This window comes from Zea mays, chromosome 6, assembly GCF_902167145.1.
Source record: "Zea mays cultivar B73 chromosome 6, Zm-B73-REFERENCE-NAM-5.0, whole genome shotgun sequence".
Taxonomy (NCBI): domain Eukaryota; kingdom Viridiplantae; phylum Streptophyta; class Magnoliopsida; order Poales; family Poaceae; genus Zea; species Zea mays.
In genome coordinates, this window is record NC_050101.1 from 69,068,687 (window position 1) to 69,140,775 (window position 72,089).

Below are 72,089 nucleotides of genomic sequence, written 5' to 3' on the forward strand. Positions count from 1 at the left end.
TGTGTAGCTGATGACTAGCAAAATACCGAGAGAGACGAAGTATGCCACCGATATAGAATGCTATTGCCACAGTATGTTGGCAAAACTCGTGAGGACGCATAGGACGAGCATGCATCATGTTTGTCACCTATACATCCAAAATGCTTCTCTCATCTTTATTCTAGTAACCAATGATTGTAAATAATGTGGTGTAATGTTGTATTATGGACTTCGATGAAATAGCTGTCCTCTGTTCTTTAGGTAATCTATTTAGGTGTTATACGTGTTTGCTCTTGTACTTGATGTGCCGATAGAGTATTGGTGACTTGTTTGCCTAAACCCAAAATTAGGCCATGTTCTTATTTGGTGAACCTAGACCCAAGTTTGAATTTACCATTATCCCTTCATGACTAAACTCATGTAAATGAATGCTTAGATAATTTCTTTGTTGGACATAAAATGTACCCAAGCTTAAACCAAGGATCTCAAGCCATGTCTCCTTCTAGAACCATTCTCTTGTTCAGTTGATGCAGGTTGAGGTCTCTATTGTATTTGGCCTTTCCTTGTGAATTATCTTGTTACTTTAGCAATCTGACCCAGGCAAGACATGTCCGATCATTTTCTTGAATTTGATGCCTTTGGTTTTCCCATATCTATCGAAGGCGTATCGATTTAATCTTATGTTTGTTTCCCCTGTATCTAATCAGATACTGATCTTTGACCTCATAATCTCTGTGATGGGCATAGAAATATGTTTAGGCTGAATTAACAGTCTCCCATCATACTCCTTTCATCAAGTTTAGGTTATGGCCATGTCTTGATCATTTCATCGGGCCATGGTCTATTTGGCTCTCTACTTGTAACCGTTCTTACAGGTGGAGTATCTCTTTGTATATTGTCACCCTTGCTCAATCCAGTTGTGTGGTGCGAGATTTCTTATTGGTTACGTCTGGTAATGGTGTTATGACTAAAATTGGTGGCACCATGCTGAAACCGAGGGCCTCCTATGGGTGCACACACATGGTTACGCTACTTGGCACGCGCTAGTATCATAGTTAGTAGTCATAATCCATTATAAGACTATATCGATGTGTTGTCTCTGCACAAATTGTTCTTACCATGTGAGATTCATTATTGGTGCCAGTTTGATAATGGTGTCTCGATTAAAGACTTATGGTACCGCCGCGAAACTGAGAGCCCCTTGTGAATGTACACGCAAGGTTATGTTGCTTGGCGCGTGCTGGTATCAAGGTCTCTAGCCATGATCCATTATGGAACTACACTGATGTGTTATCTTCCATTGACCTTCCCTTGAAACAATTTCGGTGTTGTTTGTCAAGTGATCAAGCAACATCTATCATTTCTGTTGGATCAAAAGGGCATACCCCTTTCATGTGTGGTCTCTTTTCCTTGACTTTGATGGTGACTTCACACATACATGTTCCCTTTATGTCCTTTGTGTAAAGGTGAAGGCTTGAAGCTTTTTAGTGTCGAGAGACAACTGATTAGGTCTCAAATTGGAGATCTGTTTTCCCTGTTGCTGAGATGCAGGAGTTTGTTCATTCGCTCTCTTATATAATCCATGATCTTCTGTTAGCAAATGTGAACTCTCAACCCTTGGCTTACCGATGGTACTGAGAGGACCTGCTCAATGTTAGGGGTAGTTCAACAAGTTGGTTTTACTAACTTGTAACTGCTTTGTGAACATAGATTGAGTTTAGAGATCATTTTGTCGAGTTGTCTAAACTCACTTTGGTTCACCTCATCCTAAAGAAAGTACTTACAGGAATCAAGGTTAAGTCGACTGATAACCACCTAATTCTCGCTCTAGTCATGCCTCGATCGCCTCACGTATGGTTTTCCAATGTATGTGATCAAGTCGAGCCATGATTAGTACTGGATAGAATGGACTTGTTGCAAGGTCCGCATCTACAGATCCCTTCCCTGGTGATTTTTCGAGTCTCTATCACTTTTCAGGGACTTGGATTTTCTGGCTAGCCACGGGTCAACTGTGATGTTATTCTTCATCCACACTCGTCTCATGTGCTACGAACTTACCGTAACCACTTGTTGGTAAACCTCTTTCTGTGTGTTTTACCCAAGAGGTTGCATCTGGTTTTGTTTGGTTAAAATCGCGTATTTACCGCTCGCTCAATAGACTCAGATAGTGCAGTGTTATCAGAAAAAGCAAATTGTATACATGGAACCTTATGTGTTCTTCTGGCAGACATTGTATAAATTAGCCTAAGGCGATACATGTTATGTCCACTAGAGAAACAACATTCTGAGGCACTCGCCTTCGCTCCGGACTATCTTAGGGTTATCGCTGATATGGACATGGGATTACCTGCTTCTCCACTCTTAAAAGTATTTCGCTCCGAATCTCGGGACAAGATTCTTTTAAGGGGGCAGGGCTGTAACACCCCTGATGTTTATATTCCGCTCGACAACGAGTATAAATTTAAGCACATAATATCAGTGGATAAAACATATGCTAAAATTTAATCATCTTCATCTATCACGATTTTAATATCGCATATGTTTCGTCTGTCGCGAGTTCGACATCGTTTTTATCTATCCGGGCTCTGTGACGGAACCTCCCAAGTAATTAGGCCCACCTACAGTTGTCCTTGTCCAACAGACCTCAGACAACCTTGTAGGTGCTCCTGAACCACTTGACAAGTTCGGTATCTTCTTTCTTACCTTTCCAGGAACGTTTCACCCATCTTGCAGACATTACAGAACATCAGAGATATAGAAATGCGGAAGCGATTACATAACTTACATTTATTTAGAAAGTAAGACCAAGTTACTTATTACAGACCAGAGTTATCCTAGGAGTGCAGAGTAATATTATTACAATACCAAGGGAGGCAAAAACTCCTCCCGATAGTTCTTTCATAAAAGTTCTATATGGAGGACCAAGTCCTCCCGCAGCTTCACTCTTGTTTTTCTTCCTTGGGAACCACCTTGGAGCAGAAGCAACAAAAATTTGTCGCTTCCTCACCTAAAAACAACGGAGGGATAAACCCTAAGTATGTAATTACTCAGCAAGTCTTACCCGACTAAAGAAAAGACTCTCAAGGGTATGCTGGTTAAGGGAGTCAAGGTAAGGTTTTTCAATGATCAAAGACTCTGTTTTGCAGAAATGCTTACTAAAGTGGATCCTTAAAAATCCAGTTTTATTTGTCAAGTTGAGTAAAATTACCTGTAACTAGAGTTCTTTCTACCCTAGTTCAATCACTTGTCCTGCACTAGCCAATTTCTTAACAAAACCATCATCTTTAGTGGATTGCTACGTATAGGTCAGTGACCAAGTCTTCATAACCGCGAAGGTACGGCGATCCGAATCGATTATACTCAGCTGAGGATCTCCAATCACACGACATATGTAGCACTTAACCCTTGCATATGTCAACCCGCCACCGGGGTTCTTAAGACCAGATCAGGTTCACGCAAACCGAGAGCACAGATACACCACCGTCCAGCCTCTTGCCACGAAGGGTACACGCTACTCCCGCCACCGCTCCACGCCCATTTCGTGTTATCTTATTCTGGCCTTAGTCTGCCCGAGGCAAGGCTTACCCATGATGAGGCATGTGACCAGTTAAAGGGTCCTCGGTCATCAAGCCTACATCGACACGGTCCTTAATCGACTCAGACGGAGACACTACACCGAGACTCCTTTCTCGTGCAAGTCACCCGCCTAGTCTCAGCTTAATTATTTCAAACCCAAAGTTTGGTACCTGGCAGAGGTACATCTTTTCCGATGTTGAATCCATCAAGGCCTTTGACAGATCCACCATCAAGTTTTATTTTCGAAAACATCCCACCCACCTTTGCCACATCATATTTTGTAAAAACAAAACATTTTGTTTTCTAAAGCAAGGCTAAACATCAAATTCTTTTGTAAAACGGGTGATCAAGGAAGGTAATCGAATTCAAGGAAGGTAATGCAGGAATTGTTTTATCAATCAACTCCTATCACCTAATGCATCAAGCAAGTGAAAAAGATTTTAAAAACATCAGGGAAGGTGGCAAATGCACCGGGGCTTGCCTTCGTTAGTAGGTGAGTCAGGCTCGGTCCCGCAGATATCGAAGTAGAAACAATTTCCGGCCTGAGATTCCGAAGGTGGTGGTGTCTTCTCTTTGGTCACTTCAATCTCTTCTTCGTTTTCTAAATATAACCATATAGGTATATATATAAGAATGAATGCCATGTAATGCTCATGAGAGTGCAAAGATAATAAAGATTTATTATCTAAGTCTTGAATACAACTTTCCTTCACGGAACTCCGAGAACTTAGGGTTTCCGGAGTGAGTAAAGGAGTTCAAAGGGCAGGGGGTTTTAGGTTCTAAGTATCAAACAAGGTCCAATTCAACCCAAACTCTACCCAAGGCTTCTAAATAAAGTGTAGAGCTTATGTAAAAAGTTTGAGAAATTTTGGGATTATTATCTATTTTCTAAAAATCCAGAACTACTACTTTAAACTAATTTAAATTCCTTAAAATTCCTTATTTAACCTAAAAATCATGAAACTATTTTTATTAAATCCTAGGGAAAATAAGAATTCTAGAAAAATTGGTTTCACAATTTTAGGATTTTTCTACAATTTTTAACAAATTTCCAAAGCTCTACTGAAAAAGAAAAAGAGAAAGATTGAAATAGTGATGGGCTGGTTTCAGCCCAGCGGCCCAGTCCAGAGGGGAAAAGCGTGCGCGCCCGCGCCCGCGGGGCAGATTTGCGTAGAGGCCCTCAATGTTTTGGATAACTTGAAGTGGGTTCTGTTACTGTTTTCTTAAGTCGGTGACAGTTTGCAGTATGGTCCCTGGGTTTCTATTTCTTTACAGGGGGAAGTCCACGACGGCGTGGAGCACGGCCGCGCTCCGGCGAGCATGTAGACCGGCCGGAGGAGGCCAAGATGGGTGCTCAGCCTCGACCTAAACCAAATTCACTACCTGGAGAACGTTTCCCCTAACTTAATTGCACGAATGACCAACTAATGAGCTTTGGCCACGGTGACCGAGAGCATGGCGGACGGATGAAGGTGTTCCCGGCGATTTAAGGCTACTCCGTGCAAATTGAGGGTTTGGTAAGCATCACAGAGCCATGAGAGTACTCAAACGAGGAAGCAGGGGACAGGGGCTGACCTGTGGAGGGCTGACCACGGTGAACTTAGTTTCACGGTGTTCTTTGGCTGATTTGGGGGAAGTTTGAAATTGGTGAGCTTTGGAGGACGATTGAGGGTGGGAGTGGGGGCTCTGGTTTCACGATGAGGTAGCGCAGCTGCCCGCGCCATCAATTTATAGAGGGCATCGACGGTGGCCAGGAATTTGGAGAAGGACGCGCGACGGTCGGAGGTAGAAGAAGGCACTAGCGCACGTGAATTCGTGGCTAATGTCGTGGCAACCTCACCGGCGACGATGGGACGGTCCCAGAGAGTCACGGCGACGTGGTGTAAAGGCGGAGCCACGAGGTGGGCAACGACGAAGGCTTGACGACGGTGAGCAGCTTTATCCACGGGCGGTGAGCAAGGGGAGGGGTATCGCGGCTGGCCGGGGTGGAGTCCAGCTCACCGGCGGCGAAGATTCTTTTACCCCGCAGCGCTATCCAACACCTAGGCACTAATCTCGACGCCGGCGACACAAATCACGACGGAGAGAGCCGTCGGCGGTGAGGGACTGCCGCGCTGGCGGTCTGATCCTTTACAGTTACTGTACCATGGCGATTTCAGTCAGATGAACCTGATAGAGCAACTTGAAGCCAGATTTTCTCTCAATTCCATGTGGTACCAAGCCCAAACACCTATAACAAAGTTATTCCCCTTTAATAACTCTACAACTTTGTTATAGCAACCCTAGGTAGATTCTCACTGGATCTTAATCGAAATGGCTCTCAAACTTGGATCAAAGTCACTGTCCATCTGAAGTTCAGACTGTATCAGCCTGACAGCCTGACTTCAGGCTTAATTATCTCCAATATTTTTTTAACAACTATGCTCACACTCTTAAGCAAAGTTGTTCTCCTATGATTGGGCTACAATTTTGATGTGGTGACCTAGGGCAAAAACCCTAGAATTTGAAAGATACAAAGCCCTAAAGTTGAGCCAAAACTCTGAAATTCAGACTTAGGCTATTTAGGACTTAAGAGGTAATTTTTGCAAATAAGCCCAAAACTTAGGGTTTGGCTTGTAAATCTTCCCAAATGTGAACCATGTGACTTTATATGTCTTGACATTGTAGTTTTTACACTTTGGTCCAAATGTGCATAGTTTTTGCACATAGGCCCCTGGGATTTGGATTTAGGGTTTTCCAGGGTTCCAATTAGGGTTTGTGGTATCGCAGGGGTATAAAAGTGATTTAAGTTCATTCTTGGGAATATTTTATGACTATTCCCCTAAGGTTTTTAGGTTTTCTCAATTTGGGTTATGTCTTACCCCTCTAATCCCTATTTAGGGTTAAGTTCCCTATCCATGGTTCTATTTGCAAAACACTAAAACAATACAACTTGTTTGAAATTTTTTTACCTAGTGAATGCACTCTAGGTGTGTCAATCATATGCAATGCCAATGTTTATGATGTCATTCTCAAGTTTTAGTTACAGTAACACCAGGGGTGTTACATCCTTCCCCCCATAAAAGAATCTCGTCCCGAGATTAAAAGTCCTAGGGTAAGTAATGGAAAAGGAAACGCGACATACTTTTATTTCCTTATTTCTGGTACAAGGCAGGGGTGGTTTGAAACTCACTCCTTTATTACAACAGCTACACTTGCTTTACAAATTACAAGAGGCTAAAAAGCCTGGGAAATTCTTATCTAAAAAGTCTTGAGTCTCCCATGTAGCCTCATCTTTAGAATGTTGGTTCCATTGTATCTTATAAAACTTGAGAGTTTTTCTTCGGGTAATCATGTCCTTTTGATCCAAGACTTGAATAGGGTGCTCAGAATATGTCAAGTCTGGTTCAAGGACAACATCTGCCACTTCAATGGTTCGATCGGGAACCCGAAGACACTTCAATTGTGACACGTGGAACACATTATGCACAGCAGACAAGGTTTCGGGTAGTTGGAGTCGGTATGCCACTGGTCCACATTGCTCAAGTATAGGGAATGGACCAATATACCGGGGTGCAAGCTTTCCTTTAACCCCGAAACGTGATACCCCTTTCATTGGCGAAACTTCCAGGTAGAAATAGTCCCCCACAAGGAAGTATAAGGGCATTCGTCGTTTGTCTGCATAACTCTTTTGACGAGCTTGAGCGTTCTTCAAATTATGAATTATCCTTTGAACTCTTTCTTCAGTTTCTTTCACCATATCCGGCCTGAAGAAGTACCTTTCACCAGGTTCAGACCAATTTAGCGGAGTACGACATCGTTGTCCATATAAAGCTTCAAAGGGTGCCATCTTGATGCTTTCTTGATAGCTGTTATTATATGAAAATTCCGCTAACGGCAAACATTCATCCCATTTTTGTGGAAATTCCAGAACACACGCTCGTAGCATATCTTCCAGTATCTAATTTACCCTCTCAGTCTGCCCACTGGTTTGAGGATGGTAGGCCGAACTATGGAGCAATTTGGTACCCAGGGATTTATGAAGTTCCTCCCAGAATTTGGATACGAATTGAGGTCCACGATCCGACACTATAGTCTTCGGAACACCATGCAAACTGAGAATACGGGCAATGTACAATTCCGCATAGGTAAGTACCGGGTAATATGTCTTGACCAGCAGAAAGTGAGCAATTTTCGTAAGCCGATCAACAATAACCCAGATGGAATCATACCCTTTTGTGGTTCTGGGTAATCCCACAATGAAGTCCATACTAATGTCTTCCCATTTCCATGTTGGGATTGGCAAAGATTGTAATGGACCAGTAGTCTTCATGTGTATGGCCTTGACACGTCTGCAAGTGTCACACTTAGCCACATAGCGTGCAATCTCAATTTTCATCTTCGTCCACCAGTAGTGCTGCTTTAGATCATGATACATCTTAGTGCTTCCCGGATGAATGGAATAGCGACTAAGATGTGCTTCATCTAAGATTTGCTGGCAGAGTTCTTCATTCTTTGGCACCACTATGCGGTTATTGAACCATACCACACCTTGATCGTCTTCCTTGAAACATTTGGCTGTTCCAGCCCTTATCTTCTCACGTACGTGCTTCATACCCTCATCATCTTTTTGTGCGTCAATTATTCTTTGTAAGATGATTGACTCCAGCTTCAAATGATTTGAAGTCCCATGTTGAATCATTGCCAGGTTCAATTTCTCCATCTCCTGGCATAATGTAATGTCAGAAGTCTTCACTGTTATACAATGGTAGGAAACCTTGCGACTGAGCGCATCTGCCACTACATTTGCTTTTCCTGGGTGATAATGGATTTCTAATTAATAATCCTTGATTAGCTCGAGCCATCGCCTCTGTCTCATATTCAATTCTGACTGGGTGAAGATGTATTTCAAGCTTTTATGGTTTGTATAAATATGACAGACATTACCCAGCAAATAATGACGCCAGATCTTTAGGGCATGAACCACCGCAGCTAACTCCAGATCATGAGTAGGATAATGTTCCTCATGTCGGCGTAACTGCCTTGAAGCATATGCAATTACTCGACCTTCTTGCATTAACAAACAGCCGAGTCCACTGCCTGATGCATCACAATATACATCAAAGAGCTTGGTGATGTCCGGTTGAGCCAATACCGGAGCAGTGGTTAATAATGTCTTCAATTGTTCAAAAGCTTCATCACACTTTGAAGACCAATTGAATTTAATATCATTCTTCAATAAACTTGTGATTGGCTTCACAAGCTTTGAAAAATCTGGTATGAATCGGCGGTAATATCCAGCCAGCCCAAGGAAACTTCGGACCTGATGAACAGTGGTCGGGGGTTTCCACTCCAAAATGTCCTTGACTTTGCTGAGATCTACCGCTATCCCCCTGGCAGACAGTACATGTCCCCGAAACTGAATCTCCTCCAGCCAAAACGCGCATTTGCTGAATTTGGCATATAACTGGTGTTCTCTCAAGCGCGTTAACACGATCCGTAAATGTTGGGCGTGCTCCTCTTCATTCTTGGAATATATTAAAATATCGTCAATGAAGACCACCACAAACTTGTCCAACTCGGGCATGAATATCGAGTTCATCAAATACGTGAAGTGGGCAGGAGCATTTGTCAATTCGAAAGACATTACTAGGTATTCAAATAATCTATACCACGTGAATGCGGTCTTTGGTATATCCTCGGGCCGAATACGGATTTGGTGATAGCCCGATCTGAGATCAATCTTGGAAAATACCCTTGCTCCAGTCAGTTGATCAAATAGAATGTCAATCCTTGGAACAGGGTACTTGTGTTTGATGGTGACCTCATTCAGGGGTCGATAATCCACACACATCCGTAAAGTTTGATCCTTCTTTTTGACGAATATGGCTGGACAACCCCATGGCGATGAGCTTGGCCGGATAAATCCTTTCTCAAGTAGGTCTTGTAATTGAATCTTCAGTTCTGCCAACTCATTAGGAGGCATTCGGTACGATCTTCTTGATACTGGAGCCGTACCGGGCTTCAACTCAATTACAAACTCTACCTCCCTTTCTGGTGGCAGTCCGGGCAAATCCTCGGGAAAGACATCGGGAAACTCGCATACCACCGGGATATCCTTGATTTCAGGTATAATGGCTTCATAAGCTCTGCCAGTAGTTTTGGTTGGAATGGGGATAGGCAAAAGAATTTCTTCCTGGTTATGACTCAACCTGATAATTCTCTGATCAGTGTTGAGAATTGCTTTGTGTCTGGCTAACCAATTCATGCCCAAAATGACATCTATATCTTGGCCTTTCAGAACGATCATATTAGTAGGAAAGTCCCGTCCGGCCAAGGTTACAGGCACTTGATAGGCCACTTCTCTAGTAAATATTTGTCCCCCTGGTGAGTGAATTTTAAACCCCTGTTTTGATTCATGGCATGAGATGCAATGTTGCTCCATAAATTTCTTGTTGATGAATGTATGCGAAGCACCAGAATCAAAGAGAATAACTGCGGGATGATTGGCCACAAGAAACGTACCCATCATTACCGGCTCACCGTCCGGTGTAGTGGCCACTTGCGTATAATATATGCGTCCCGTCTTCTTTGTATTTTTGCCCATAGTATTTCCCTTGGCTTGAGATGAATTCCCAGATCCTTGCTGATTATTTGACTGGTTCTGCTTTGGATAAGGGCAATCCTTGATAAAATGCCCAGACTTCCCACAATTGAAACATCCAGTAGATGAGCTGGGAAGGGCAGGGAATCGAGTGCCTGGGGCACCCGGCTGACTTGATGCAGTAGGGGCATTATTGGGACGAATAAAGACTGGCTGCTTAAAAGGGAAGGAGGGTGGATGAGCGAAAGAACGATTCTGGTTGGAAGGCCGGATGACGAACCGTTGCCTCTTCACCGGGCCCTGACTAGGCCTGTCACCTCCAAAACCCTTGGATTTTTCAGCGCCTGCATACTTTGCTTCTACTGCCAGTGTTGTACTGACAGCTCTTCCATAAGTAAGATCTATGCAGGTTGCCATCTTTCTTTGTAGTCGATCATTTAACCCTCCATAAAGCAATTCTTCTTCTTCAAATCAGTGTTCACTTGATCGATTGCATATTGTGACAAATGATTGAACTTATTGAGATACTGATTAACAGTATCCCCTCCTTGTTTCAGCTTCATAAATTCTTCTTGCTTCATGTGAAGAACACCTTCTGGTATATAGTGCTCATGGAAGGCCACCTTGAATTCTTCCCAAGTTATCTGATGATTGGCCGGTTGAACGGCCACAAAATTACCCCACCAAGTGCTGGCAGGTCCGCGCAGTTGCTGGGCTGCGAATAAAGGCTTCTGGGTTTCCGAACATCACAGAAGTCCGAACTTTTGCTCGATCACACGAAGCCATTCGTCTGCCTCTAACGGGTCTTCGGCTTTGACAAACAGCGGTGGTCGCGTCTCTAAGAAGTCCATGTAAGAGGTTTCACGGGGGCCCTGTTGATAACCCCGCCCGCCTTGTTGTGGAAACTGTTGACCCGCCATCTCTCTCAGAAAACGGGTATTATCCGCGGTTGCATTTACCAAGGCGGCAATCGCCTCGGCCAGTGTGGGAGGAACAGGAGGTGGATTTGGGGTAGACTCCCTCCCACTGGAAGTTCCAGCTGCATCCTGTGATCGGGTCTTGGATGGCATCTGTGGCAACAACATTTGGAAACAATATGATATGCCAAAGAAAAACCTTCCATTTTACATTACCAAAAAGAGTAATGTACAGACTCGGATTTTTTTACAACAGGATACATTACCTATTATACAAATACACTACCTATTATACAATAGTACAACCTGTTATACAATACACTACTTCTACTTCTACTACACCACTATTCCTGCTTCCCATTGCTTTTGGCGGCCTCGTCGTCGGGTGTGGGAGACCATTCGTCGACCAGCCTCATGGAAGGAGGGGGCTAAAAAAGGTCTAACTCACCACCAAGCGCGTGTCCCGCAACATGCGAGGTTCCGGCTTCCGACTCAACAGGATTCGTAGGCTCACTGGGATGCAGTTGCGAATATAATACATGAACCTCTTCATGTAAGGTATTGCAATATGTCTACAGGTCTTCAACGGCCAAGTTGAGCTCGGCTACTCGAGCTTGAGCTTTTTGCTCGTTGTCCCATGCAAGCGAACGGGATTGAACAACCCAGTCGAGTGCCAAATCCCGGTCTACGAGCTGATCTCGCAGATGGCGGACATCTCTTCTCAACTCATTTATGCGGTCACCATCTACGACCCATATAGCTGTCCTGTGGCGGAGTTCCGCTTGGAGCCGACTTACTTCAGCTTCGAGATCCCCTATAGGATCATTGCTTCCGCTACTACTATTATCATGCCTTGGGGCCAGCTGGTGACTCGGCACACCAATCGGTCCAGTATGTTTGTGCGCTGTTCTCCTTGTGCGCGGCGGCATTTTCTAAGGGGGAAAATTTGATTAGTATGGTTCTTAGCATGATGCATGTATAATTACAGAATCAACCTTAGTTGATTCACACCTTCTATGTATTGCACTCTTACTACCTGGTCTTTAAGATAGACTCTTCAGAATACTTAGGTAAGAAGGGAAGAGAGTTTCTAGATAAGTCTTTTTAGAAAATCCTTTTGAAGATGTCTCATAATATCTGCAAAGAAGGGCTTCGCTCCGATACCAGCTGTGACGGAACCTCCCAAGTAATTAGGCCCACCTACAGTTGTCCTTGTCCAACGGACCTCAGACAACCCTGTAGGTGCTCCTGAACCACTTGACAAGTTCAGTATCTTCTTTCTTACCTTTCCAGGAACGTTTCACCTGTCTTGCAGACATTACAGAACATCTAAGATATAGAAATGCGGAAGCGATTACATAACTTACATTTATTTAGAAAGTAAGACCAAGTTACTTATTACAGACCAGAGTTATCCTAGGAGTGCAGAGTAATATTATTACAATACCAAGGGAGGCAAAAACTCCTACCGATAGTTCTTTCATAAAAGTTATATATGGAGGACCAAGTCCTCCCGCAGCTTCACTCTTGTTTTTCTTCCTTGGGAACCACCTTGGAGCAGAAGCTACAAAAATTTGTCGCTTCCTCACCTAAAAACAACGGAGGGATAAACCCTGAGTATGGAATTACTCAGCAAGTCTTACCCGACTAAAGAAAAGACTCTCAAGGGTATGCTGGTTAAGGGAGTCAAGGTAAGGTTTTTCAATGATCAAAGACTCTGTTTTGCAGAAATGCTTACTAAAGTGGATCCTTAAAAATCCAGTTTTATTTGTCAAGTTGAGTAAAATTACCTGTAACTAGAGTTCTTTCTACCCTAGTTCAATCACTTGTCCTGCACTAGCCAATTTCTTAGCAAAACCATCATCTTTAGTGGATTGCTACGTATAGGTCAGTGACCAAGTCTTCATAACCGCGAAGGTACGGCGATCCGAATCGATTATACTCAGCTGAGGATCTCCAATCACATGACATATGTAGCACTTAACCCTTGCATATGTCAACCCGCCACCGGGGTTCTTAAGACCAGATCAGGTTCACGCAAACCGAGAGCACAGATACACCACCATCCAGCCTCTTGCCACGAAGGTGAGAGCACCTAGAGGGGGGGTGAATAGGTGATCCTGTGAAACTTGAAACTTAATCCACAAAAGCTTGATTAGGCGTTAGCACAATAATGCCAAGTGGCTAGGAGAGGAGTCTTAACAAAACACAATAACCACAAGAGATCAATCACAGAGATGGCACAGTGGTTTATCCCGTGGTTTGGCCAAGACCAACGCTTGCCTACTCCACGTTGTGGCGTCCCAACGGACGAGGGTTGCAATCAACCCCTCTCAAGCGGTCCAAAGACCCACTTGAATACCACGGTGTTTTGCTTGCTTTACTATATCCCGTTTGCGAGGAATCTCCACACTTTGAAGTCTCTCGCCCTTACAAAGATGTTCACAAAGAAGCACGGAGTAAGGGAGGGATTAGCAACTCACACAAGACACAAATATCACAGCAAATACGCACACACAAGACCCAGACATAAGCTCAAAAGACTAACACACTAGAACGGAGCTCAAATCACTAGAATGTCGAACAAGTGCGCAAGAATGGAGTGTGAGTGATCAAGAGTGCTCAAGGAATGCTTGGTTATTCTCCTCCATGCGCCTAGGGGTCCCTTTTATAGCCCCAAGGCAGCTAGGAGCCGTTGAGAGCAATCCAAGAAGGCAATTCTTGCCTTCTGTCGCCTGGCGCACCGGACAGTCCGGTGCACCACCGGACAATGTCCGGTGCGGATTTCTTTCCTTCTTTGGCGAAGCCGACCGTTGGCGACTGAGAGCCGTTGGCGCACCGGACACTGTCCGGTGCACACCGGACAGTCTGGTGCCCCCTTCTAGCCGTTGGCCCGGCCACGCGTCGCGCCTGGATTACGCGGCCGACCGTTGCCTCGGCGACCGTTGGCTCACCGGACACTGTCCGGTGCACACCGAACAATCCGGTGAATTATAGCCATACGCCGTTAATTTTTCCCGAGAGCAGCAAGTTCGCCTGAGCCAGCCTGGCGCACCGGACACTGTCCGGTGCACCACCGGACAGTCCGGTGCACCCAGACAGAGCTGGTTTTGGCAGAACAAAGCCATCTCTTCTTCAATTCGATTTCTTCTGTTTCCAGCACTTAGACACAATACATTAGTCTCTAAAACAATGTACTAAGTCTGAGAAACATACCTTTATACTTGATTTGTACTTTGTCCACCATTTGACACTTAGGCACTTGTATTGGACACTAAATCACCAAAACACTTAGAAATGGCCCAAGGGCACATTTCCCTTTCAATCTCCCCCTTTTTGGTGATTTATGCCAACCCAACATAAAGCAAGTAGAACAAGTGCAAAATCAATTCAAATGAGAACTCAAAATTGTTTTGATTCAAATTTGACATATATGGATCATTCTTTGCGACCACTTGGTTTGTTTTTGCAAATCAACCTCAATTTCCTTTCTCTAAGTCAAACACACTTGTTGAAAGATAAAGAGAGTTGTTCCAATAGAAATTGATCACTGTATCAAAAACTCCCCCTATTTCCCATAATCAACCATTCTCCCCACAAGAGACTAACTTTTGATAATAAGAAGCAAACAAGAGTATTTTGACAAACAAAAATTCTAACTCTACTTTTTCAAAATTCTCAAGTGGTAGTTGATCCATTTATTGCTTTGGCCTTTATTTTCTCCCCCTTTGGCATCAAGCACCAAAACGGGATCAATTTTGGCTCTATAACCCCATTGCCTCACCAAAAATCTTCAACTAAGAGTAAAAGGCAATAAGTGTACGAAGATGAACTTGGAAGAAGTTACTCGTTCATCGGAGTGCAGTGGAAGTCTTGTATGGTCCAAGTTCACCTTTTCCCTTTCAATCCTCCTTTGAGACTAAATTAAGCAAACTCAAGTACACAGTTAGTCTCAAAAGGTCAAGTTGTAACACATCTCCCCCTAAATAAGTGCATCACTTGTAAAGGACTTGTGAGGTCCGGGGAGTGTTTGTACAACTTGAGCACCATAATTAAACAACAAAATGCATTAAGGAACATGATCAAAGGCATAAACACATGTATGCTATAAATCAATCCAAGTTCCGTGAATCTAGGACATTTAGCTCACTACGCAACTTGCAAAAGGTCTGCTCATCTAAAGGCTCGGTAAAGATATCGGCTAGCTGGTTCTCGGAGCTAACATGAAACACTTCGATATCTCCCTTTTGCTGGTGGTCTCTCAAAAAGTGATGCCGGATGTCTATATGCTTTGTGCGGCTGTGCTCAACAGGATTATCCGCCATGCGGATAGCACTCTCATTATCACATAGGAGTGGGACTTTGCTAAAATTGTAGCCAAAGTCCCTAAGGGTTTGCCTCATCCAAAGTAGTTGCGTGCAACACTGTCCTGCGACAACGTACTCGTCCTCAGCGGTGGATAGGGCAACGGAGGTTTGTTTCTTAGAACTCCATGACACCAGGGACCTTCCTAAGAATTGGCACGTCCCCGATGTACTCTGCCTATCGACCTTACATCCAGCATAGTCGGAATCTGAATATCCAATCAAGTCAAAGGTAGACCCCTTTGGATACCAGATCCCGAAACAAGGCGTAGCGACTAAATATCTAAGAATTCGCTTCACAGCTACTAAGTGACACTCCTTAGGATCAGATTGAAATCTAGCACACATGCATACGCTAAGCATGATATCCGGTCTACTAGCACATAAATAAAGTAAAGACCCTATCATAGACCGGTATGATTTTTGATCAACGGACTTACCTCCTTTGTTGAGGTCGGTGTGTCCGTCGGTTCCCATCAGAGTCTTTGCGGGCTTGGTGTCCTTCATCCCAAACCGCTTGATCAAGTCTTGCGTGTACTTGGTTTGAGAGATGAAGGTTCCATCCTTGAGTTGCCTCACTTGGAACCTAAGGAAGTAGCTTAACTCGCCCATCATCGACATCTCAAATTTCTGAGTCATCACCCTGCTAAACTCTTCACAAGACTTTTGGTTAGTAGAACCAAATATTATGTCATCGACATAAATTTGGCACACAAAAAGATCACCATCACAAGTCTTAGTAAAAAGAGTTGGATCGGCTTTCCCAACCTTGAAAGCATTAGCAATTAAGAAGTCTCTAAGGCATTCATACCATGCTCTTGGGGCTTGCTTAAGTCCATAGAGCGCCTTAGAGAGCTTACACACGTGGTCGGGGTACCGTTCATCCTCGAAGCCAGGGGGTTGCTCCACGTATACCTCCTCCTTAATTGGCCCGTTGAGGAAAGCACTCTTCACATCCATTTGGAACAACCTGAAAGAATGGTGAGCGGCATATGTTAGCAAAATACGAATGGACTCTAGCCTAGCCACAGGAGCAAAAGTCTCCTCAATGTCCAAACCTGCGACTTGGGCATAACCTTTTGCCACAAGTCGAGCCTTGTTCCTTGTCACCACCCCGTGCTCGTCTTGTTTGTTGCGAAACACCCACTTGGTTCCCACAACATTTTGCTTGGGACGAGGCACCAGTGTCCAAACTTCATTTCTTTTGAAGTTGTTGAGCTCCTCCTGCATGGCCAACACCCAGTCCGGATCTAGCAAGGCCTCTTCTATCCTGAAAGACTCAATAGAAGAGACAAAGGAGTAATGCTCACAGAAATTAACTAATCGAGATCGAGTAGTTACTCCCTTGCTAATATCACCCAAAATTTGGTCGACGGGATGATCCCTTTGAATCATTGCTCGAACTTGGGTTGGAGGTGCCGGTTGTGCTTCTTCCTCCATTACATGATCATCTTGTGCTCCCCCTTGATCACACGCCTCCTGATCATCATCTTGAGTTGGGGGTTGCACCATTGTTGAGGAAGAAGGTTGATCTTGCTCATCTTGTTCCTGTGGCCGCACATCTCCAATCGCCATGGTGCGTATTGCGGCTGTCGGAACATCTTCTTCATCTACATCATCAAGATCAACAACTTGCTCTCGTGGAGAGCCATTAGTCTCATCAAATACAACATCGCTAGAGACTTCAACCAAACCCGATGATTTGTTGAAGACTCTATACGCCTTTGTATTTGATTCATAACCTAGTAAAAACCCTTCTACAGCTTTGGGAGCAAACTTAGAATTTCTACCCTTCTTCACTAGAATGTAGCATTTGCTCCCAAATACACGAAAGTAGGATACATTGGGTTTGTTACCGGTTAGTAGCTCATATGACGTCTTCTTGAGGAGGCGATGAAGGTAGACCCTTTTGATGGCGTGGCAAGCCGTGTTCACGGCTTCCGACCAAAAGCGCTCGGGGGTCTTGAACTCTCCAAGCATCGTCCTCGTCATGTCTATAAGTGTCCTGTTCTTCCTCTCTACCACGCCATTTTGCTGTGGTGTGTAGGGAGCGGAGAACTCGTGCTTGATCCCTTCCTCCTCAAGGTACTCCTCCACTTGAAGGTTCTTGAACTCGGACCCATTGTCGCTCCTTATCTTCTTCACTTTGAGCTCAAACTCGTTTTGAGCTCTCCTTAGGAAGCGCTTGAGGGTCCCTTGGGTTTCAGATTTATCCTGCAAAAAGAATACCCAAGTGAAGCGGGAAAAGTCATCAACTATAACAAGACCATACTTACTTCCTCCTATATTTAGATAGGCGACGGGTCCAAAGAGGTCCATGTGAAGCATCTCCAAAGGTCTTGATGTGGTCATCACATTTTTGGTGTGATGAGAGCTTCCCACCTGTTTGCCTGCTTGACAAGCTGCACAAGGTCTATCTTTTTCGAATTGCACATTAGTTAAACCTATCACGTGTTCTCCCTTTAGAAGCTTGTGAAGGTTCTTCATCCCCACATGTGCTAAGCGACGATGCCACAGCCAGCCCATGCTAGTCTTAGCAATTAAGCATGCATCTAGACTGGCCACCCCTTTTGTAAAATCAACTAAGTAAAGTTTGTCGTCTAATACACCCTTAAAAGCTAGTGAACCATCACTTCTTCTAAAGACAGACACATCTACATTTGTGAATAGACAATTATATCCTATATTGCATAATTGACTAACAGATAACAAATTATATCCAAGAGACTCAACTAAAAACACATTAGATATAGAGTGCTCAGATGAAATAGCAATTTTACCTAACCCTTTTACCTTGCCTTGATTCCCATCACCGAATATTATTGAATCTTGGGAATCCTTGTTTTTGACGTAGGAGGTGAACATTTTCTTCTCCCCCGTCATATGGTTTGTGCATCCGATGTCGATAATCCAGCTTGAACCCCCGGATGCATAAACCTGCAAGGCAAATTTAGGCTTGGGTCTTAGGTACCCAACTCTTGTTGGGTCCTACAAGGTTAGTCACAATGGTTTTAGGGACCCAAATGCAAGTTTTATCTCCCTTGCATCTTGCCCCTAATTTTTCTAGCAATTACCTTCCTATCCTTTCTACAAATGGCAAATGAAGCATTGCAAGCATGATATATTGTAGAAGGTTCATTAATTTTCCTAGGAACATTAACACCATTTCTCCTAGGCATGTGATTAATAGCATTTCTCCTAGCTACATTTCTACCATGCATATAGGAAGAACTAGAAGCAAACATAGCATATGAATCATAAACATGTGAATCAAAAGCATCATAACTTCTATTTGCATGTCTCTTATCATGATACATAAAAGCATGGTTCCTTTTAGCACTACTAGCCATAGGGGCCTTCCCTTTCTCCTTGGCGGGGATGGGAGCCTTATGGCTTGTTAAGTCCTTGGCTTCCCTCTTGAAACCAAGTACATCCTTAATTGAGGGGTGTCTACCAATCGTGTAGGCATCCCTTGCAAATTTTAACTTATCAAATTTGTTTTTGCTAGTCTTAAGTTGGGCATTAAGATTAGCTACTTCATCATTCAATTTAGAAATTGTAACAAGGTGTTCACTACAAGCATCAATGTCAAAATCTTTACACCTATTACAAATCGTAATATGTTCTACACAAGAGTTAGATTTACTAGCTATCTCTAACTTAGCATTCAAATCATCATTTATGCTTCTTAAGCTAGAGATTGTCTCATGGCAAGAAGATAGTTCACAAGAAAGCATTTTATTTCTTTTAACTTCTAAAGCATGAGATTTTTGTGCTTCTACAAATTTGTCATGCTCTTCATATAAAAGGTCCTCTTGTTTCTCTACAAGTCTATCCTTTTCATTCAAGGCATCAATCAATTCATTGATCTTTTCTATTTTAGTTTTATCCAATCCTTTGAACAAACTAGAGTAATCTATTTCTTCATCACTAGACTCATCATCACTAGAAGAATCATAAGTGGCATTGTTTCGATTACATACCTTCTTCTCCTTAGCCATGAGGCATGTGTGATGCTCGTTGGGGAAGAGGGATGACTTGTTGAAGGCGGTGGCGGCGAGTCCTTCATTGTCGGAGTCGGATGACGAACAATCCGAGTCCCACTCCTTGCCAAGGTGTGCCTCGCCCTTAGCCTTTTTATAGTTCTTCTTCTTCTCCCTCTTGTTCCCTTGTTCCTGGTCACTATCATTATCGGGACAGTTAGCAATAAAATGACCAATCTTACCACATTTGAAGCATGAGAGCTTCCCCTTTGTCTTGGTCTTGCTTGGCTGTCCCTTGCGACCCTTTAGCGCCGTCTTGAAGCGCTTGATGATGAGAGCCATCTCTTCATCATTTATCCCGGCCGCCTCAACTTGCGCCACCTTGTTGGGTAGCGCCTCCTTGCTCCACGTTGCCTTGAGAGCAATGGGTTGAGGCTCATGGATTGGACCGTTCAACGCGTCGTCCACGTACCTCGCTTCCTTGATCATCATTCGCCCGCTTACGAATTTTCCAAGGACTTCTTCGGGCGACATCTTGGTGTACCTAGGATTTTCACGAATATTGTTCACCAAATGTGGATCAAGTACAGTAAAGGACCTTAGCATTAGGCGGACGACGTCGTGGTCCATCCATCGCGTGCTTCCGTAGCTCCTTATTTTGTTGATAAGGGTCTTGAGCCGGTTGTATGTTTGGGTTGGCTCCTCTCCCCTGATCATTGCGAATCTTCCAAGCTCGCCCTCCACCAACTCCATTTTGGTGAGTAAGGTGACGTCGTTCCCCTCATGTGAGATCCTGAGGGTGTCCCAGATCTGCTTAGCATTGTCCAAGTCGCTCACCTTATGATACTCGTCCCTGCACAAAGAGGCTAACAACACAGTAGTAGCTTGTGCATTTCTATGAATCTGTTCATTGATAAACATAGGACTATTTGAGCTATCAAATTTCATTCCACTTTCCACAATCTCCCATATGCTTGGATGGAGAGAGAACAGGTGACTACGCATTTTGTGGCTCCAAAATCCGTAGTCCTCTCCATCAAAGTGAGGAGGTTTGCCAAGTGGAATGGAGAGCAAATGAGCATTTGTACTTTGCGGAATACGAGAGTAGTCAAAAGAAAAGTTCGAATTAACCGGTTTCCTTTTCTCATAGTCATTGTCCTTTTGGGAAGAAGTGAACTCATCGTTGTCGTCGTAGTAGACGATCTCCTTGATGCGTCTTGTCTTCTTCTTCTTCCCATCTTTGCGTTTGTGGCCCGAGCCCGAGTCGGTAGGCTTGTCATCCTTGGGCTCGTTGACGAATGACTCCTTCTCCTTGTCATTGATCACAATCCCCTTGCCCTTAGGATCCATCTCTTCGGGCGGTTAGTCCCTTTCTTGAAGAGAACGGCTCTGATACCAATTAAGAGCACCTAGAGGGGGGGTGAATAGGTGATCCTGTGAAACTTGAAACTTAATCCACAAAAGCTTGATTAGGCGTTAGCACAATAATGCCAAGTGGCTAGGAGAGGAGTCTTAACAAAACACAATAACCACAAGAGATCAATCACAGAGATGGCACAGTGGTTTATCCCGTGGTTCGGCCAAGACCAATGCTTGCCTACTCCATGTTGTGGCGTCCCAACGGACGAGGGTTGCAATCAACCCCTCTCAAGCGGTCCAAAGACCCACTTGAATACCACGGTGTTTTGCTTGCTTTACTATATCCCGTTTGCGAGGAATCTCTACACTTTGAAGTCTCTCGCCCTTACAAAGATGTTCACAAAGAAGCACAGATAAGGGAGGGATTAGCAACTCACACAAGACACAAAGATCACAGCAAATACGCACACACAAGACCCAGACTTAAGCTCAAAAGACTAGCACACTAGAACGGAGCTCAAATCACTAGAATGTCGAACAAGTGCGCAAGAATGGAGTGTGAGTGATCAAGAGTGCTCAAGGAATGCTTGGTTATTCTCCTCCATGCGCCTAGGGGTCCCTTTTATAGCCCCAAGGCAGCTAGGAGCCGTTGAGAGCAATCCGAGAAGGCAATTCTTGCCTTCTGTCGCCTGGCGCACCGGACAGTCTGGTGCACCACCGGACACTGTCCGGTGCGGATTTCTTTCCTTCTTTGGCGAAGCCGACCGTTGGCGCCTGAGAGCCGTTGGCGCACCGGACACTGTCCGGTGCACACCGGACAGTCCGGTGCCCCCTTCTAGCCGTTGGCCCGGCCACGCGTCGCGCCTGGATTACGCGGCCGACCGTTGCCTCGGCGACCATTGGCTCACCGGACACTGTCCGGTGCACACCGAACAATCCGGTGAATTATAGCCATACGTCGTTAATTTCTTCCCGAGAGCAGCAAGTTCGCCTGAGCCAGCCTGGCGCACCGGACACTGTCCAGTGCACCACCGGACAGTCCGGTGCACCCAGACAGAGCTGGTTTTGGCAGAACAAAGCCATCTCTTCTTCAATTCGATTTCTTCTGTTTCCAGCACTTAGACACAATACATTAGTCTCTAAAACAATGTACTAAGTCTGAGAAACATACCTTTATACTTGATTTGTACTTTGTCCACCATTTGACACTTAGGCACTTGTATTGGACACTAAATCACCAAAACACTTAGAAATGGCCCAATGGCACATTTCCCTTTCAGGAGGGTACACGCTACTCCCGCCACCGCTCCACGCCCATTTCGTGTTATCTTATTCTGGCCTTAGTCTGCCCGAGGCAAGGCTTACCCATGACGAGGCATGTGACCATTTAAAGGGTCCTCGGTCATCAAGCCTACATCGACACGGTCCTTAATCGACTCAGACGGAGACACTACACCGAGACTCCTTTCTCGTGCAAGTCACCCGTCCGGTCTTAGCTTAATTATTTCAAACCCAAAGTTTGGTACCTGGCAGAGGTACATCTTTTCCGACGTTGAATCCATCAAGGCCTTTGACAGATCCACCATCAAGTTTTATTTTCGAAAACATCCCACCCACCTTTGCCACATCATATTTTGTAAAAACAAAACATTTTGTTTTCTAAAGCAAGGCTAAGCATCAAATTCTTTTGTAAAACGGGTGATCAAGGAAGGTAATCGAATTCAAGGAAGGTAATGCAGGAATTGTTTTATCAATCAACTCCTATCACCTAATGCATCAAGCAAGTGAAAAAGATTTTAAAAACATCAGGGAAGGTGGCAAATGCACCGGGGCTTGCCTTCGTTAGTAGGTGAGTCAGGCTCGATCCCGCAGATATCGAAGTAGAAACAATTTCCGGCCTGAGATTGCAAAGGTGGTGGTGTCTTCTCTTTGGTCACTTCAATCTCTTCTTCGTTTTCTAAATATAACCATATAGGTATATATATAAGAATGAATGCCATGTAATGCTCATGAAAGTGCAAAGATAATAAAGATTTATTATCTAAGTCTTGAATACAACTTTCCTTCACGGAACTCCTAGAACTTAGGGTTTCCGGAGTTAGTAAAGGAGTTCAAAGGGCAGGGGGGTTTTAGGTTCTAAGTATCAAACAAGGTCCAATTCAACCCAAACTCTACCCAAGACTTCTAAATAATGTGTAGAGCTTATGTAAAAAGTTTGAGAATTTTTGGGATTATTATCTATTTTCTAAAATCCAGAACTACTACTTTAAACTACTTTAAATTCCTTAAAATTCCTTCTTTAACCTAAAAATCATGAAACTATTTTTATTAAATTTTAGGGAAAATAAGAAGTCTAGGAAAATTGGTTTCACAATTTTAGGATTTTTCTACAATTTTTAACAAATTTCCAAAGATCTATTGAAAAAGAAAAAGAGAAAGATTGAAATAGTGATGGGCTGGTTTCAGCCCAGCAGCCCAGTCCAGAGGGGAAAAGTGTGCGCGCGCCCGCGCCCGCGGGGCAGATTTGCGCAGAGGCCCTCAATGTTTTGGATAACTTGAAGTGGGTTCTGTTACTATTTTCTTAAGTCGGTGACAGTTTGCAGTATGGTCCCTGGGTTTCTATTTCTTTACAGGGGGAAGTCCACGACGGCGTGGAGCACGGCCGCGCTCCGGCGAGCATGTAGACCGGCCGAAGGAGGCCAAGACGGGTGCTCAGCCTCGGCCTAAACCAAATTCACTACCTGGAGAACGTTTCCCCTAACTTAATTGCACGAATGACCAACTAATGAGCTCTGGCCACGGTGACCGAGAGCATGGCGGACAGATGAAGGTGTTCCCGGCGATCTAAGGCTACTCCATGCAAATTGAGGGTTCGGTAAGCATCACAGAGCCATGAGAGTACTCAAACGAGGAAGCAGGGGACAGGGGCTGACCTGTGGAGGGCTGACCACGGTGAACTTAGTTTCACGGTGTTCTTCGGCTGATTTGGGGGAAGTTTGAAATTGGTGAGCTTTGGAGGACGATTGAGGGTGGGAGTGGGGGCTCTGGTTTCACGATGAGGTAGCGTAGCTGCCCGCGCCATCAATTTATAGAGGGCATCGACGGTGGCCAGGAATTTGGAGAAGGACGCGCGGCGGTCGGAGGTAGAAGAAGGCACTGGCTTACGTGAATCCGTGGCTAATGTCGTGGCAACCTCACCGGCAACGATGGGACAGTCCGAGAGAGTCACGGCGACGTGGTGTAAAGGCGGAGCCACGCGGCGGGCAACGGCGAAGGCTTAACGACGGTGAGCAGCTTTATCCACGGGCGGTGAGCAAGGGGAGGGGTATCGCGGCTGGCCGGGGTGGAGTCCAGCTCACCGGCGGCGAAGATTCTTTTACCCCGCAGCGCTATCCAACACCCAGGCACTAATCTCAACGCCGGCGACACGAATCACGGCGGAGAGAGCCGTCGGCGGTGAGGGACTGCCGCGCTGGCGGTCTGATCCTTTACAGTTACTGTACCATGGCGATTTCAGTCAGATGAACCTGATAGAGCAACTTGAAGCCAGATTTTCTCTCAATTCCATGTGGTACCAAGCCCATACATCTATAACAAAGTTATTCCTCTTTAATAACTCTACAACTTTGTTATAGCAACCCTAGGTAGATTCTCACTGGATCTTAATCGAAATGGCTCTCAAACTTGGATCAAAGTCACTGTCCATCTGAAGTTCAGACTGTATCAGCCTGACAGCCTGACTTCAGGCTTAATTATCTCCAATATTTTCTTAACAACTATGCTCACACTCTTAAGCAAAGTTGTTCTCCTATGATTGGGCTACAATTTTGATGTGGTGACCTAGGGCAAAAACCCTAGAATTTGAAAGATACAAAGCCCTAAAGTTGAGCCAAAACTCTGAAATTCAGACTTAGGCTATTTAGGACTTAAGAGGTAATTTTTGCAAATAAGCCCAAAACTTAGGGTTTGGCTTGTAAATCTTCCCAAATGTGAACCATGTGACTTTATATGTCTTGACATTGTAGTTTTTACACTTTGGTCTAAATGTGCACAGTTTTTGCACATAGGCCCTGGGATTTGGATTTAGGGTTTTCCAGGGTTCCAATTAGGGTTTATGGTATCCTAGGGGTATAAAAGTGATTTAAGTTCATTCTTGGGAATATTTTATGACTATTCCCCTAAGGTTTTTAGGTTTTCTCAATTTGGGTTATGTCTTACCCCTCTAATCCCTATTTAGGGTTAAGTTCCCTATCCATGGTTCTATTTGCAAAACACTAAAACAATACAACTTGTTTGAAATTTTTTTACCTAGTGAATGCACTCTAGGTGTGTCAATCATATGCAATGCCAATGTTTATGATGTCATGCTCAAGTTTTAGTTACAGTAACACCAGGGGTGTTACAGGCTCTTTCAAAAATTTTGTGTTGTTCGGAACATAGTCGTTCCGAAAATCGGTGCGTCCGGTGATTATTTAAAATACATCGCTCGCGCGAATATGAATTCGGAAGCTTTACCTACTCTTACGATTTTATCCTGGGAAAATTAATTTGAACTCGACGACTAAAATGTTCGAGGCAAAATAATCTGTACCGCGCATTGTTCGAGAAAATTCGTGCGTGAGGTTATGATCTCATTCATTCTTCAGCATGCTGTTTTGGCGACGAAATCGCGTATACATTAGCAGATCTGATTTCAGCTAATTTCGGTCGACTCACGCAAAGCAGATTATCGAAGTCGAAATCAGTCTTATTCGGGCTATCGTTTCTCGCCCGGATCCAAATCTTCGGATATAAGTAACTGAGTTATGGATATCTTATCGCTTAAAAAATAAAACAAAATATCCAGCCGTCTATCCCTACTGTTGCCCCTTCAGATATTTTTTTAGCAGATCTCATCTCCTCGCGCTCTCCTATCTTCTCACGCCATGGGATTTTTTTTGGTGAGCCACAACACCGTCGTCGTCCTCATCTCCATAGGATATTTTTCTTCAGCTCTATCCTATATGTGTCTTCATCTCCAAGCCGCCGCCCATGGGTGTTGATTTTATCCTGTGTGCGTTGCTGATTTTCCTGCGCGGTGTGCTCATCTTGTCGCCAGATCTTTTTCCTTTCCTGTATGAGCGCTCACTCCCTCATCTCCCTCCTCAGCCAGCACTCGCCTCTGGCCATGGACATCAGCGCAGCAGCGCGTGGTAGAGGCCCTCCGACCTCCGAGTTGACCTCCGGTCGGCGTCGTTTCTCTAGTCCCCAACTCGACGTCCTCCTCTGCCGCGGCCTCCCACTCCTCCTGACGCGCGTTCCTCCCCTACGCTTGGCCATGGTCACCGCGAGCCGTGAATTTCCCTGCGCGCGTGCACCCATGCCAAGCTCCCAGCGTCGCCCCCCCTCCCTCTGCTCGCTCAGCGCCCTTATCTTACGGCGCCTGGCCGGAGCTCCCTCAAGCTCGTCGTGCCCCTACTTTTCACAACCGTCGCTCTTCCAGCCCGGATCTCGTTCCTGTTCGCCGGTCCTCCCCGTCCTAGTTCGATCACATGCCTGGGCACTGTGTTATGCACCCTCGCCGGTCTCCTCGCCTCCATCACCCACGGCAACGTGCTCTTGCTTGGGCCCCTTGTCGCAACTCGAGTTGTCCTTTCTGGCTAGCCACCAGTGTGTCGTCCAGGGCCGACCGGGGACGATTCTTCACTATTGCTTCTCCACGGCCGTCACCTTCCATGCCCGGCGTTCCCCTCTCTTCCTTTGCCGCGATGCTCCCTCGCTCCTGCTGCTCGCCGTGGCTGACTCCCTGTCGCGCTCGCCCAGGTCGCCACCGTCGAGTTCTCTCGCCGAGTCCTCTCCCTGCTCGCTCGTCCTCGGTTCCGGCCAGATCTTATGCGCGTGATTTTGAAGCTCTGCGCATTCATCGTGTTGCGTTGTGTGCCGATATTATCTCTCGGCAGACCTCGCCGTCGACCATGTTCAAGTGCTTGCTTGGCTCCTCACCTCCTTTGCATCCTCCTCGGTAGACCGCTTGCTCTGCTTCAGCTCGCGTCCATGGATGTCGTGCCGCGCTATCATCACCTCCTTTTATGAATTCAATCCCCACTGTCGTCGCTGCTACGTGCCTCGTTGCGTGCTTACCGGGTGTCGTCTGTTGTACCCCAGCACTCGTGCTTGCCCCTAGCTTGCGTTAGCGCTCGCGCGCCTGCTTGTTGTCATTGCGGCACACTCGCTCTTCGTCCATCGGGCTTCGCGCAGGCTCGCCTTTGCTGTCGAGCTGTTGAACCCGTCCTCCCTTGCTCGTGACTTTGTCGTCGCCAGCTCACTCCAGACTCGATCTCGTCGTCGTTCCGTGCGTCATCAAGAAATCCCAAGAATCGGGTGAAGACGAAGCTAGCAGCGTGATGTTCACCAAGTACTCGACGTAAGGGCTGAACCAGAATCCTTGTCGTGTTCGCGGATAGCGCGTCAGAGTTAGTATGGTAAACCAATTCATATTTTTGTTAGCTTAATTATTGGCTTGATGAATAGATTGTGTACATAAGTATAAAGTGGTCGTGTCAAGCGAAACTCAAGTTTAAAATGATTAGTGTGCAAGGAGAATTAATAGCGTGAAGAATTGATTTAGTAATCCAAATGATTATCCGATAAGGCTGTCATCATTGATTTTGTAGGATATTTTGGTAGTCAAACCTGAAATGTTTGATTAATCGTTGACATGTAAAATATGTGAGGTGTGAAATAAAATTAAAATAGTTCTTTGTGAGCGATGTGGTATAATTTATAAAGCGAGGGATAAGTTTAGAATTTAATTAATTAGCTGATAAGTTGTGTTAGACTAATTGTATTAAAGGTGTATAGTTTGTTGTTCGTGATGTTTGCGTTAGGTTCGTTTAATTTAGAGAAGCGTGATTATTGTGCTTAGTCGTACGTCGATAACTAGTGTCTCCGTATGAAATTGTACAACGCCTCGCCGCTAGGTGTTTAATTCGCTATCGCGTAGCACTATTTAGGTTTGTAATATTCCTGTCTATATGCATTCATGTGCATAATGCATTTCATTCAGGTACGTGAATTAACCACATGATGTGGAAGACGAGCCAAGTAGACCCCAAGCGAGAACTACTCCGCATGGTGATGCTAATGGACGAACCTGCCTGATCAAGTGCTAGGACAAAGGATGGTCGCGAGCTAACAAACACTAACCTAGTGTTATCCAGGCAAGCCCCGGTGCATTTACCACCTCCTTGCTATTTTAAAATCTTTCTCACTTGCTTGATGCATTAGGTGATAGGAGTTGTGTGCTAAACAATTGATGCATTTGCTTCCTTGGAAAATTGATTACCTTTCCTTGATCACCTGTTTTTATGAAAAGGTTTTTCTGATGCTTAGTCTTGCTTTAGAAAAACAAATGTTTTGTTTTTAGACAAAAGATGATGCTTCACAGTGGATGGGATGTTTTCAAAAATAAAACTTGATGGTGGATCCATCATGGCCATGATGGGTTCAACATCGGAAAAGATGTACCTCTGCTAGGTACCAGACTTTGTGTTTTAAAATGATAAAGCTGAGACCGGGCAGGTGACTTGCACGAGAAGAGAGTCTCGGTGTAGTGTCTCCGTCTGAGTCGATTAAGGACCGTGCTCGATGTAGGCCTGATGATTGAGGACCTTTTCATTGGTCACATGCCTCATCATGGGTAAGCCTTGTCTTGGGCAGACTAATACCAGAATAGGACAACACGCAATGAGAGTGGAGAGATGCCGAGAATAGCGTGTACCCTCTATGGCAAGAGACTGGACGGTGGTGTATCTGTGCTCTCGGTTGGCGTGAACCCTGTGGGGGACAGATATCCCCCGGGTCCACTAGAAGGATAAAAGACCTCACGAAAGGCCCAAGGGCCCAATAAATCGTAAGGTCATCCCTTCGTGGGCCTGGGGAAGAACGACCAGTGAAGCAGATCGACTTAAGGCTGGATCGGTGCGAGCTCGGATAGCCCAACAACGTTGAGCAAGTGACCACAACAGAGACCCGACTTTCCCGCACTGGAGCCCCGTACAATGGAACCAAGCGAGGATAAGTCGGTAGAACTATAGGAAGATAGACTCAATCAGTTCACTATCTCTTAGGTGCGCATTGTTATCATATCTGCATGTATTGCCTCACGGTCGAATATATAAGGCCTAGGGGGCACCCCTCAAAAACGATCGATCTCACTACTCAACCATCCACCCCAACTCTCTACTCTCTAGCGTTAGAGAGCTCCCTTGTAATCCACCACGTAAAGCATTCTCACCAGGACGTAGGGTATTACGCATCTCAAAGCGGCCCGAACCTATAAACATTGTCCATTGTTCCTCGTGCATCCGGCACGAACCATTTAGCTACAGTCGGCGACACCGTCCTACTCCTAAAAACACCTTAAGGGGCAACCCCGGGTGTGCGGTCGGACCCAAAACACTGACAGCTGGCGCGCCAGGTAGGGGGTGTGTCGCCGATCAAAGCTAGTTCAATGGTCGTCACCTTCCACCGCAAGATCACCCTCCGCCCCGGATCTATGTTCTGCTTTGGAACCATCTCATCCATAGCAGATGAAGAAGGAACTCTACATCGCATCGCAGATCCGCCAGGGAAGAAGTCTCCTTCAACAACCCCCAAAAATGTCGGAGTAAGACAGGGAAAAGCGCAACTTCTAGCGCTCCAAAAAAAGATCGCCTTCAGCAAGCCAGGGGCCGAGGGCCCGCTGACCCGGAGAACTCCACTGTCTACTTCTCCGACGAAAGAATGGACACAGATCGCAAGGAAGAAAGAAACAAATAAAACCGGGAGGAAGCAAGTTGTTCTTTCCGTACCTCCGCCCTCAAAGGAGAACGAAAAGAAGATTGCCACGACAGTCGCACCATTCTACCCCAACGTCCTCTTCATTGGGAGAGTGGAGTCGACCCCTGTCTCCGATGACGAGCCGACCGCGCCTGGAGAAGAACCACCTCAGCGGGAATCCCGCCGACGGAGGAACCGGCGCCGAAATATCCGGCGACATCATGAGGCCGGAGAGCGGGACCCGGAGCAGCCTGTCTCGCAAGACGAGGTCTCAGAGATAGGAGAAACTCCGGAGGAATGCATCTTAAGAGAACGAAGGAACTCCCGACGGCGTGATCGCCGACGAGCTCAGGAACAAGCCGAGCAGGAGGCAAGGCAACGTCGGGAAAATCCACTCTTCGGACGCAACCTGAACCCCGACTTCGCCCGAGCCATGAACACGCCGAGTGAAGTCGGAGGGGTATTAGCTCGGATAGCTGATGGACTCCCTCGGACTCCCGACGCCGAGGGCTATCGACGGCTGTTCACCCAAGCAGCCAACCATCTTCTACCTCTCGCTCACCCACCGAACGACCTACGACACGCCATCAACAGCCACCGGGACGCGAGAAGCTCCATCAATGCTTCGCGTGAACGACGACATGAGAACAAGATCCGCCGCCGGGAGGAGTACAACAGGGATCATGGCATCCTAGCTCGGAGTCAGGCCACAAGAACTGAGTCGGCAACGGCCTCGACTGGCGGTACTACCCGGGGACGGTCGAGGAACCACAACAACTACTCCCCTCCCCGGGACAGACATCATCCCCGACGACAAGAAGACACGTGTGGAGTGTCTGCCCTTACTCCACGCCTTAGGGCCATTCAATGGCCCCCTAACTTCAAGGTATCAAATGTCGACAAATATGAACCTAAGCAGGATCCAGGAGGCTGGCTGGCCGTCTACACCACCGCTGCTCGAGCTGCCGGGGCGTCCGAGGACGTGTTGACCGCATACTTACCCATTGTCCTCGGGCAAGACGCGCTACAATGGCTGCGGCATCTACCCCGACACAGCATCGACGACTGGAGCGACTTCAGTCGACGCTTCACCGCCAACTTTCAGTCCCTCTCCGACAAACTAGCGCAACCATGGGACCTCAAATCCATCAAGCGTCGGGGGGACGAAACTCTTCGGTCGTACCTCAAAAGGTTCCAGACCATGAGAAATCGTATCCCCGAGGTCACGGAGGCGGCCGTGATCGAGGACTTCTACAGAGGATCCAACGACTCGGCCTTCGTCCGAGCCATATTGCAGAAGGCGCTGACTACCTCCGAGCAGCTGTTCTGGGAAGCCGACCTCTACATCACCGCCGACGAGCGAGCTCAGGACCTCATCGGGGGAGCGAAGCCCGCACCGGCAGCACCACGACGCGACGCGAACCAGCAACCCGACAAACGCTGGGAGAAGAGGCCTCGCGAAGAAGTGCACGCCGCCAGACCACCTGCCTCTCGCGCCCGGGGAGGACCTCGCGGAGGCGAACGCACGCTGGACGACATCCTCGACGCCCAGTGCCCGTACCACAAGGACATGCGCCACACCCTTCGGAACTGCAGGGACTTCAAGCACTCCGTCGGACACGGTCGGCCCTTCCAACCTCTACCTCCTCCTCCGCCGCGGGGAGGACCAGAAGAACCGCGACAACCCCAGCAGCAGGAGGAGGGAGGAGGTGGAGCCTTCCCGCGTGTTGACGGGGAGGTCAACGTCATCTTCGGCGGGCACGGATCGCAGGAGAACAGAAGACAACAAAAGCTCAACGATCGCCAGATATTGGTGGCGACCACCGGTCCTCCCGCTCCGTACCGATGGTCGGAACACCCGATCACCTTCACTCGAGTAGATCAATGGCTCAACTTCGACCACCCAGGCAAATATCCGCTCCTCGTCGATCCAGTGATCCGAGAGAGCAGGGTGAAGAAGGTATTAGTGGACGGGGGGAGCAGCATCAACGTCACCTTCCCCCGGACACTCCAAGGCTTGGGAATTCACCTCAAAGAGCTCCACGAGTCAGACACTCCTTTCTTCGGCATCGTGCCGACTGAAGGAGAATACCCGCTGGGCCACATCTACATGCTCGTCACCTTTGGAACTCCGGAGAACTACAGAACCGAGTTCCTGAGGTTCGAAGTGGCGAACTTCGACTGCGGGTACAACGCCATCATCGGGAGGCCGGGATTGGCAAAATTCATGGCCATTCCGCATTACACATACATGATATTGAAGATGCCAGGACCACAAGGAATCATAACTGTGCGCGCTGACTTCCAAGGCGCCGCAGAATGTTTCCGAGTGGCCATCCAAGCGGCCCTCACCACCAAACCGTCGGCGACTTCTTCAACGCAGGCAAACTCTAAGCCTGAGGAAGACCTTGCAGCACCTGCAAATGAAGCTCAAGCCGCGACCTCTATGCGGACGACTGAAGAAACTAAAAGGATCAACCTTGGGTTCGCTGATGAGCGCAAGACTGCCATCATCAGCTCCAGCCTGGACGACAAATAGGAAGGCGCGCTCGTCCGGTTTCTGCAAGATAACCGAGACGTATTCGCATGGCAACCTGCGGATATGCCGGGAGTCCCGAGAGAACTGGCCGAGCACAAACTGAAGGTCTATCCCCAGGCGAGGCTGATTCGGCAAAAACTATGTCGCTTCACGCCCGACAAGAGAGAGGCCATTCGCGCTAAGCTGGCTCGCTTGGTCGCGGCTGGGTTTATTAGAGAGGTGTTACATCCTGAGTGGTTAGCCAACCATGTTCTTGTACTCAAAAAGAATAAAGTGGATTGGCGCATGTGCGTCGACTATACGGATCTCAACAAACACTGTCCAAAGGATCCCTTCGGGCTTCCTAGGATAGATCAGGTGGTAGATTCCACCGCTGGATGTTCTGTGTTGTCTTTCCTGGATTGCTACTCCGGATATCATCAGATTAGCTTGGCAAAAGAAGACGAGGAAAAAACAGCATTCATCACTCCGTTCGGTGCTTTCTGCTATACCTCCATGTCGTTCGGCCTCAAAAACGCTGGAGCGACTTATCAGAGAGCCATTCAAACATGCTTAGCCGATCACTAGGGCAAGCGTGTGGAAGCCTATGTAGATGATGTGGTAATCAAAACGGAGAACTCGGAAAACTTCATCGAAGACTTACAGCTGGTTTTCAACAGTCTACGGCGATATCGATGGAATCTTAATCCCGAAAAATGTGTCTTTGGGGTACCAGCAGGAAAGCTACTCGGATTTATTGTCAGCCACTGGGGAATTGAAGCTAATCCAGATAAGATTGAAGCTATCATGAAAATGGAGGCACCACGATCACAAAAGAAAGTTCAGAGACTTACCGGATGTATGGCAGCCCTGAGCAGATTCATATCCAGGCTGGGAGAAAAAGGCTTACCATTTTATAAGCTACTCAAGAAGGTGGATAAGTTTTAGTGGACTTCAGAAGCACAGGAAGCCCGAGATGCACTGAAAAAATTCTTGACGACACCACCAGTGCTGAAACCGCCACGGCGAGCCACGTCAACTCAACCGGCTGAAGATTTGCTGTTGTATATCTCTTGCACGACTCACGTGGTAAGCACCGCGTTGGTAGTCGAGCGAGCAGAAGAAGGACATGCCTACCCAGTGCAACATCCTGTTTATTTCATCAGTGAAGTTCTGGGTCCCTCAAAGAAAAAGTATCCTCAAGTTCAGAAGCTATTATATGCAGTACTTCTAACTGCCCGCAAGCTACGTCACTACTTTGACGACCACAAAGTCATAGTAGTCACTGGTTTTCCGATAGGGGATATTCTTCACAACAAGGAAGCCATTGGCCGAATAGCCAAGTGGGCCTGTGAACTGGGATCCCATGACATCGAATTTCGACCTCGCACTGCCATCAAAACTCAAGCATTGGTTCACTTCGTATCAGAATGGACTGAACAACAAGTGCCAGAGAACCCAGAAACCGCAGAAGTATGGTGAATGTATTTTGATGGCTCGTTGAAACTGTAGGGAGCAGGCGCGGGAATTCTCTTTACTGCACCTGGAGGTGAGCACCTCAAATATGCCCTCCAGTTGCTATTTCCAGCCTCCAACAACGCAGCCGAATATGAAGCTCTGATTCATGGACTGAACATTGATATATCACTAGGCATCAAGAGACTGATGGTATACGGAGATTCTTTGGTAGTCATAAGCCAGATAAACAAAGAATGGGACTGTTCGAGCGATTCAATGGGAAGGTACTGCGCCGCCGTCCGGAAATTAGAAGATAAATTCGAAGGTCTAGAATTTCACCATGTAGAAAGAGATCGAAACACGGCAGCTGATGTATTGTCCAAGCTAGGATCCAGTCGAACTCAGGTCCCACCTGGAGTCTTCGTACAAGAAATACCGCATCCAAGCATCTCAATGGACCAGGCAGAAGAATGTAATATCGTGAACCAACCAGAGTCAGATTCTGATGACTGGAGAAGGCCGATCATCAGATATATAAAGAATGAAGAGGAACCAGATGACAAAAGTGCAGCCGAGTGCATCGCTAGACAGTCAGCTCACTACACACTCATTGGGGAGACACTATACAGAAGGGGTGCATCAGGCGTCCTCATGAAATGCATTCTCTCATCTACTGGGAAGCGACTTCTAGATGAGGTTCATGCTGGGCAATGTGGAATACACGCAGCATCCAAGACACTAGTTGGGAAGGTCTTCAGGTCGGGATTCTATTGGCCGACGACGAAAAATGATGCAGCCGAGTTAGTTCAGAGGTGTGAAGCTTGCTTGTCAAAGCAACAACATCTACCAGCACAGCAACTGCAGACCATACCAGTAACTTGGTCGTTCGCATGCTGGGGACTGGGTATGATTGGACCTTTCAAGAAAGCTCAAGGAGGATACACTCATGTACTGGTAGCAATCGACAAATTCACTAAATGGATAGAGTTCAAACCCATTGCTTCTTTAACCTCAGCTAAGGCCGTTGAATTCATACAAGACAAAATATTTATATTCGGCATACCAAACAGTATCATAACTGACCTAGGATCCAACTTCACAAGTTCAGAGTTCTTCGATTTCTGCGAGCAAAAGAACATTCAGATCAAGTATGCTTCGGTGGCACACCCAAGAGCCAACGGGCAGGTTGAACGAGCTAACGGGATGATATTAGAGGCACTCAGGAAAAAGGTCTTCGATAAAAACGAAAAGTTCGCAGGAAAATGGATAAGGGAGTTGCCCTACGTCGTTTGGAGCCTAAGAACTCAACCTAGTCGAGCTCTGCACGGAAATACTCCTTTCTTCATGGTCTATGGGTCAGAGGCAGTATTACCCGCTGATCTCAAGTTTGGGGCGCCAAGGTTGATCTTTGAGAGCATAGCAGAAGCTGAAGCTACTAGGCTGGAGGATATTGATGTGCTCGAGGAAGAACGGTTGAACACAGTAATTCAATCAGCGCGATACCAGCAAACTCTGAGACGCTATCACGACAAGGTCGTGCGACGATGATCCTTTGCAGTGGGAGATCTCGTCCTCCGCCGAATTCTAACGGGGGAGGGACGGCACAAGTTGTCACCCCTATGGGAAGGACCATTCATAGTGGCAGAAGTCACTTGGCCGGGATCATATCGTCTCACTCAGATGGACGGCACGGAAATTGGGAACTGTTGGAATATAGAGCACCTCAGGAAATGTTATCCCTAGTTGTATTTCAAAAGCTATCGGGACGACAATGTACTCTGTAAAATGGGAAATATGTCATCAATAAAAAAAGGCTTCAAGAATACTCAGTTTGTTCATGATCGACCTACATTCTTACTTAACTCGGGGTGACCACTATGCCCTGCTAATGGTGCAATTGGCTTAAGTCAGCAACGACTTAAGACGGTGCAACATGCTCGCGCTTACTTAACTCGGGGTGACCACTATGCCCTGCTAACGGAGCAATCGGCTTAAGTCGGCAACGACTTAAGACGGTGCAACATGCTCGCGCTTACTTAACTCGGGGTGACCACTATGCCCTGCTAACGGAGCAATCGACTTAAGTCGGCAACGACTTAAGACGGTGCAACATGCTCGTACTTAACTCGGGGTGACCACTATGCCCTGCTAACGGAGCAATCGGCTTAAGTCAGCAACGACTTAAGACGGTACAACATGCTCGCGCTTACTTAACTCAGGGTGACCACTATGCCCTGCTAACGGAGCAATCGGCTTAAGTCGGCAACGACTTAAGACGGTGCAACATGCTCACGCTTACTTAACTCGGGGTGACCACTATGCCCTGCTAACGGACCAATCGGCTTAAGTCGGCAACGACTTAAGATGGTGCAACATGCTCGCGCTTACTTAACTCGGGGTGACCACTATGCCCTGCTAACGGAGCAATCGGCTTAAGTCGGCAATGACTTAAGACAGTGCAACATGCTCGCGCTTACTTAACTCGGGGTGACCACTATGCCCTGCTAACGGAGCAATTGGCTTGAGTCGGCAACGACTTAAGACGGTGCAACATGCTCGCGCTTACTTAACTCGAGACTACTACTATGCCATATTAACAAAAGCAATCGATTTAAGTCAGCAACGACTTAAGGCGATTCCACATGCTTACGATTACTCATATAGGGATGATCTCTATATCCCGTAAAGAAGTTTCAAAATCATCATACAGCATTTTACTCCTGCAAATTTATGTACTGCTGAATTCTAAAACAATAGGAGAGTAATAGTAGTATTCAAATGTCGAGCCGGTGTCCTCTAACAAATATCCGAGCATGATAACCGCGTGCTCAAAGCACGCAATGTTTCTCTATTTTGCAACACTCTTCTCAGGAGCAACCGACGAAGAAGGGCGACTTGAGGAATCAGGAGCAGCGTTCACATCAGCCCTTATATCGTCGGGAACAATCACGCCGGGTCTCCTCATCAAGATCTGCCCCGCGTGAATGGCCTTATCCATGGCTCTGTCGCGCTGGGCCCTCAGAGTAACGGAAGTTTCTTCAGCAACTTTGACAGCCAGCTGAGCGGCCTCTAGCTCATGGGCAATGGACTTCTTGGAAGCACGCAGTTCCTTGATAGCAGCATCCTTACCCGATATCAACTGCCTGAGACGGATCACGTCGTCCGTGGATTCCTGCAGCTTACAGCGATGATTGTCTAACTCCTCCATGGTGAAGCGATGACTCCTCTCCAGGATGGTCAACGAGTTGCTAGAGTCACGATATAGCCTATCAAGATTGTCACGAGAAGCGACAAGGGCACGTTTTTCTTCCTACAAACAAGAATCAGCTTCTTCAAACATCAAGCAAGCAATAAGAACACGGCAACACAAGGCGCAGATTCAAAAGTCACCTTTTCAGAATCAAGCTGAGCGCGAAGAGTAGAATTCGGCATGTTAGCATCATTCAGAGCAGCAGAGACCTAGGCCAGCTCAGTCTGGCTTTGGGGATACTTTTCCTCAAAATCAGAGCACCGCCGGACCAGTTCAGCGTGACTTTGAGAATGTTTCTCTTCAAGAACAGAAAACTGCCGAGCCATATCTAGCGAGAAACAATCAAGCAAAAGGGTCAAATTGAGAAACAATTTAACAAGGTAGACGAAGGGAGGCAGAAAAGCACTAACCAGCATTCGTCGCCTCTAAGTCAGAGACACGCTATTGAAGCAGCACCGGATTCCAACGTGCCAGAGACGAAGCTCTTTCTGGAACAGAAGCACCTTGCAACTTCAGTTGATTAGCCATTTCGTCCACCAACGCCTGATATTGAGAGCAGATGAGTGCAATGACAGCGGTTCGTCTGGTGTATAAATCAGACTAGAATAGATCATAGTACCTGGAGGTTGGAGAAGAATGAGGGGATTCCAAAATCATGAGAAATCAATTGATGGCTTGGTGTAGGGTCACCATCCGGAGCAGCTTGCAATGAACCAGCAGGAACCAATTCAGTGTCATTAGCAGAGCCTAAAACTTGGTCGTCAGGAACGCTAGCCTCTAAGGCGATTCCCTAACCAAAAGCTTGGGCGACCACCATGCAACCAGAGTGTGGAGGAGATCCTGTGTGAACATCCATGGAAGTACAAGAGGGAGACCCCGCTCGGACACCCTCGGGGGCTGGGTCATAGCTTGCGCTACCCACTTCAGCCGGATCGTCTCCGGCAACACCCTCGGTGGCTGGGTCGTGGCTTACGCTTCCCACCCGAGCCGAATCATCCCCGGCAACACCCTCGGGGGCTGGGTAAGCGTCAACACCATCCTTGAGGGCCAAGTTCTTTGCGGCAGCCGCCTCTAAGGCTGAAGGCCCCTCAGTTACTTCCATGAGAACAAGACGATCCAAGTCAGTTTCCTGACCCTCAAGACCGCGCTCTAAGGTCGATGAGGCGTGGGACGCTGCCCGGGATGACCCCAACCCGGCGTTGAACACATCAGCACAAACATCCATCGTGTCACCATCCGCTGGCTCTGATAACAGATCCTCTGGAACCATATCTTCAAGAGTCTGATCAAAGTTCGCCAGAGACAATTCTTGTAGACCAATGAGGGCAGACAGAGCAGGAGAAGGAACTCCACTACTTTCCCCACTGGCAACATATTGCCGATTGTTCTTCCGAGTCAAAGGGACTTCATCTTCTTCCTCCCCCTCATTTTCATCAGCAACACAGACAGCACCCCCATTGGGTTCAGCGACAGATGGAGCACACCCATTGGGATCAGCAATAGATGGATCACACCCATTGGGGTCAGCATCGGTAAATTCAGGCACAGGCACTTCCTCAGCAGCAGGAACCGAAGGACCAACATCCCGATCCAAACTAGATACTCGCCGAAGACGTCTCTTTTTCTTTTTCTGCTCATCAGCAGGAGAATCAGGTTGATTGGCTCGGCAAGGGCGCTTCGGGCGAACACTGACAGGCCTCTGAATATCCAAGGTTGTACCAACTTCCGGGAGAGGCGCCACCACCAATGTCCCAGCAGGAGCAGCATCAGAAGAGTCCTCAGCCAGCATATCAAGCATAGCACTTATCTCTGCATCACTAGGATCCAAAGGCACCTCAAAGTGGACCTGCCGTTCATCATCAGGAATTTCTCCAATCGAAGCAACCAAAGCACTAACTTCTTCGGCAGAAGGTCGCACTCTAAGGCCCAAACCGCCATCAGCAGCAGGAGGATTCGACACAAAATGAGTAAAGGCCTTGGAAGGAGGCAGGTTCCAGACCGAGTATGCGACAGGGGCACCAACATTCGATACCTTGCCTCTAAGTATCATTTCAAGCCGGTTCACCAAGTCTACAGCAGGAATCCTTCTGTTGGTGACCCGAGTTGAGTCAGCTAGACCTCGGTACAGATAGGCCGGGTATGCCCTATCCTTCAGAGGTTGAATATTCCTGAAGACAAAATCAGCAACCACAGCCTCTGCAGTCAAACCCCTCTCCTTTAGCAGTCCAACTTCAGCCAGCAAAGCCCCTGCCTCAGCCACCTCCTGGTCCGTGGGGGACTCGGTCCAACTCGGAGTACGAACATCCGGCTGTCTCCCTGACCGTGGAGGGAGAGATTCTCCGTGGTTCTCTACAATAAACCACTCCAAGCGCCATCCTTTGATACTATCCTTGAGTGGGATTTCAAGGTAGTCAGTCTTCCTCCCACGGCGCATCTCTAAACTCGCACCCCCCACCAACTGATGCTGCCCCCCAGCCATCCCAGGGCGACAGTGGTACAAGTACTTCCACAATCCAAAATGTGGCAAGACGCCAAGAAAAGCCTCGCATAAATGAACATAAATGGAAATTTGCAGAATGGAATTGGGATTCAGATGGGTCAAATTAAGGCGATAGAAATCAAGGAGACCGCGGAAAAAGGGAGAAATAGGAAGAGCGAGACCGCGGAGAAGAAAAGGAACATAAATCACGGATTCGTGGGTATCCTCTATTGGAACAGTGACCCCGTGGCAAATCCGCCAAGAGCAGAGCTCCTTCGGAGGAAGGACCCTGATGGACACGAGATGGAGAAGGTTAGGCTCAGAAACAACAGACATATGGTTACCTGCGAAAGGCAACTGGCTGTTGGGGTCGATAGGGGGAATCACCGCAGCGGATGAACTCGAGGCCTTTCGCTTGGGCGCCATCTCAACTCCACCGGCGAACAGAGCGGGAGCCGAATTGCAAAAGGACAGAGAGGATCTGGAGGCAGGAAAGCAAGAACTAGGGCACGGAAAGCAGAGGCGGCTGAAAGCGCAGTACATATGGGATCTTCCCGGATCAGATATCGTTTCCAAAAAGCGCCCAGTCATCACCCGGCAGTTACTTCTAAAACACCGGCGTGCCACGTCATCACCCGGCGGTTACTTCTAAAGAACCGGTGTGCCACATCATCACTCGGCTATTACCTTTAAAGTGGCCGACGCAGCCCGTTCTAACTCGGCTGTTATTTCTAAAACGCCGACGTTACCATCATTCACTCGGCAGTTATCTCTAAAACGCCAACGTCGTCTTCAGTCACTCGGCAGTTATCTCTAAAACGCCGACGTTGTCTTCAGTCACTCGGCAGTTATCTCTAAAACGCCGATGTCGTCATAAATCACTCGGCTGTTACCTCTAAAAGCGCCGACGTGGTCATCAGTCATTCCAACGCTGATGTGGCTTCGTCATCATTTGCACGCTACTTCAGAAGGGTAAATGTTGACAATAATAACTCGGCCATCACCCCTAAAAGCGACGATATGATGCCCGAGTTACTCAGCTACTATTCCAGAGGAATCGACTTCACAGATAAGGCAAACAGAGGAATGATTCGAAAACTCCAAGTTACGACACAAGCATAACAGATAGAGAACATCACGGACAATAAATATCGCGACAATCATCAACTGACTATGAAGCAAAATAATCAACACAGGAGGAGACGAAATCATTCTTCATTAAGGGAAGTTACAGAACTTACAAATCAACTCGTTATGAGTTGATACTTCCCTACTACTACTACTACTACTACTACACTACATTCTACTACTCTACACTACTAACTACTACTACATTATTTCATTATACTACTTCTAATCTATACTAACATCTAAAGACCAGTGGCATCTAGCCACTGGCCTTGTTGCTGCCCTTGCTGCTGTCGCCGCCGTTGCTGCCCCTGCTGCTGCCGCCGTTGCCGCCCCTGCTGCCGCCGTCACCGCCATCGTCGCCGTCGTCACCGTCGCCTCCGTCGTCGTCTTCGTCTCCGCCATCGCCACTGCCGCCCTCCTCGGACGAGTCCGAAGAGTCTTCCTCGTCCGAGGAGTACTCCGACTCATCCGAGCCCTCGACCCCGGAGCGCTCGATGGCCCGGATATAAGTCCAGACCTCCGCGGCAATCCCCTGGGAGTCGTCTGAATCGTCAGACAACGCCGAGGGAGAGACGGGAGCCAGAGACCCCTCGGACTCGGAGGAGAACTCCTCCTTCGAGTATTCCAAGTCGCCGAAGTCCTCCGATGGAGGAGTCGGCTCGCGCTTGCGTTTGTTACTCTTGCCCATGGTGGAAATGAAGGGAGAAGAAGAAAGCAAGCAGCAGAGAACAGCAAGAGATGTGAAAAAACCGGAGAGGCAAAGGCACTATTTATAGAAGAAGAAGGCAACTGCTCACCTCCTACCATGGTCACTAAACAGTCGCAAAATATTCAATATACGCTTCAACCTGTCTGAAGATACGTCAGGCGGCTGACGCCGTTTCACGCAACACAACACCCATTGGGACTCCAGTCAACTGCGCGGGTGAAATGATTACACCCGCCGTCACATCACATTACTACTCAGAAGCAGCCGGCTAAAACACTCAGCGTACCAAGCCGTCCCTTGCCCACACCCATTGGGGGGGACGCCCAGGAATTATCAGTATATTTTTCAAAACTGTCACATCCGTGCAGGGCATGCAATGAATACCTCAAGAGAAAAATGAGATATCAGTAAGGATCAAAAGAAAGCCAAATATAGCCGGTGAAGTACAAAGTCTGACCGACAGAAGCGACATGAAGACTAGCCAGGGGACGTCCATCGAACGTCCAATCAGTCGCAGATCAAATAAATTGCACCACCTAGCAAGATATGGGCAGATCTTGAACTCGGCCTCAAAGACAAAATACATGCTGACCTCTAAAGCATAATATCGATGACATAATGCTGACCTCTAAGGCATTTGGAAAAAAAAGAAAGGATGACTCTCAGCAAAAGGGCATGAAATGAAGACCTTCGAGTGGATTATTTTCAAAAATCCACTCGAAGCTCGGGGGCTACACCCATTGGGTGCACCTCCAGTGCACCCCACGAACCGCCATTTCAAGTCAAGATAATGCTAACTTCTAAAGCATATGGCAAGATCAAAGGCAAGGCTGACCTCCAACAAAGCGCAAGCGGAAAATAAAAATAATTTCTGATGAAGACCTTCGAGTGGATTATTTTCAAAAATCCGCTCGAAGCTCGGGGGCTACACCCATTGGGTGCACCTCCGGTGCACCCAATGAAGTTCAGGGTCCTACAGTACGAAATGCTGATCTCCAAAGCACGAGTATGAGACAGAACACCAGTTTTTGAGTGATCAAAGCAGAAAGAGGCAGTAAGAAATTGTTTCTACCAAACTGCCTGGAGAGCATTTCTTGTCATAAACAAAGACCGCAAGCTAGACCTAGGATCTTTGGGCCGATTATCTCAAAATCAACCCAAAGATCGGGGGCTTGTGGGGGACAGATATCCCCCGGGTCCACTAGAAGGATAAAAGACCTCACGAAAGGCCCAAGGGCCCAATAAATCGTAAGGTCATCCCTTCGTGGGCCTAGGGAAGAACGACCAGTGAAGCAGATCGACTTAAGGCCGGATCGGTGCGAGCTTGGATAGCCCAACAACGTTGAGCAAGCGACCACAACAGAGACCCGACTTTCCCGCGCTGTAGCCCCGTACAATGGAACCAAGCGAGGACAAGTCGGCAGAACTATAGGAAGATAGACTCAATCAGTTCACTATCTCTTAGGTGCGCATTGTTATCATATCCGCATGTATTGCCTCACGGTCGAATATATAAGGCCTAGGGGGCACCCCTCAAAAACGATCGATCTCACTACTCAGCCATCCACCCCAACTCTCTACTCTCTAGCGTTAGAGAGCTCCCTTGTAATCCACCACGTAAAGCATTCTCACCAGGACGTAGGGTATTATGCATCTCAAAGCGGCCCGAACCTGTAAACACTGTCCATTGTTCCTCGTGCATCCGGCACGAACCATTTAGCTACAGTCGGCGACACTGTCCTACTCCTAAAAACACCTTAAGGGGCAACCCCGGGTGTGCGGTCGGACCCAAAACACCGACAAACCCGATCTAGTCTTAAGAACCCCAGTGGCGAGTTGACATATGCAAGGGTTAAGTGCTACATATGTCATGTGATTGGAGATCCCAAGTTGGGTATTAATCGATTCGGATCGTCGTTACTTCTCGGACATGAAGACTTGGTCACTGACTTATACATAGAAATCCAGTGAACTGAAGGGACGATAAAAGACGGCTAGTGTAGGCCAAGTGTTTGAATTAGGATAGAAAGAACTCTAGATGCAGGTAACTTTACTTAACCTAACAAGTAAAAATGGATTTTTAAGGATCCACTCATAGTAAGCTTTTCTACAAACAGAGTCCTTGATTCTTGATAAGCCATACCTTGAATCCCTTTAAAACCAACATACCCTTGAGAGTCTTTTCTTTAGTTGGGTAAGTCTTGTTGAGTAATTATGTACTCAGGGTTTTATTCCCTGTTGTTTTTCAGGTCATAACTTTGTGCTGCTGTTGATGGTGTTAAGTGTCGGTGGGCTCGGCCTTCTTATAAGACTAAGTAACTCTTCTATACTTCTTATTGAGGATGGTCACTTGAGCTAGCATATATTTCAAACTTATAAATAATTTATAACATTTCAAAGTTTATTTCTTTGAATCCCTATTGTAATTACTCCGATAAACATAAAGTAAACTTGATGTAACTTGTAGAATTTGGTAATAAGATTTCCGCTGCAAAATGTTGGTGTGTGTGATTTGTATTACTTAATCTCGTGATCTTGGTTGTAAGTGGTTTATCCGAGGTCCTTGGGGCACTCGGACAAATCCTGTTAAGTTATCTGGTGCACATGCATAGTCGTTTGAGGTCTTTGAGGCAAGGACAGGTGCATGTGGGCCCAATAACTTGGGAGGTTCTGCCACAGACCCCTTTCCAGCCTAGGTTATACAGACCCGATCTTCACTACCGAGGTGAATGGCCAGGGATACACTACGTAGCCTTTACAAAGACTCCCCTGGTGCATAGCTACTCGTTAGGTTTCGTCAGTCGTACAAACGTAGTACACCTCCCCAAGGTGGGCGACTAACAAAACCAAATCGAATGAACCTCTACCCCCCTTGGCAGAGTGAGCACTACGCCCCAACCCCCATTGACGGCCCTCAGGCAAAGCCAACTACACCCCTAGGTTCATCTAATTAATCAGCTAAGGGCGTCACATTCCACCCTCATGGTTGCACTGTTATCTCGGGTGGTCACTCAACGAACAGGTCCTTATGGAGAGGTACTCAGGAAAATGGCCTGAGTCCCCTAAAATATCACAATATCATCATCGGGATAACATCATTGTATCATAAATATTCATATCATGTCCATTGATTAAGTTAAAGCAATAACAAAAAGCTAACCATGATAACAAAAAAGGTAAACAAGGATAAGGTAAATACAGACTAGTCAATCCTTAGGTTTCAATAAAGTAATGTGGAACATTGAAATATAAAGTATGTGGGACATAATGGGTCAAAGGACACTTGTCTTCACCGGGTTGTTGCTCAGGGAGATCTTCGGCAACACACTCAGGAACCACGGGCTACTCGTTGGCTAAATAAAACGATCATACATTCATACATTTGGAAAAGTACAAATGAACAACACACCAAACATGTACAATCAAGTGAACACAAGTTTGACAGGACATTATGAACATAAAAGATAAACTTGAATGCTAGGGATTAGTATATTTAGATATTAGGGATTTTTCTAAATATTATTGGGGAGTATATAATTTAGTTCCACTAATTTTAGTGAGACACAAATTTATACCAGGGGCAATTTATACAAGACATCTTATTAATCTCACAAGGTTAATGTTGGAACTTGCTCTCTGCTGCAAGGGGATCCAACGGGGGGAGTAGTGACGTAAACAGGGTTTTCGCGCAAGAGGGCAATAGCTCTGTTAACCTAGCCTCTTAAGGGCACTGTGCGGGGGTATTTATAGGTATCCGAGTGCCCAGCGTCTTGTGTTAAGGACGCATGTGCCCTCGGACACCTAGGTTATCCCCAGAATATTCCCATAAAGTGGGGTTACAGACTGTAATTACAGAGGCACCTTTACAAATTAGGCCCGTAACATGCAGTGGCCACGCAGGGCCCGCGACATAGGGCCGGATCACCCGTGGGCCTCCATGCTGGACGAGGCCGCACGGTGGGATGACCTCGTTGTAGGTCTTCGCCCGATGTCGTATGGAGCGAAGGATGCCTTCGCCCGTTGTCTTGTCTCCGTTGGACCGACGACCACGGCGAAGGCCTCGAGCGGAGGGTGACGTCTTCGCCTTCGCCCCAACATTTGCCCTCCGAGGGACCAGTTCAACTAAGTCATCTCGTGCCGAAGACGTCGCTAGATGGTGGAGACGCTGCCCTCGCTCGAAGTGGTTCCGCGGGGGTTTTTGACATGACCGTTGATTGACGCCGTACTGTTGGACTACGGGTTTCACGAAGCGTCGCGCCCTGTGTATAAAAGGGGGCGGGGGGCGGCGCGTTTTGAACTTCATCCTTCCACGCTCCGTGAAAACCCTAGCCGCCTTTTCCACCGTCTTGCTGCTCGTCTGCCCTCCTTGCTCCTGTTCGCCGGAGATCTAGCTCGAGTGAAGCAAACCGCCCGCCGCCGCCGACGGTACATAGCGATGCCGACCTCTTCTTCTTCCGCTGCCGCTACGTCGCCGGCCGACGCGTCGTCAGAGGAGACCCTGAGTACTTTGGCGGCGGAGGAGTTGCGCGCCGGCGATACGGTGGATTTTGGTGTGTCGCGGATGTCGTCGGTCCGCGTGCAAGATATGCAGCGGCTGGGTTACTTTGGCAGCGGAGTCGCCCGTGTGCCAGGGACAGAGGAAGTCCCCGCGCCGAAAGGTGAGTTGGTTGTGTTCGAGGCGTTCTTCGCCGCCGGTCTCCGCCTGCCTGCGCACCGATTTGTTGGAGAAGTCCTGCGCAGATTTAGCGTTCAGATCCATCAGCTGACTCCGAATGCCGTGGTGGCACTGTCGAAGTATGTCTAGGCGATGACTTCGTACGGCGGACAGCCATCAGTCGAAGTCTTCGCGAAGTACTATTGCCTGCACTGGCAGAAGAGGATGATTGGGGATGAAGTTGCCCAATTTGGGTCCTGTACATTTACGCCAAAGACCGGCAAGACCACGATGGAGGTAGTGGAGTTGGTTCCCTGCGCCCGCAACAAGTGGGGCAATTGGCAAGATTTTTGGTTCTACGTTGCGGAGGGTACCGTCGAAGACCATTCGGGGCTCCCCGTGTCTGAGATGTGCTCGCATTTCTACTCAGCATACCCGCCTTTTGAAGTGGCGGAGGAGGATGCCGACGAAGGGGCCCTTCGGTGCGCCGCCGGCCTGAGCAGTGGGCGGGATTTGGTTGAGGAATTTATTGCGTACGGAGTATGGCCTTTGGCGCATGGCTGGGCGTTGGGCGAAGTGTGCCCTCGCCGGATGCCTTCCCATGGTGGGAAGCTGGTGCGAAGTCCTGTCTTCGCGCTAGATCTGCATAGCCGCGATCCGGCCGCCTTTGTGCGTGAGGCGGAGGATGGGGCGGTGCAGATCATTGGTCGGTACGTGCCGAGGACAGAGGGCTAGCGTAGCTGGGATATCCGCGGGTCGAATGACCGTTTGAACAGGGTCTTTAAATTGAATCGACTGCCGTATGGCGGTTATCCCGGCCAGGACGATGTGGATCGTCGCGGGAAGAAACCGGTGGTAGAGTCTGGAGACGACCCCGCGCCAGCGGCCGCCCCGTCCTCTAAGAAGAGGAAACTAGGTACTGCTATGGGAGGACTTGGGGTTTCCGATGGTTTTGCTAGAGAATTGATGAGGACATGCGCGGCCCCGGGGGAAGGATGTCTTCGCCCGAGCTCCGGGAGTCTTCGGCGCGGATGCTGAGGGTTACCGGGGGTTGGTGGCCTAGGAATGTTCCTATCCCCCGCGCGGCCGGCGAAGACTTTTTTACATCTCGCATGGTTCGTGAGTGGAAAGTGTTTCCTTACGGGCGGAATATTGCTGCTGTTGTGTCGGCAGTGATGGACAAGGATCGCCAAGGAGCTGCACAGAAGCAACAGGCGGTCGTCAGGCTTCATGAAGCTAGGCCGAAGAGGCAGCGGGGGGCTGCGAAGGCTACTGCCCCCGGCAGAGGCCAGCCGCCGCTGGCGGCGAAGTCGGCCGTCCCTGCATCCAGCAGGGCGCCGGAGGCTGCGGCTGCCGCCGGTGGTTCCAAGACTGCGAAGGCTGCGCCGGCGTCCGGCAGGGTGCCGGAGGCCGTGAAAGCGGCCCGAGGGTTGCCGCCGCCGGGCAAGCGCGTCGCCGACTTCGCCACCGACATTAGTGTGGACGACTATCTTGTTGGTAAGGCGCTGGCTCGTCTCTTTTTTTAATTTGTTGATACGTCGCAGGGTCGGACGAAGGCCAACTTGTCGTTGTTCCGCCTGCCGCGGCGACCACGGCGGCTGCCGTGGTGCCAAAGGCGAAGGGTGGTGCTCTCAGTGCTGGTGGCGAGATGCCGGCACTTGCTGCTGTGCGGGACGAGGCGGGCGCTGTGTCCCGCCGGCTGAAGGAGATGAAGGAGGCACTAAGTCAGGTACATTGAGCTAGACTTCGGTTCGGTTTTTTTTCGGCTTCGTTGGGGCTGTGGTCTTACGTGTGTTTTGCAGGCGGCTGACTTCGCAGACCGTGCGGCGTCGGGGGCCCTCACGGCAGTTGTGTCTGCCGAAGTCGAGAGACTTCGGACGCAACATGCTGACGCCGTCTGGGAAAAATCGGCCGCCGACAGCAAGTGTCGCAAGCTGGCGGACAAGGTGGCTGCGCTGGAGGGGGAGAAAGCTGACCTCCGGCACCAACTGGCGGAGGAGAGGAGGGAGGCCAATGAGGCCCTCGCCAAGGCGCAGGCTGCGCAGGCGGAGGCCAATTTGGCGCGGGTGGAGGGCGGTCTTGCCACGGAGCGCGCCGAGCAGTTGGAGGAGCGGCTCCGCGCCCTGCAGAGCCGTGTGGAGAGGGCCGAAGTCGCGACGCGCACGGAGGCTGAGCGGACTCGCAAACAGCTTATGGATTCATACCATGAGCTGGGCGCGCGGACCGCTGAGTTTGAAGTGCCGGACCGAGAGCCCGGACTTTGCTGCCTGGAGTGGGTGCAGGAGGAGTTGCAGGCGCTCCCCACCATCGTGGAGGGGTTTATGTCTTATGCTTCCCTGGTCACCTGCGAGGGGGCGATGAACGCGCTCTCTCGTGAAGGGTGTCGGCACTATGAAGTCTTCGACCAAGCTGATGAAGATTTCGAGCGTGATATCTACAAGGTCGAGGACTCTGTAGTGAAGGAATCCGCCGGAGCCCTCTACGACCGGATGTGGGGCCCCCACGGTCGAGAGGTGGTCAGGGAACGGGCCGAGACGGCGAGGGGTCAGGTAATGTCTGGCCTTTGTTTGGTGTTTGTTGGATGTGGGCTATTTATGGGTTTGCTGAATTTGTGTGTTGTCTCAGGCGGCGCGTGGTGAGAGGGTGGATGACTTTGGGGCTTTGAACAGCATGCTGCCTGACCCGGAGTCGAACCCGGCGGAGGCCGCCCTGGAGCCGCTCCCGGAGACCGCCGAAGGCGCCCCTGAAGCCCCTGCAGCCGCTGCGGCCGGCGAAGGCCCGCTGTCAACTGCTGCGCCGAGGGTTGAAGATTCTGCGACGGTGGCGGCGGAGGCGACGGCGGAGGCTCCCGCAACGGCTGGGTCTTCGCAGGTGGCGTAGTGGGTGTGGGTAGTTAGGGAATTTTGGATATGTTGCTGAATCTTGGTTGTTGTGCAGGTTCAAGATTTTGGGCCTGCGCACGCAACCGCCACTACTAATTTTTTGGCGGCTTCGACCGTGGATGATGGTAATAAATAGGATGGGTCTGCATCTAAGTTTTCTGATTTTGGTGACTCTGGGAGCTCGATTGAGTGGACTGAGGAGTCGTCGGATGAGGACTTGGACTACTTTGCGGCCTTGGATGTGGCAGCGGCGGATGCAGAAGATGTGCCTGGTCCGAGTACTGGGCGTAGGCGGCGAAGGGCGGTTGCGAAGCGTAGAGTGAGTGGGGCGGACGGCGGTCGACTTCGTGTGAGTAGGGCCGAGCGGCAGGAACTGTTGTCCTTGCCGGCCGCCGTGAGTACTGGTGAGGGGGAATTGCGGAGTCTTTTTGCGGGTGAGGAGCTTAGGATAATGTTATTCAACTATAGGGAGATGGGAATTATTCCGAAGGCTGAGCCGATGTAGAGTGTGATGCCCTCGCTTGTACATGTGTAATGGCTTGTATGATGAAGTTGTGTGCCCTCGCACATTCGGCTATGCTAGCGAAGGCGTTACGTACTTGGTCAGGTGTAATTGTTATGCTGGACTGGTGTGCGTGTAGTCGGTCTTTGCGCGGACTGTTGCACGGACAGGTGTAATTGTTATTGTGCTAGCCCGGCTGCGCCCGTAGGTGACTTTTGCACGGATAGTCTCCGCGGTAGACTTCGGTTTTTCGCACTTGTTGTGCTAGTCCGGCTGCACCCTTAGGCGACTTCTGCACGGTAAGTCTTCGTGGTAGACTTTGGTTTTTCGCACTTGTTGTGCTAGTCCGGCTGCACCCTTAGGCGACTTCTGCACGGTAAGTCTTCGCGGTAGACTTCGATTTTTCGCACTTATTGTGCTAATCCGGCTGCACCCTTAGGCGACTTCTGCACGGTAAGTCTTCACGGTAGACTTCGATTTTTTGCACTTATTGTGCTAATCCGGCTGCACCCTTAGGCGACTTCTGCACGGTAAGTCTTCGCGGTAGACTTCGATTTTTCGCACTTATTGTGCTAATCCGGCTGCACCATTAGGCGACTTCTGCACGGTAAGTCTTCGCGGTAGACTTCGATTTTTCGCACTTATTGTGCTAATCCGGCTGCACCCTTAGGCGACTTCTGCACGGTAAGTCTTCGCGGTAGACTTCGATTTTTCGCACTTATTGTACTAATCCGGCTGCACCCTTAGGCGACTTCTGCACGGAGTTGTCGCACGCGAGGGTGGCTAGCGCTGAGCCTCGCGGTGACTTCGTATTGGTCGAATGTCGAAGACCGTCGTCGCGGTCTTTTTCGACGCATGTTTTTGCGGGGGATTTTTCACTTGTATATTACATGGCTCCGCCTCGTTAAAAACCTCACCCCCCCCGGGAGGAAAAGAGTGCGGGCCAGAATAAGATTGTTTTTGTGAATTACAGGGGCGAATCAGCCCTGATGAGTCAAACAAAAAATTTGTGGAGGTTGTCGATGTTCCAGGAGTGCTCCAGGTCTTCGCCGTTTGGCGTTGTGAGCCTATAAGCGCTGGGGGAAGCTTTCGTCTTGACTATGAAGGGGCCCTCCCACCTGGGCTCCAGCTTGCCCCTGGACTCTGTCCGAGCTATTCGGATGAGTACGAGGTCCCCTTCGCTGAATTCCCTCGGGATGACTGCGTGGTCGTGCCATGCCTTTGTCTGGGCTTGGTATTTGTTTAGAGCCTGTAGGGCGAGGACTCCTTTGAAGTGGGCTCGTCCACGTCGGGGACGGCTGACGGAACTGTTCGTGGGGACCCATGTTTTATTTCTTGTGGGGTCATGGCCTCCGATCCGTATAGAAGGCGGAAAGGAGTGAACCCGGTCGCCCTGCACTCAGTCGTGTTTATTGCCCAGACCGCCTCGGGTAACAAATCGGCCCACCTGCCCTTTTTTCGTCGAGGAGCATCTTTTTGACAGCTGTGAAGATTTTTCCATTGGCGCGTTCCACAACTCCGTTGGACTGCGGGTGATAGACTGAGGCGAAGGCAAGCTTGGTGCCGATGGAGAAGCAAAAATCCTTGAAGTCTTGGCTGTCAAACTGCTTGCCGTTGTCGACTGTTAGTTCGGACGGTACTCCGAAGCGGCAAACAATGTTTTGCCAAAAGAATTTTTGGGCAGTCTTTGATGTTATTGTGGAGACAGCCCTTGCCTCGATCCATTTGGTGAAGTATTCGACAGCGACGAAGGCGAACTTAAGGTTCCCCTGAGCCATGGGCAGGGGCCCGACGATGTCGAGGCCCCAGCGCTGGAGAGGCCATGTGTGGGCGATCAGCTTTGTGAATTGCGAAGGGCTGCCTGATCGAGGGGAAAACTTCTGGCAGGCTTCGCAGGACCTTGTGACCCGATTTGCGGCGCAGATCATTGCGAGCCAGTAGAAGCCTTGGCAGATCACCTTAGCAGCTAGGGCCCTTGGCCCTGCGTGAGAGCCGCAGGTACCACTGTGGACTTCGCGTAGGATCTAGACACCTTCGGTTTCGGTGACGCATTTGAGCATTGGCTGACTGACCCCCTTCTTGTAGAGTTGGCCCTCAATCAGTGCGAAGTCCCGGCTGCGATGTTTGAGGCGCTTGGCCTCATTGATGTCGGTTGGATGATAATACCCCTGTAGGAACAGAGTTATTGGTGCTCGCCAGTCTTCGGTCATGATAAGGTTGACTATGTGGTGGCCCTCGCTGTCATTGGTTATTTGGAGCCCTTCGAGGCTCCGGACGGCTGGTGTGCCGATGACATGGTAGAACACGTCGGAGGGCAGGGACTCGCCTCTGGCGGCAGCTTTGGCCAATGCGTCGGCCTCTTCATTCTTGGCCCGGTCCACATGCTGCAAAGTGAATCCCTTGAATTGTCTCTCGAGACTTCGGATGGCCGTGAGGTATTGCATGAGTGCGGGGTCCTTTGCTGCATAGTCCTTCTCGACCTGGCTGGCAACTACCTTGGAGTCTGTTCTGATGATGCAGGTGGTGACCCCAAGGGCCCTCAGCTTGCGGAGACCGAGGATGACTGCTTCGTATTCTGCTATGTTATTTGTGCATCTGTCGGATTCTAGAGCGAAGCTGAGGCGAGCCGCATATCTGTGCTTGACTCCGGCTGGTGAGGTGATGACTGCCGCGGCGCCTGCCCCTGCATGGCACCATGCGTCGTCGCAATGGATCGTCCAAACCTTCTCTGTGGACGGGTCCGGCTACGATATTGGCCCAGTCTAGTCGACGACGAAGTCTGCCAGGACTTGTGACTTGATGGCTGTCCTGGGCTCGAAACTGATGTGGTAGCCGGAGAGTTCGGCCGCCCACTTGGCAATCCTCACCGATGCTTCCGGGTTTCTGAACAATTCACCGAGTCCCCTGTCTGAGGTGACCCGGACCTTGAATGCTTCAAAATAATGGCGCAATTTGCATGAAGACATAACGACTGCGTAGGCAATCTTCTCCAGTTCCATCATGTTACATTTGGATGGCGCCAGCACTTTGGAGACGTAATAGATTGGGCACTGCCTGATCACGCCCTCAACTGCCTGCTCCTGCACCTGTGCTGCGCTGACCGCATGCGGTGAAGCCGCAACATAGAGCAACAGAGGTAGTGAAGAGTCGGGGCTTGTAAGGACTGCCAACTCCGACAGGTACTGTTTTAATGAAGCGAAGGCCGCTGCCTGCTCTGGTCCCCAAGCGAAGTCTTTTGCACCACGGAGAGTTTTGAGGAAAGGGAGACTTCGCTCAGTGGATCTGGAGATGAATCTGTTGAGGGCAGCCAATCTTCCCGTCAAGCGCTGGACGTCTCTGGCGGACTGCGGAGGCGTCATGTTTATGATGGCTTGAATTTTGGTTGGGTTGGCCTCGATGCCGCTGTGTGATACCAGGTAGCCCAATATTTTGCCTTGGCGAACGCCGAAGACGCACTTTTCCGGGTTTAGGCGGAGTCGTGCATCTCGCATGTTCGCGAATGTCTCGGCGAGGTCAGTGAGATGGTCCGCCTTGCTCTTGCTGGCGACGACGATGTCGTCCACATATGTGAATATATTTCTGCCAACTTGCCCTTCGAGCACTGTCTTGGTAAGCCTGGAGAAGGTGGATCCAGCGTTCTTGAGTCCCTCCGGCATTTTGATGAAGCAATATGTGCCGAAGGGTGTTATAAAGCTGGTGCTAGCCTTGTCTTCCTCCTTCATGTATATCTGGTGGTAACCGGAGAAGCAGTCGAGGAGTGACATGACTTCGCATCCGGCCGCGCTATCGACTATTTTGTCGATCCGCGGCAACGGGAAGTTGTCCTTTGGGCAGGCCTTATTGAGACTGGTGAAGTCGATGCACATTCGCCACTTCCCGCTCTTTTTCTGTACCATCACAACGTTGGAGAGCCACGTGGGGTAAGCCACCGGCTCGATGAATTTGGCTTCCAGGAGGCGGTGCACTTCTGCCTTGGCGGCCTCTGTCTTCTCGTCGGACATCTTGCGAAGCCGCTGTTTTTTCAGCCTCACCGAAGGGTCGATTCCCAAGTTGTGCTCAATTATGGATCGGCTGACCCCGACCAGGTCGAGGGCTGACCAGGCGAAGACATCTTTGTTCTTGGACAGGCAGTAGAGGAGCTTCTCCTCTTCATGCGAAGTGAGGTCTTCGCTGATAGTGACTGTCTACTTGGGCGTGGCCTGGTCGAGGGGGACAGTCTTGGTCCCGTCGTTGCTCTGCAGTTGTGCCTTGTCGTGCTGTTTATCGGTTGGGCTGGCGGGCGCGGGGACCTCGCGCTGGGCCGTGAGGCAGTGCACGTTTCTTTGACCGGGCACGAAGTCCCGCTCTATGTTGCGCGCAGTCTGCTGATTGCCGTAGACCGTAATGACGCCTAACGGACCTGGTATCTTCATACATAGGTACAGTCCGTGAATGGTTGCTTCGAACTTATTAATGGAGCCCCGGCCCATGATGGCATTGTACGGATATACCATATCCACAATATCAAAGGTCACTTGCTCACTTTGGGCATTGGGTGCTACACCGAAGGAGAGAGGCAGCTCTATTTTGCCGACAGGAAAGGTGCCCTTGCCGCCGAAGCCATACAACGGGTTGTCTGAAGGCTTGAGCAGGCTGTGGCTTATGCCCATGCGATCGAAGGCGTGGAGGAAGATGATGTCCGCCTGACTGCCATTGTCGACTAGGACTTTGTGCAGGTCCCAGCCTGCCACGCTGCAATTGATAACCATGGCGTCGCTGTGGGGGGCGCTGCGCAGGTCGACGTCTCGTGCGTCGAAGGTTAGCGGTATGTGGGACCACTTTGTCTGCACGACTGGGCCAGTGATGGCGACGTGGTTGATGCTGTGGTAGTGGTCCCGCCTCTGCCGCTTTGTGTCGAAGTCAGTGCTGGACCCTCCAGTTATCATGTGAATGACTCCGCGATACGGCTGATCGGCGAAGTCTTCCTGCTTTGGGGTGTGGGGGATGTTTTGATGTTGCTGGTGTGGTGGTGGGGGTGGGGGAGGTACGATTTGTACTTCCTGATGGTGTTGGTAAGCGTGGTGCGGTGGATGCGGGGCGGGGGCGTGGATATATGGTGGAGGGGGTTGCTGGTAAGTGTGCGCGACAACTCTGGGGTTATCGGCTGGCTGCGCCCGTGCCATCCTGTCTTTGGTGGCCTTCGTTTCTGGGCAGTATTTGGTTTGGTGGGTGCAGTCTTCGCCATGGAAGAGGCAGTAGAATCGGCGCGGCGGCTGCGCACGCCCCCGACCCCTACCGCGAGTTCCATTTCCACGGCCCTGGGGGGGATATTCCTGGCGACGAGGGGCCTCAGCAGCGGGGTGCTGGTTGGCGATGTTGTGCACTTGCTGTTGATTGCGGCCGTCTCGACCGGAGTCTTGCTGCGGAGTCCTCGTCCACGTGCGGCTAGACTGTGGAGCATCTTTAGGCTTCCTTTGGGACTCAACCTTGCGCTGGTGGAGCTCTTCGGATTTGGCGTATTTTTCAAACAGCTGATATAATTCCTGGAGGTTCTTGGGCGGATCTCTGATGCAGTGGCTATAGAGGACGCCGGCGCGAAGGCCACTGATAGCATAGTGGATAGCGATCTGGTCATTGACTGAGGGCAGCTGTGACTTGAGTGTTAAAAATTTGCGGTAATACTCCCGCAAAGTCTCCTTTTCCAGCTGCTTGCAGAGCGAGAGTTCGGCCAAGGCGTCGGTGTCTGGGCGGTACCCTTGGAAGTTGAGCAGGAACTTGTCCCGGAGGCTTCTCCAGGAATCAATGGACAGCGAAGGCAACCTGGTGAACCAGGTGAGAGCTGGGCCTTCGAGGGCGATGATGAAAGACTTGGCCATTGTGGCGTCGTCTCCTCCGGAAGATGCAACGGCGACCTGATAACTCATTATGTATTGTGCTGGGTCGGTGCTGCCGTTGTACTTGGGATAGGTCCCTGCCCGGAAGTTAGCGGGCCAAGGCATCACTTGCAGGTGTGGCGCCAGGGGGCTTCGCTCGTCGAGGTAGTTGACCCCTTGGAATGGCACGGCGTGCGGGAAGGTGTGGTCGCGCTGGGGGAAACGCGGGTCTTCCGGTTGTGCGTGCTGTTGCAGGGGTGGCCCATGCTGCAGGCCGAGGTGGCCTTCGCGCGTGTCTTCCAGTTGTGCGCGCTGTTGTAGGGGTGGCCCATGCTGTAGGCCAAGATGGCCTTCGCGCTGCATCAGCGCGATCTCCCGTTCGAGGTCCTGGGCCTTCTGCTCTTCGTCGCGTATCATTTGCCGCACCTTGGCTAGTGCGGACACGCGCTGGCGCTTGGCCTCCAATATCTCTTTCTGCCTCTGGAGATTGCGGTTCTTGAGGCGCAGGGCGCGCAGCTGGAGCTGTTCTTCTGCTGAGACGCCGAGGACTTCACCGTCCTCGGTGAGGTCCGCGCCCTCCAGTGGGGCGAAGCCTAGGGGTGGCTGCGATTGTCCTTCAGGGCCGCAGGTGCGGAGAGTGTCGTCTTCGCAGGTGCGGAGAACGTCGTCTTCAGTGGCCTCTTGGTGGGTGGATTGGGTGAGGGCGAGGGCCTTGCCCTTTCTTGCGGCAAGTAGTGCTGCCTTCGCAGCCTCGTCAGCCTTCGAGTTAGCTTTCTTGGGTGCCATCGTGGGTGGTTTTTTCGTAGCACGAACGGTGGGCGCCAAATGTTGGAACTTGCTCTCTGCTGCAAGGGGATCCAACGGGGGGGAGTAGTGACGTAAACAGGGTTTTCGCGCAAGAGGGCAATAGCTCTGTTAACCTAGCCTCTTAAGGGCACTGTGCGGGGGTATTTATAGGTATCCGAGTGCCCAGCATCTTGTGTTAAGGACGCATGTGCCCTCGGACACCTAGGTTATCCCCAGAATATTCCCATAAAGCAGGGTTACAGACTGTAATTACAGAGGCGCCTTTACAAATTAAGCCCGTAACACGCAGTGGCCACGTAGGGCCCGCGACATAGGGCCGGATCACCCGTGGGCCTCCATGCTGGACGAGGCCGCACGGTGGGATGACCTCGTTGTAGGTCTTCGCCCGATGTCGTATGGAGCGAAGGATGCCTTCGCCCGTTGTCTTGTCTCCGTTGGACCGACGACCACGTCGAAGGCCTCGAGCGGAGGGTGACGTCTTCGCCTTCGCCCCAACAATTAAACATCTAAGTACCATTAGGGTTTTCCTTTTTATTTATTTTATTAAGCAAATAAATTATTACATAAACAATCCTATAGTCTATGCATAAAATTGAAGTGCACAGACTGTGAATGAACATATTTTATTTGAACAGAGAATAATTCTATGAACATTTTGCAATTTGAATTACTAAATTTGAAGTTCATATGAAAAAAGATATGAAATAAACAAGTTTTGACGTTTGAAATACAAAATTAGGTCCAATTTTGTGATTATTTAAAAGGTCAGGGGTCTATTTATAAGAAACCAGGGGCCTACGTGCAAAACCTAAGGACGTTGGATTGATTATCGGAAACCCGAGGGGTTCTTTAGCAAAACCGCCACACAAAGGGGTACAGGGTATCCTCAGCCGTCGGATCCACGATCAACGACCGAGAACAAATCCATGGGCGAGCGGGCGGGCGCGAGCGCGCACTGACCAGCGGGCTAGGGTGGTCAGCGACCAGGGGTGGGGAAGCAGACTGACCGACCAACATGTGGGTCCAGGCGCAGGGCACGCGTGCGCGAAGCGGTATCCGGTGATCCGGACCGCACGATAGATATCAGACGGCTGAAATCAAGCACCGGAGGGGTTAACGGTTGCGGGCGGTGCCACTCTTGCTCACGACGATGAGGTCGCCAGAGCTGGGGCGGGTGTGGGCTACAGTGGTTTCGAGGTCACCGGGGTTGGCCAGGATCGGCGAGAAGAACCCGATGAACTCACTAGTGGGGTTCCGGCCACGAGACCGGGACCAGAGATGGGAGAACGGCGCAGGGGAGACCTCCGGGCGGGTTGGGGTAACTCCGGCGAAGAATCTCGGCCACGAGATGGGTCGATCGAGTGCGATAGGGCTCGGTCTAGTTCCCATGAGGGTAGGGGAGTGCTATGGGCCAACATTGGGGCATAGGGCGGGACTGAGTTGGCCGGACACCGCGTGGGGCGCGGCGAGCAGGCGCGGCCGAACTCCGGCGTGGCCAAATTGGCTACGGTCAAGGGCGAATAAGGAAAATCAAGCATGGGAATGGATGTCTCACCTCAGAACGAAGCTCGGGGTGGCTTGGCGTGGCTTCTGGCGGGCTGGACAACCAGCACGGCAGGCGTGGAACTCCGGCGAGTGTGGTGGCGAGAGCAGAGCACGAAAGAGGTGAGCTTGCGCAAAATGAGGCAGGGGAGCGAGTGTGGGCGGTGCTCAAAAGGGAGCTGGGGTGCGTGGGCAGGCGATGTGGCCGGGGATCTTGGCGTGTGTGCGTGCTGGTCCACGGCGGTTCGCGGGGAAGCCAGAGCTGACAGGGCGGCCCCACGGCGCAGCGAGGGGGAGCGAGCGCGTTGAGGGAAATGACTCGGTGTGCTGACGAAACGGGCCCGCGAGGCAAAGAGGGAAAGGGGGCGCGTGGGCGAGGGTGATTGGTGCCGACACACTGGCCCCACTGGGCAGAGGGAGAGCAGAATGGAGCGTGCGCGGAGAGAAACCGCCGCTGACAGGTGGATCCCACCTGTCAGGCAGCGCAGGCACGCGCGCGGCCCCGCTGGGCTGGACTGGGCCTGTTTGGGATGAATTGGTTTTCTCTTTTTCCAGGGAATTTCTAATTGCTTTTATTTTTATTTTCTCTAGGGTTTTCAATTCAAATTCAAACCAATTCAAACATGTGCATCAATTCAAAGAATATTTTGGGCTCACCATGATGCAACAATTCATGACTTACATTATTTTGACAACATAAATAATTAACCCCTCACTAAAATAACCTAATTCTACTCAAAAAGAAAGAGAGAGAGAGACTAGAGAGAGAGTCAAAGGTAACACCTGAATTTGGTAGATATTTAGAAAAAAATTTATACCCCCAAATTCAGGGTGTTACAGTGATGCCATATGTCTATGTGTTTAGTGCGACTGTGTTTAACAGGATTATCCGCCAAGCGGATTGCACTCTCATTATCGCATAGGAGTTAGACTTTGCTCAAATTGTAGCCAAAGTCTCGGAGGGTTTGCCTCATCCAAAATAGTTGCGCACAACACCGACCTGCAACAACATACTCAGCCTCGGCGGTGGATAGGGCAACAAATGTTTGTTTCTTTGAGCTCCAGGACACCAGGGACCTTCCCAGAAACTGACAAGTCCCTTATGTGCTCTTCCTATCAACCTTGCACCTGGCATAGTCGGAGTCTGAATATCCGATTAATTCAAAGGTAGACCCTTTTGGATACCAGATCTCGAGACAAGGCGTATGAACTAAATATTGAAGAATCTGCTTCATAGCCACAAGGTGACATTCCTTGGGGTCGGATTAAAATATACCACACATGCATACACTAGGCATTATATTCGGTCTACTAGCACAAAGATAAAGTAATGAACCTATCATAGAGCGGCATGCCTTTTGATCAATAGACTTACCTCCTTTGTCAAGATCCAAGTGTCCGTCGGTTCCCATTGGCATCTTAGCAAGATTTGCATCCTTCATCCCAAACTTCTTGAGCAAGTCTTGTGTGTACTTTGTTTGGGGGATGAACGTCCCTTCCTTGAGTTGTTTTACTTGAAATCCGAGGAAATAAGTCAACTCGTCCATCATTGATATCTCGGATTTCTGCATCATACCCTGCTAAACTCCTCACACGACTTTTGATTAGTATAACAAAAATATTATGTCATCAACATAAATTTGGAATACAAACAAATCACCATTGCAAGTTGTAGGAAACAGGTGACGCCTAAGAGGGGGTGAATTAGAACTTCTAAAACTTTTACTAAACTAGGTCACAAATTAATCCCTAGAGCAAAACCTATGCAAATAATCAAACTAAAATGTGCAAACTAGGTTTTGTCTAAGTGTTGCTATCTCTACGGCAATGGCTAAGTTTCAATCTACACTATATAAGTATGAAATACAAGATTGAAACTTAAATGCTTAATATAAATGCAGAAGTTAAAGAGCGAGGTAGAGATGCACACTCTCATGGATGACGCCGGTATTTTTACCGAGGTATCTAGAACTGCGCAAGGTCCCGACTAATCCTCGTTGGTGCCCCTACGCACAGGGAAACCTACGCGTGGGCCAAGCAGCTCGGTCGAGTAACTCCGTAGAGAGTCGCGGGCCTTCTCCACGCGCAAGTGGTGCTCCGCTTTCGGCTCCTCTCGGATGCTCCCCGCCGTCTCCATTATCGAGCTTCCGGCCAAAATGTCGCGGGCCTCGTTCCCTCTGGTATACGGTACCGGTCGTGACACAAACACGGTTGTCACGGTCTCGCATGACTCTTGCCCCACTCGGTACAATTACAACGGCTCGCGCAAGAGCCGAGGGGTTGTGTGGTTTTTCAAAAACTCACTCAACTAACTAGGGTTCACCTAGAGCAAGCGCTAAAGCGGTCTAACTAACTTAAGCACTTCACAAAGCACCTACCTAATCATCGAGTGATTCTATTAAGCACTTGGGTGTTTGAGCTCTTGGAAATGTGTAATATATACCTTGGTATGTTGCTTGGGCTCTCAAACTTGAGAATGGCCGGTTGGGGTGTATTTATAGCCCCCAACACAATTCTAGCCGTTGGAGAAAAGCTGCTGCTCTCTGCGGCACACCGGACAATGCACTGTTCATTGTCCGGTGCGCCTAGCCGTTGTCCTGCCACAGCAGGTGACCGTTGGCGCTGTAGGCTTTTCACACCGGATAGTCCGGACTCCACACCGAACAGTCCGGTGGTCTTCTCTCCACAGTGCCACCTGGAACTAGCCGTTAGGACTACTGTTCCTGGTGCACTGGACAGTCCGGCGTGTGGCACCAGACAGTTCGGTGTGCCACCGGACAGTCCGGTGCTCCTCGCACAGACAGTCGCAGGCAACACTCCTTTCTTCTCTTGGACTTCGCTTGATCTTAATAATGTCTTCTTTTGAGGTGTTGCTTTCCTCAATGTCTTGGTCCAAGTTACATTAGCATCCTGTGAACTACAAACACAAACACTAGCAAACACATTAGTTCACAGATTGTGTTAATCATCAAATACCAAAACTCATTAAGCCAAATGGCCCGGGGTTCATTTTCCTTACAATCTCCCCCTTTTTGGTGATTGATGACAACACAACCAAAGCAAGCAAATATAACAAACATTTGAATGAAAATATGCAATCTACTTGCTAGGATGCATGTTTGTCCCCCACAATGTGATATTATGGACTTAAGCCTCCCCCTAACTCCATAATTCACTTACTTCCTATTTAGACCATAACCAAAACCACTTGAAAAACTACTTGAAGAAATAAAATTTTAAATTGGTGGTGTTTGGTGTTTGATACAGTTTTCATTGCTTTGGTCCCTAAACTTCTCCCCCTTTGGCATCAACCATGGAAAATGAAGACATTAAAAGCACGTAGGAAGCAAACAAGACTTGCCCTCATAATGGATTTATAAATCGATACCTATTGTAGGATACCAATTGAAACACCAAATTGTTACTCCCCCTAAATGAGTGTTCTCTTTAGAGAGAAACTTCTCCCCCTTTTAGAGACGAAGAAATACTCCCCTGACAGAGATCTTCTACTTAGGAAAAAGCATGTGAAAATAGAGGTGCAAGACATGATTTGATTAGACTAACTTCCTTATGCATAGGTAACAGAATATGATTTAACCACTTATGCATGTATAGCAACATGAAAGTATAAGATATTAAATATAGTCTAACCAAATGCTGGAGAAGACATGTAAGTAATACTAAATGTAGTCTCAAAGTTACCAATTGAAACCAATGGCAGGCTTGGAGACATAAGAATTCTTGTAGATTTGCAGTGGAATGTTGTCTATCTCCGGGGACTTCATTTTCCTTACAATGAAACTATTACATGAAATAGACTTGAAAAAGGGTATTAGTCTCAAAGTCTTAGATTATAGAGTAACCTCCCCCTGAATTTGTGTGCATACAAGTTTTGAATACTTGTAGGAGACATGCACTTTGATTTGATATCAAAGGGGGCAAATTATCTATAATCCGAACTTTGGCACATATAAGTTAAATGATACCAAATGCTTTAAAAATCTTACATATTGTCATTTACTTAGGAATGTTCAATAAGCTATGTGTCGTGCTTAACTAAACAGTTTAAACCATGTAGGTTTGCTCATAAATATGAATTGAAAACGAGCAATCCTACCATGTGATTTTCCTAGTATGCATGTATTTAAACACATGTAAATACCAAATGTAATACTAGGCATAAAAGGTAAAACTAGATACAAGAAAAATAGATACACATATCTAAAAGTAAGGAATGCAATAAATCTAGTTACCTTAGTCATGGGTGGGGAATTTGGATCCAAAACATTCACTAACCCACTTGGCAATAAACTTGATCTAATGTGATGTATCCCATGATATACATCCCAACTTTGCCATGTCTCCAAATTCCCCGTAGTCCTTCGGACTACTCACTTTCCTTTCGGGATTCAAACCTTCTTGGTGCTTTTCATGGTTGAAATTATTTTCTTTAGCACCCAGATGCGTTTGGCCCCCTTTCCTTTTTTGGCTTGCTTGTTGGCCTTGATTGCTATCATCTTTCCATTCTTTTTCTTCTTGATCAAATATGGTGCAGCAGCCTTTTTAACCACCTTTTTGATGTAGGTGTTGGAGATTTTGCTTGTTGGCTTTTGCTTGAGCTTTTGCTTTTGCTTATCCCCGGTCATTGCCTTGCATTGGAAAGACTTATGGCCATCCATGTGGCATATCCTACAAATCCCGGTTTCTCCCCCCCCCCCCATAGGCTTGTTCACTCCCACAGTGGTGTTATCCTGTGGAGGTCGGTTTTGTTTGGCTTTGTCTTTCTTGTCATACAAAGTCTTGCCAAGGCGAGCCACTTCTTGCTTTAATTGCTCATTTTCCTTTGCAACCTTATCCGAACATGTTTTTACAACAATATTCTTAACAAGAACTTGGTTGCAGGGGTTAGAATTATCAATTAAATCAAAGCAGGAAGTAGAGGCATCTTTCTTAATAATTTCAGGAATTTCAACTAAAGATGTCCATGGGGTGCTACCAATGTTTTCTAGCTTAGTAGTTAGCTCATTATTGTGTATGCTAAGAATTTCCATTTTCCCTAGCAAATTTTCAATAGCTTCTTGAGAGCTAGCTAACTTAGCCTTAAGTTTTTCATTCTTTTTAATAAGGCCATCATTGGTAGCAGTGGATGTAGCACTAGACTATAGTTGCTCAATTTTAGTTGATAGCTCACAATTCAAATTTGCAAATGCTTCAAATTTTTCTAGCAAACCTTTATAATCATTTTGAGAGCTAATCAACTTATTTTTCAAAGTTTTAAGTTGAGTGTTTTGCTTAGTGCAAACATCCTGAAAAAATTTAACGGCTTCCGCAAGCTCATCTACGGAGGGCTTTCCCTCACCTTCATCATCACTACTACTTTCATCACTAGAGGATGAAATGCTCAATTTACCTCTTGCCATAAGGCACTTGCGTGATGAGGATCGGTGGCTACACGTCCTTGGAGGTTCATCTTCGCTTGAAGAATCGTCCCAAGTTTTGACACTTGCTAGCGCCTTGCCTTTGCTCCTCCCCTTTTTGGGTTCGGCCAAAGTTGGACAATTGTGTCTGAAGTGGCCCTTCTCCCCACATGCGAAGCATCCTCTCTTTCTTTGCCTTTTCCTGTCAATGTTAAAGAGAAGATCCTCTACCTGCAGGGGCACACCCATTAGATTAATCTTGCGGATCATCCCCATTACCTTTCCGACGCGTTGGATTGTTTCTTCGTCCTCGGAGGATGATGTTGATGGTTGATTATCTTCTTCTTCTCCCTCTTCTTCACTTGAGGAACTTGGAGTGGGAGCCTTCTTTTTACCCTTCCTTTCATCACATGCAAAAACATATGGCCTTGAGGAAGTTGGCTCCTCTCCCCGACACATTTTTCGCGACATCTCGAAGGCTGCGATTTTTCCAATCACGATGGTCGGGGTCATTGTATCCAAGTCCTCCATGTTCTGAAGAATAGTGATGATGCACCCATATCTTTATTGTGGTAGCAGGGAGATAATCTTTCTCCTAATGTCCGCATCACTTAGCTTATTTATGCCAATAGAATTGAGCTCATTGACGATTAGATTCAAACGAGAATACATGTCTCTAACAAGCTCGTTATCCTTCATAGCAAAAGAATTATATTCATTTAAGACTACGCAATGTTTTTGCTCACGGACATTGGATGTGCTGTCATGGAGCTCATGCAATTTTAGCTAAATCTCATTAGCAGTTTTTTAAGTAAAAACTTGATTGAAATTATCCATGCTAAGAGATTCATACAAGCAATTTTTTGCTCTAGCATTTAAATGAATTTCTTTTTCCTCACTCGTGGTGGGTTTCTTGGGATTCTTGGGAGGTTTCATCCCGTCACGAGAGACTCTCCAAACACCTAAATCAACGGCCTCTAGGTAACAAGTCATTCTAGCACTATAATATAGGAAGTTAGTGCCGTCGAAGTGTGGTGGCCTATGGGTATCCATCCCTTCCTCTAAAAAGCATCAGCTCTTTTAGCGGTGAAGCTAAAACGTTTCAAATGAGTCAAACCAGGCTCTGATACCACTTGTAGGAAACGGGTGACGCCTAAGAGGGGGATGGGGTGAATTAGGACTTCTAAAACATTTACTAAACTAGGCCACAAATAAATCCTTAGAGCAAAACCTATGCAAATAATCAAACTAAAATGTGCAAACTATGTTTTCTTTAAGTGTTGATATCTCTACCGCAATGGCTAAGTTTCAATCTACACTATATAAGTATGAAAGACAAGATTGAAACTTAAATGCTTAATATAAATGCGGAAGTTAAAGAGTGAGGTAGAGATGCAAACTCTCGTGGATGACGCCGGTATTTTTACCGAGGTATCCGGAACCACGTAAGGTCCCGACTAATCCTTGTTGGTGCCCCTACGCAAAGGGAAGCCCACGCAAGGTCCAAGCACCTCGGTCGAGTAACTCCATAGAGAGTCGCGGGCCTTCTCCACGCGCAAGTGGTGCTCCGCTTCCGGCTCCACTCGGACGCTCCCCGCCGTCTCCACTATCGAGTTTCCAGCCGAAACGTAGTGGGCCTCATTCCCTCCAGTACACGGTGGCGGCCGTGACACAAACGCGGTTGTCACGGTCTCGCAATACTCTCGCCTCACTCAGTACAATTTCAACGGCTTGTGCAAGAGCCGAGGGGTTGTGTGGTTTTACAAAACTCACTCAACTAACTAGGTTTCACCTAGAGCAAGTGCTAAAGCGGTCTAACTAACCTAAGCACTTCGCAAAGCACCTACACTAATTACCGAGTGATTCTATTAAGCACTTGGGTGTTTGAGCTCTTGGAAATGTGTACTATATGCCTTGGTATGTTGCGTGGGCTCTCACACTTGAGAATGGCCAGTTGGGGTGTATTTATAGCCCCCAACACAATTCTAGCCGTTGGAGAAAAGCTGCTGCTCTCTGCGGCACACCGGACAGTCCGGTGGTGCACCTGACAGCGCACTATTCATTGTCCGGTGCGCCTAGCCGTTGTCTTGCCATGGCAAGTGACCGTTGGCGCTGCAGGCTTTTCACAGCGGACAGTCCGGACTCCACACCGGACAGTCCGGTGGTCTTCTCTCCACAGTGCCACCTGGAACTAGCTGTTAGGGCTACTGTTCCTGGTGCACCGGATAGTCCGGCGTGTGGCACCGGACAGTCTGCAGGCAACACTCCTTTGTTCTCTTGGACTTCGCTTGATCTTCATAATGTCTTCTTTTGAGGTGTTGCTTTCTTCAATGTCTTGGTCCAAGTTACTTTAGCATCCTGTGAACTACAAACACTAGCAAACACATTAGTTCACAGCTTGTGTTAATCATCAAACACCAAAACTCATTAAGCCAAATGGCCCGGGGTCCATTTTCCTTACACAAGTCTTAGTAAAAAAGTAGGATCAACTTTCCTGACCTTGAATTAGAAATAAAAAAATCTCTAAGGCATTCATATCATGCTCTTGGAGCTTGCTTAAGCCCATAGAGCGTCTTAAAGAGCTTATAGACATGGTCGGGATACCTATCATCCTCGAAGCCAGGGGGTTGCTCCACATACACTTCCTACTTGATTGGCCTGTTGAGGAAAGCACTCTTCACGTCCATTTGAAACAACTTAAAAGAATGGTGAGCAGCATAGGCCAATAAAATGTGGATCGACTCAAGCCTAGCTACACGAGCAAAAGTCTCCTCAAAATCCAAACCTGTGACTTGGGCATATCCTTTTGCCACAAGTCGAGCCTTGTTTCTTGTCACCACCTCGTACTCGTCTTGCTTATTGCAGAACACCCACTTGGTCCCCACAATGTTTTGCTTCGGACGTGGCATCATGCTCCACACTTCATTTCTCTTGAAGTTTTTGAGCTCTTCCTGCGTGGCCAACACCCAGTCTGGATCCTGCAAGGCTTCTTCTACCCTGAAAGGCTCAATAGAAGAAACAAAGGAGTAATACTCACAAAAAATGGCCAATTGGGAATGAGTAGTTACTCCCTTGCTGATGTCACCAAGGATTTGATCCACCTGATGATTCCTTTGAATGGTGGCTCGGACATGAGTTGGAAGTGTTTGTGGTACTTTTCCTCCTTGTCCTTTTCTTCATGTGCTCCCCCTTGATCCATGCCTTCTTCTTGAGGTACATGTTCCTCATATTGAGTTGGGGGTTGCACCATTGTTGAGAAAGAGGGTTGATCTTGTTCCTCCTGTTCCTATGGTCGCACATCACCTATCGCCATAGTTCTTATTGCGGTCGTTGGAATTTCATCTTCATCTACATCATCAAGATCAACTTGCTCTCTCGGAGAGCCATTAGCCTCATCAAATACAACATCACTAGTGACTTCAACTAAACTCGAAGATTTGTTGAAGACCCTATATGCCTTTGTATTTGAATCATAACCTAGTAAAAACTCTTCTACATCTTTGGGAGCAAACTTTTAATGTCTACCTCTCTTAACCAAGATATAACATTTGCTCCCAAATACACGAAAGTATGAAACATTTGGTTTGTTACCGGTTAGGAGCTCATATGTTGTCTTCTTGAGGAGGCGATGAAGGTAGAGGCAGTTTATGGCATGGCAAGCCATATTCACGGCTTCCGACCAAAACCGCTCTTTTGTCTTATGTTCTCCCAGCATCATCCTTGCCATGTCAATAAGTGTCATGGTCTTCCTTTCCACTACACCATTTTGTTGTGGTGTGTAGGGAGCGGAGAACATATGCTTGATGCCTTCTTGAAAGGGAAATGTGCCCTTGGGCCATTTCTAAGTATTTTGGTGATTGTGTGCCAACACAAGTGGTCATGTGTTAATCTATGTCAAATGATGGACAAAGTGAAAATCAACATAAAGGTATGTTTCTAAGACTTAGGGCCTGTTTGGTTCGTGGCTAACTGTGCCACACTTTGCCTAAGGTTAGTCGTTCGAGTTGAAGAACTAACTTTAGGCAGAAAAGTTAGGCAAAGTGTGGCAAGTTAGACATTGAACCAAACATGCCCTTAGTACTTTGTTTTAAGGACTAATGTATTGTGTCTAAGTACTAGAAATAGGAGAAATCAATTTGGAAAAGAGATGGTGTTGTTCACCCAAAGACAGTTCAGTCTGGGAGCACAGGACTGTCCGGTGGTGCACCGGACAGTGTCCGGTGCGCCAGGCTGGCTCTGGTGAAAAGGCCGCTCTCGGGATTTCGTCGGCGGCGTACGGCTAAAATTCATCGGACTGTTCGGTGTGCACCGGACTGTCCGGTGAGCCAACGGTCGGCCGCGCAATCCGCGCGTGACGCGTGGCCGAGCCAACGATCTGAAGGGGGCACCGGACTGTCCGGTGTGCACCGGACAGTGTCCGGTGCGCCAGCGGCTCCAAATCGCCAACGGTCGGCTACGCCAAAACAGGAAAGAAATCCGCACCGGACAGTGTCCGGTGGTGCACCGGACTGTCCGGTGCGCCAGTCGACAGAAGGCAAGAATTGCCTTCCTAAAATGCTCTCAACGGCTCCTAGCTGCCTTGGGGCTATAAAAGGGACCCCTAGGCGCATGGAGGAGTACACCAAGCATTCTCTAAGCATTCCTAAGCACCAAGGCTCCAATTCCGCGCATTTGATTCTGTGATAGCAACTAGAGCTCCATTTGAGTAGAGAACTCTCCGGGTTGTGTTGTGAGCTCGAGTTGTGACTTGTGTGCGTGTTTGTGCTCTGATTTTGTGTCTTGTGTGTGTTGCTCATCCCATCCTTACTTCCGTGCTTCTTTGTGAACATCAAATTGTAAGGGCGAGAGGCTCCAAGTTGTGGAGATTCCTCGCAAGCGGGATATAGTGAAACAAAGCAAAACACTGTGGTATTCAAGTGGGTCTTTGGACCGCTTGAGAGGGGTTGAGTGCAACCCTCGTCCGTTGGGACGCCACAACGTGGAGTAGGCAAGTGTTGGACTTGGCCGAACCACGGGATAAACCATTGTGCCTATCTGTGTTGATCTTCTTGTGGTTATTGTGTTTTGCAAGAACTCCTCTCTAGCCACTTGGCTTTATTGTGCTAACTCCTAATCAAGTCTTGTGGCATTAAGTTTCAAGTTTTTACAGGATCACCTATTCACCCCCCCCCCCCTCTAGGTGTTCTCAATTGGTATCAGAGTCGTTCTCTTCAAGAAAGGGACTAATCGCCCGAAGGGATGGATCCTAAGGGAAAGGGGATGGTGATCAACGACAAGGAGAAGGAGTCCTTCATCAACGAGCCGAAAGACGACAAGCCCACTGACTCTGGCTCAAGTCATAAGAGGAAGGACGAGAAGAAGAAGAGGCGCATCAAGAAGATCGTCTACTACGACGACTGCGATGAGTCCTCTTCTTCCCAAAAGGACAACGACTACGAGAAAAAGAAGACGGTTAATTCAAACTTTTCCTTTGATTATTCTCATATTCCGCAAAATTCCAATGCTCACTTGCTTTCCATTCCCCTCGGTAAACCCCCTCACTTTGATGGAGAGGACTACGGATTTTGGAGTCACAAAATGTGTAGCCACTTGTTCTCTCTCCATCCAAGTATATGGGAGATAGTAGAAAATGGAATGCACTTTGATAGTATGGATAGTCCCATGTTCATCAATGAACAAATTCATAAAAATGCACAAGCTACTACTGTGTTGTTAGCCTCATTGTGCAGGGATGAGTACCATAAGGTGAGCGGCTTGGACAACGCCAAGCAGATCTGGGACACCCTCAAGATCTCACATGAGAGGAACGACGTCACCATGCTCACCAAGATGGAGTTGGTGGAAGGCGAACTAGGAAGGTTCGCAATGATCAGGGGGGAGGAGCCAACCCAAACATACAACAGGCTCAAGACCCTCGTCAACAAAATAAGGAGCTATGGAAGCACGCGATGGACGGACCACGACGTCGTCCGCCTAATGCTAAGGTCTTTCACTGTCCTTGATCCACATCTTGTAAACAATATTCGTGAAAATCCTAGGTACACCAAGATGTCGCCCGAAGAAATACTTGGAAAGTTCGTAAGCGGGCGGATGATGATCAAGGAGGCAAGGTACGTCGATGAGGCATTGAATGGTCCAATTCATGAGCCTCAAGCCATTGCTCTCCAGGCAACAAATAGCAAGGAGACACTACCTAGCAAGGTGGCACAAGTTGAGGCGGCGGGGCTCAATGAGGAAGAAATGGCACTCATCATCAAGCGCTTCAAGACGGCGCTAAAGGGTCGCAAGGAGCATCCCAAAAAGAGCAAGACGAAGGGAAAGCGCTCCTACTTCAAGTGTGGTAAGATTGGTCACTTTATCGCTAACTATCCCGATAATGATAGTGACCAGGAACAAGGAAAGAATGGGAAAAGAGAGAACAAGAAGGTTTACAAGAAGGCTAAAGGCGAGGCACACCTTGGAAAGGAGTGGGATTCGGATTGCTCTTCTTCCGACTCCGACGACGAAGGACTCGCCGCCACCGCCTTCAACAAATCGTCTCTCTTCCCCCAACGAGCATCACACCTGCCTCATGGCAAAAGAGAAGAAGGTAAGTACTCGAAATGCTATTACTTATGCCTCTTCAAGTGATGATGAATCTAGCGATGATGTAGTAGACTATGCTAGTTTATTCAAAGGATTAGATAGGACTAAAATTGATAAGATCAATGAATTGATTGATGCTTTGAATTATAAGAATAGATTGTTAGAAAAGCAAGAGGATCTTTTGTATGAAGAACATGATAAATTAATAGAGGCACAAAAATCTCTTGCTTTAGAAGTTATTAGGAATGAAATGCTTTCTTGTGAACTATCTACTTGCCATGAGACCATTTCTAGTTTAAAAAGTGTTAATGATGATTTAAATGCTAAACTAGAAGAAGAAAATAGATCTAACTCCTCTGTAGAACATATTGTGATTTGCAATAGGTGTAAAGATCTTAATATTGATGCTTGTAGTGAACACCTAGTCTCCATTTCTAAATTAAAGGATGAAGTGGCTAGTCTTAATGCTCAACTTAAGACTAGCAAAAGTGAATTTGATAAACTAAAATTTGCAAGGGATGCCAACACGATTGGTAGACACCCCTCAATTAAGGATGGACTTGGCTTTAAGAGGGAAGCCAAGAACTTAACAAGTCATAAGGTTCCCATCTCCGCCAAGGAGAAAGGGAAGGCTCCTATGACTAATAGTAGTCAAAAGAACCATGCTTTCATTTATGGTGATAAGAGATGTTCTAGAAATGTTCATTATAATAGGAGTTGTAATGCTTATGATTCAAATGCCATGTTTGCTTCAAGTTCTTCCATTATGCATGATAGAAATTTGGCTAAGAAAAATGTTATGTCTAGAAGAAATTTTGTTCATGTACCTAGGAAAACAAGTAATGAACCTTCTACAATTTATCATGCTTGCAATGCTTCCTTTGCTATTTGTAGAAAGGATAAGAAAGTGGTTGCTAGGAAATTAGGAGCAAAATGCAAGGGAGACAAAACTTGCATTTGGGTTCCTAAGACTATTGTCACTAACCTTGTAGGACCCAACAAGAGTTGGGTACCTAAGACCCAAGCCTAATTTGCCTTGCAGGTTTATGCATCCGGGGGATCAAGCTGGATTATCGACAGCGGATGCACAAACCACATGACGGGGGAGAAGAAGATGTTCACCTCCTACGTCAAGAATAAAGATTCCCAAGACTCAATCATATTCGGTGACGGGAACCAAGGCAAGGTTAAAGGGTTAGGAAAGATTGCTATTTCATCCGAGCATTCTATCTCTAATGTGTTTTTAGTTGAATCGCTCGGGTATAATGTGTTGTCCGTTAGTCAATTATGTAATATGGGATATAATTGCTTATTCACAAATGTAGATGTGTCTGTCTTTAGAAGAAGTGATGGTTCATTAGCTTTTAAGGGTGTACTAGACGGCAAACTTTATTTAGTTGATTTTGCAAAAGAGGAGGCCGGTCTAGATGCATGCTTAATTGCTAAGACTAGCATGGGCTGGTTGTGGCATCGCCGTTTAGCACATGTGGGGATGAAGAACCTTCACAAACTTCTAAAGGGAGAACATGTGATAGGTCTAACAAATGTAACCTTCGAAAAAGATAGACCTTGTGCAGCTTGTCAAGAAGGTAAACAGGTGGGAAGCTCTCATCACACCAAAAATGTGATGACCACATCAAGACCTTTGGAGTTGCTTCATATGGACCTTTTCGGACCCGTCGCCTATCTAAGCATAGGAGGAAGTAAGTATGGTCTTGTTATAGTTGATGATTTTTCCCGCTTCACTTGGGTATTCTTTCTGCAGGATAAAACTGAAACCCAAGGGACCCCCAAGCGCTTCCTAAGGAGAGCTCAAAATGAGTTTGAGCTCAAGGTGAAGAAGATAAGGAGCGACAACGGGTCCAAGTTCAAGAACCTTCAAGTGGAGGAGTACCTTGAGGAGGAAGGAATCAAGCACGAGTTCTCCGCTCCCTACACACCACAGCAAAACGGTGTGGTAGAGAGGAAGAACAGGACGCTCATTGACATGGCGAGGACGATGCTTGGAGAGTTCAAGACGCCCGAGCGGTTTTGGTCGGAACCGTGAACACGGCCTGCCACGCCATAAACCGGGTCTACCTTCATCACCTCCTCAAGAAGACTTCGTATGAGCTTCTAACTGGTAACAAACCCAATGTTTCATACTTTCGTGTATTTGGGAGTAAATGCTACATTCTAGTGAAGAAAGGTAGGAATTCTAAATTTGCTCCCAAAGTTGTAGAAGAGTTTTTGTTAGGTTATGACTCAAATACAAAGGCGTATAGAATCTTCAACAAATCATCGGGTTTGGTTGAAGTCTCTAGCGACGTTGTATTTGATGAGACTAATGGCTCTCCAAGAGAGCAAGTTGATCTTGAAGATGTAGATGAAGAAGACGTTCCAACGGTCGCAATACGCACCATGGCGATTGGAGATGTGCGACCACAGGAACACCAAGGGCAAGATCAACCTTCTTCCTCAACAATGGTGCAACCCCCAACTCAAGATGATGAACACGTTCATCAAGAAGAGGCATGTGATCAAGGGGGAGCACAAGATGATCATGTTATGGAGGAAGAAGCACCTCAAGCCCCTTCGACTCTAGTTCGAGCGACGATTCAAAGGAATCATCCCGTCGATCAAATATTGGGTGATATAAGCAAGGGAGTAACTACTCACTCTAGACTAGTTAATTTTTGTGAGCATTACTCTTTTGTCTCTTCTATTGAGCCTTTCAGGGTAGAAGAGGCCTTGCTAGATCCGG